This window comes from Amborella trichopoda, chromosome 6 (assembly GCF_054954075.1).
Source record: "Amborella trichopoda isolate Santa Cruz 75 chromosome 6, AtrichopodaSantaCruz75HAP2 v2.0, whole genome shotgun sequence".
Taxonomy (NCBI): domain Eukaryota; kingdom Viridiplantae; phylum Streptophyta; class Magnoliopsida; order Amborellales; family Amborellaceae; genus Amborella; species Amborella trichopoda.
In genome coordinates this window covers 38446659-38508298 of record NC_142341.1, presented here as the reverse complement: position 1 = coordinate 38508298, position 61640 = coordinate 38446659, and the positions used below count along the sequence as shown (strand labels likewise).

General features: G+C 36.7%; 1 protein-coding gene across 30 annotated transcripts; it reads left to right on the top strand.

The window, feature by feature from the left end:
- The first annotated feature begins 4267 nt into the window (after positions 1-4267).
- On the top strand, positions 4268-43557 carry LOC18437210 (phenylalanyl-tRNA synthetase class IIc family protein). Of its 30 annotated transcripts, none has more exons than XR_016058297.1 (14): positions 4268-4372; positions 5277-5350; positions 7049-7208; positions 7340-7718; positions 9172-9508; positions 9658-9851; positions 17209-17415; positions 17521-17638; positions 17742-17818; positions 20198-20377; positions 33307-33351; positions 33934-34038; positions 42745-42869; positions 43248-43557. XR_016058297.1 is itself a non-coding variant. In XM_020669035.2 (14 exons), exons 5-14 carry the CDS (start codon positions 9280-9282, stop codon positions 43296-43298), a joined length of 1317 nt encoding a protein of 438 aa, XP_020524694.1. In that variant the 5' UTR covers positions 4268-4372; positions 5277-5350; positions 7049-7208; positions 7340-7718; positions 9172-9279; the 3' UTR covers positions 43299-43557. The 30 variants fall into 30 exon arrangements, 13 of the variants coding, with proteins under 13 accessions (XP_020524694.1, XP_088726620.1, XP_088726618.1 ...); XR_016058300.1 differs by having other exon boundaries at positions 9123-9508; positions 17722-17818; positions 42759-42869; XM_020669035.2 differs by having other exon boundaries at positions 42759-42869.
- The last annotated feature ends 18083 nt before the right edge of the window (positions 43558-61640 follow it).

Here is a 61640-nt window from a genome sequence, read left to right as displayed (position 1 = left end):
TTGTGGTATCCATAAAGGCTAATTCTCTATTATTCATATTATCTTTTATGGTTGGTTTTTCTTCTTAAAGCATTAAAGTTTCATGCTTAGGAATCTGCTGTTTACCTTTATCGGATGATTCTTGGATACTAGGTATAGTTACAGGGAGATTTATCTTTGGAGAAGGGATTCCTTTAATATCTCTGCTTTCGATTTCACTATTGAACATCTCTACGGTTCTTCTAATTCTTTACCTGATTTTCTTACCCATGAATTTTTGAAGGGGGCAACACTGACGCCAACGACGATACACCCTTATCACTTGCACTACAGCTCTTTGAAGCTAATAAAAATAATACTCCTCCTGATTTATCCATTATAATGGGCACTCGCAACAATTCTCACAACGATAAACGCCTCTTGATATAGTACCAGCATTACTTGAGAGTCCACCCTTGGCCACTCTCTCACTTTCCATTTCACCTATACATCAAATAACCTATCCAGAACATAATACATCAACCCCAGCTTTTACACCGGCTCAATCAAGGCCATCTCAAAGACCTAATCCAACCACTCCTCGTTCCACATTTATAGAAACAGCTTTTCTTATGGATATAATTGTTGAAGACCAACATGCACATATAGACCCCACCAAACTTGCTCCTCTTTATTTGATCAACCATCTCAATCCCACAAACGGGGTCAAAACCCGAGAGTATTATGAAGTCATATTAATGGAAACATGGTCCGTCCCTCTGGTCCATTATTATCAACAAAATATAAGAGTTATTGCATACTCAAAAATACAAATAAAAAAGCTTTTATCCTATGAGGAGTGAGGTTGTAACTCCACCCAAGCAAAAAACTAAATAATCCAGATTTTTCTTATAAGTACTATAAATATGCAGAGTATATTGAGGTATGGCATAAAATATTTCATATCAAAATCCAAACAATTCTCATAGTTGGTACATCCAATTTCGGATGCCTCTCTATGAACGATTTCCTAGTTGGTTTAAAAACTGGTTTCTTATATGGGGCCCTACAAGTGCTATTTTACCACCTGCTTTTAACAAAGCACAGGAGCAATTTGAAATATTCAATAAGATTGATAGCAATATTGATCCACACTTATACTTTGTCACCTTATATCAACTCCCATAGATTATGAAATGGGAATATACTGTGTCTTCTAATAATACAACCGATTACACTTATATCCCTCGTTTGGAAAAAACCATCTCTGTAAAATGGTGGGATATTTTCAATATGGATCCTACTACCATTGTGCCCAAAAGAATACCGTCAGAGAAACCTATTTATAATCCTAATCCCTCTGCTTATAATACTGCTACCAATACCTCATTTGATTTCCTACATATCTTAGAAATATGCTTCAAACCAATCCGAATGCCACCAAAGAAACTTTAGAACAACAAATGCGAGAAATATTTGCTGAAGCCGGACGCAAGCCAGTCTCTTCAGATGAAACAGTTCAATCATCCCCCAACCGTGCCAATAGATATTTCCCGTTGAAAGAAACAGACCCGGATGAAGAAGATGAAGTAGAAAACCCTAATGAGTTCAGCCAAAAACCATAAAACCTGACCCGACAAAGCCAGGCACGACAAAAGCAGGCTCTCAACGACATAAAAGATTCTTAGCCGTACCATATTACCTCATGTCATCATCAAAATACTATTCCCAGATACTCTTCGTACCAGATCATTGTGCTGCCGACACAAAAGACAAAATAAAACTGTGCTGCCGACAAAAAAGACAAAATAAAAACTTTGCTGCCGACATAAAAAACAAAAAGTTACTATACTAGATGCTTCTTTACGTCAAATCAAGCATCTTTCTTTTTCTTTATGTGTTTTCTTTCTTTTCTTTTTCCTTTAAGTCCTATCAATGTCTCTTTGGCATCTTCTCCTCCTTCGCCTATAAAAGGAGACAAAACTCCTTCTCTTCCTCAGGTCTAGGAGCTCTCATTCTCTCTGTCTCTCTCTCTTCACAAACTCTCTGCTCTTTCATTCTCTCTACCCTCTCTCTCTTCACAAACTCTCTGCTCTCTCATTCTCTCTGCCCTCTCTCTCTTCACAAACTCTCTACTCTCTCATTTTCTCTGCCCTCTTTCTCTCTCTCTTCAAAGCTTCTCGCTTCAAGGTCTTTCCTCAAAGACCTTCAGCTCTACTCCACTGCTCCACCTCTGCTGTCTTGACCTCACAGCCAGCTTATCCTGCCAGCATATCTTATGTTTTCCAGGGCTTGTATTTTCCCTTTGCTTCATAACCAGGTTCTCTCTTATCCTCCTTTTTAATTTTCTCTGTTTTATCATGTGCGACTGTAATAATCTTTTTCTCGTTTATTATAATAATCTTATTTTGTTTAAATTATATATATATATATATATATATATATATATGATGCGGTTTGTATAGAGCCGATGCTCTAAATAATCAAAGTAAAGCACAACTTGAAATAGTGTCAAAAAATATGGTTGCAATATTGAAAATCTTTGTGATAGCTTTAAAATATAGTTTTATCACTATAAAATTTAAAGCTTCAAAAATAGTGTAGATTGAGTAGATCAATGAAAACTTTAAAATATTGAAAATTAATTGTCCAAAAGTGCATTGCAAGATTTACTACTTCTAAAAGTTGAATTCTATTTTTTTCTCATGTCTGTGCATCTTGAGGTCAAGATAATCAATTTGAGGATATTTAGGCATCAAAACAACCTCTTTTAATGAAATTTTTGAGGTGGGTTCTAATTTGATTGTTTAGGGCCTCGATTCTATATAAACTCTCTCTCTCTTTCCCAATATATATATATATATATATATATATATATATATATATATATATATATATATATATATATATATATATATATATATATATATATATATATATATATATATATATATATATATATATATATTATAATATATTATAATTTATATATAATGGTGCGGTTTGTAGAGAGCCTAGTCTCTAAACAATCAAATTAGAGAGTACCTTCATAGTATCGTGAAAGGTGGTTTCAATACTGAAAATTTTTATGATAGCCTTGAAATATATTTTCATCTTTATTTATAAAGTTTAAAGTTTAAAAAATAGTGTAGATCAAAAGATCTATGAAATCTTGAAAATTGACGATCCAAAAATGGGTTACAAAATACACTACTTTCAAAACATGAAATCAAATATTTTTTTTTCATGTCTATGTATCTTGATTTTGAGATGATCAATTTGATGATATTTGGGCATCAAAACGTCTTCTTCAGGTAGATTTTTTGAGGTCGGCTCAAATTTGATTGTTTAAAGCCTCGGCTCTATATGAACCCATATATATAATACATATAATTATTTTACTTATTTTTAGAAGGCTTATCCCTCACCGTACGTTAATAAAAGGTTAACAGTGAGGATTGAATTTCTCTTCTCTCTCCCTAAATTCTAAACAAAACATAGGGTTTATCTGAAGGAAAAACGTTTCATGCTACGGGGACCACATTTCTACATTTGCGGTCCCCAATGTATAAAGCATCAATTTTAAAGATGAATGCGGATAGATAAGGACCCGGTTTCTATGCGGTCAAGCTCGCATATATAGAAATGCGGGTCTCTTAATAAATCTATTTTTGAGATAGATTTTAAGACTTAATTTTTAAAGACAAGTAATCTCTAGCATGGAGATCATGAATATGAAAAACTAAATAAATCTGAAAACTTAGAAATAATAATTCTAGTAAGAAAAAATTTGGACGGTTAGTTTCTATTGTTTTTGGATGGAGCACTTCCTTGCATCCATCTTTAAGATGGATGCTTTAAACTTTCTAGACATATACAACCCGCGTGAAACAATATTCTAATAAATAATCTATCTAAAAACGGTCGAAACTAATATTCTAAATATTTTTTTAATAAAAATATTATTTTTAATTTTCAAATTATTTTATTTTTTCATACTATGATCACTTTTTAATTTTCAATTGAAATTAGCAGTCCAAATAGTATTTTATTACAATTATTATTTTTAATTTTTTAATTTTTTTATATTAATGATCTCCTTTTATTTTTTTTATTTTTCATATTTATGATCTTAGACATTACATGTCCTTAAAAAATTAAGTCCAAAACTCCATCTCAAAAATAGAATTTTAAGTGGTCACTCATTTCTACGAACTGTGTCCTTATCTGAATTTTCAAACCATTCATCCCTCTACTATTGCTACTACACTCTACCAGACACCTCGCTTAGACGACCAAGACACCTCTATCTCTCCAAACAAAACGCAGACCATCCGCCATCTCTGCCGCTGCGCCATTCCTTGTCGCCAAGGCACCACTGCTCTGCGCCTCTTGAAACAGTAGCTCCAAACAGGTACGCCCAATCCATTCTCGACTTTTATTTACTGTATCAATGTTTTTAGGGTTCTTGCGAGCAGAAATTTTTTCCGCCAAAGCCTAGATTTTTCTCTCTCATCTCTCAGTTATTTTTTTTATGAGTTTTTATTCTTGTTGAAGCTCTTCGAATTCCCTACAGAAATCCTAAATTTATCTTTAGTTTTCTTGCTCAAATCCGAGCATTTCAATGGCTTAACAGAGGGACCTCTGAAGAACATGTAAATTTCGCCACATTTGAGGACTCTCTTATTTCTTAGTTTATTTATTTATTATTTCTGTTGTGTTGAAGATCTTCGAATCTCCTACAAAAACCATAAATTGATGAAGTTTTATTTACTCTTATTGGTGTTTCTAGGGTTCTTGCAAGCATAAAAAAAGATTCCTCCAAAACCTGGATTTCTCTCTCATTTCCTTGTTATGTCTTCTGATTTTTTACTCTTTCTCTAGGTTGTGATTTTTTATTCACTGTTATCAGTGTTTTGTTTCTCTCTCGGTTGTGTTTTTTTTTTTTTTTTGGTTTTTTACTCTTTTCTCTAAATTATGATTTTTTTATTCACTGTTAGCCGTGTTTGTTCATCTCTCTGTTATGTATTCTGAGAATTTTGGATTAAATTCTTAGGGCTCATAATTTATTTTGTCTCTGTTATGTTTTATGATTTTTTAACTCTTTCTTTAGATTGTGTTTTTTATTCACTATTATCTGTGTTTTGTTAATCTCTTTAGAGTTGCTCCATGTACCTTTCAAAAATAAAAAACATAAGTTCTAATGATTTTTGAAATGTCATAAATTACCATGGTTCTTACTCGATTTGATGTAAAAAACGTAATGCCAATGTGGCAAATGGCACAATACCTTATTCACAGTGGTTTCATACTGTCAGAGTGCTGATCTTTGCTGGATTTCAGCAAAACAGATTTGAGAAGCATAGGAATCACCAATCATGATAACCTTGAGGTAACTATGTTTCTCTTGGTTGGCATGGAAAAGTTACTGGGTGTCATTGTTGAGATGTTGCATTAACAAGATGCTTGTATACTGCTAAAAGATACTGTTTCTTGTGATTTTATATGCATTCTAGAATTATTTTTCAATGATATGGAACCCATTTTTGACATATTTGAGCATCACACATTATGCACATGTTGATAAAAACAAATCATTTTTACTGTTCTTGCACCAAATTGCAGGCTGCATATTGTCTGAATGGGTTTTCAATCATTGAATTTATGCACAAGATGAGGCCGTTATTTTCATGGCTTAGGAAACATCTTGATTTTGTTTGTATAAGGTTGTAGTCCTACTTATTGAAGTAAGGTTGTTGCCAACTGTCATTCATTTATTTAGATGGTGTAGATTTTTCAAATCACCCAACAAGGGAAACTGGGGCTTTGGGTGCCCTTTGTCCTTTCTTTCTTTTCTAAATTGCCTCCATGCTTTCATCCTTAGCTGCGAAGGAAACGCAATGCGCACTAGTGCACGTTGGCTTTCGAGTGGCAGCTAGAACAAGGAGATATAATTTGAGAAGAAGCTGGTAGTGAGAGAAGGGATCACTTGCTCCTTGATAGTTTTTTCATAAATTTCATTGGATTGGTGAGCCATAAGACAATTCATGGATCAGATGTAGGAATAGGAAGCAATAATATAATCGACGTAACATGCATTTACCTAGGTTGGTTTCTCCTATGGGATCTATATCTTCGAAACCTAAGATTTTGGAAGCGACAATAGGTTAGTAATAATCCATACAATGCTCTCTTCTCATGAATAAAATCTAAAACTATCTTCTCTCTCTCCCCCCCCTCCCCCCCCACTAGCACCCCCTCCACCCATGTCCACATTCTCTCTTGTAAACTAATATGCAACATTTTCTCTCTCTCCTTCCTCTACATATTCAACATTTTCTCTATCTCCTTCCTCTACACCACCGTACTTACTCTAATCTCTCTCTCTCTATCTTTCTCCCCCCCCTCCCAAGCTCACTTTTGTCTTCCCTGTCCTCTCTCCTCTCATCCATAGTCAAGTGTCAATATATTGCATCAAATCAATGAGAGGCTTATGTTAAGATCGAAATTCATAGCCTTGTTCTCACAATTTTCCCTTAAGCAAGATTACTCATGCCAGCTTCTCTGGGTGAATTTGGATGGAGGTTTGGCGGTTCTTTTAGTGGGAATTTGAATACAAAGAATAGAGATCTCGAGGACCTGGTTTTGGGCTGGTTTTGTGGCAATTCCATTCTTATTGTATGATAAATAGACATAGAGAGGGCTAAGGATGGGGAGCACTAGATCTAGAGAGAGAAAATTACTCCAATTAAACAAGTAAACATAAAGAAAAAGGATCCTAAAAACCCTAGATTTAATATAATTTTACATGGCCTAATATCAAATTCAGCCTAAGAGCCCCACAATTCAAATATCATGTGAATCCTAGTTACTTAGGTCTTTTTCATCCATATATTATTTGAAAATGCTACCCTACCATATTATGTCCAAGCATTTAGAGCAATGAAGAAGAGTTAAGAGGGAACAAATAATTTTCAACCATTTTGAGCAAGAAAGGAGCAAGAAAATGAAAGAAATAATTTCAATGTTATTCCAGCAAGAATCAGAGAGATAGATATGGTCATAAACTCTTTTCCTCGATTCCTTTCAGAATACATCAATAACATGACATGACGCAGGAGAATCCGAGCATGCTTTAACATGAATAAGAGGAAGAGAGGAAAGGAAGGGGAGATACGAATTCAAAGAGAGAAGTGGGTAGCATATTTGATAAGAGCAATGACACGATTATAAGCAAGAAGGATTCTTTGGTGAGTTGTATGGGTCTGAATGGAGAATTGCATTGTTTTCACAAACTGTAATTTGTAGACATGAAAGCATGTGTACGGTCTCCACTTTTAGATCTACACTTATCCCACTTGTTGCTTTTTTATCACTACAGCCATAGTTTCGAGGCTTGGATTGAGGAGTCGACTCATCACGGATTTGACTGATTGCTCAAAGCTCCATTTCATGTGTCTCAGCCGCATCTCGCTCCATTTGCTTATCAATGGGATCTTGCTCCATAGTTCTTGGAAAATGGAAGAATCCAAGAATGCAAAGACCCTAATTCCAAGTACTTTGATGCCCTAGGTTCAAATTTTTAAAGAGAGAATGAGGAGCTTTAGATTGAAAATGAAAGAAAGGGGGAAGTTAGAGAGAGAGAGAACAAGGAGCTCAAGATAGATAACAGGGAGATAGAGAGAAGGAAAAGTGAAAGCCGAGAGGGAACCTATATATGGGTAACCAAGGCTTCCCATACCCTAAAATTTCTCCTAAAAGTGAGTGACATATGCACATTCAAATTAGTGGAGAGTGCAAATGGATGCAGCCTTTTTTGTCATTAGATTGCAGCTCTATAAAAAAAAATTCCCGTAATTTTTCTATTTGAAATTATATTTATCAGCCGCTACCTTACATCAATTTTTGTCCAAATGGAGGAAGAGAGAAAACAAAGTTTTTTCCATGCATTGAGAGGGGGTGCAATAAAACAAAAATGTACATCTTGATTGTTATAGGGATGCATTTTATGTAATGCATGCACCTTAAACAATCAAGGCAAATGCATCTCTAAAAGCTTGTCGGAAGATGCAGTTCCAACGTAAGAAACTCTTATAATGGTCAATAAATATGTTTCAACTCTTAACTATTAAATTTACTATTCCAAAAATAGCACAGATCGAGCAAATCGATAAATACTTAAAAATGGTCTATGTCATTTTGTGTTTGTTTGTCTGTGTGGTGTATGTGGCTTCAAACCAATGAAAGGCAAACACACAAAAAGAAATAACAACTCTTCAATAGTAATTTAGGTTATGCTCCCAGCCATCAGATCTTGATCAACTGATTGAAAGTACATGATAGTATTTGAATTTTAGTCTTTTTTTATCAATTAGATTAAATTGAATTTTTAGATGTATATACTTGACTCTAGCATACATATAAAAATATTATTTAAAATGATAGAATTACCCCCAAGATATTCCATGGGTAGTTTGGTCATTTTAAGTTTTTAGAAATATTTGTTTAATATTTTCTTGTGAGCCCTAATATGTAAAACACACACCCAAAATTCATATTGATCATATATGTATCAAAACATTAAAATTAAAAGGGGACCCTTAAAGTGCTCAACATTTTTAGACATTTAGATACCCTTATCCTCTAGTATAGTAACTTTTTGTTTATGGGGTATTTTAAGTAATTAGTCAAGGGTAAACTAGAAATTCCTAATAGAAACAAAAGCATTTGTTAGCAATAGTGGACAATGATTTCACCGATATGGTGTGGGACATCACCCACAAGATGCATTAATTGCTTTTTACTACTAATAGAATGCCACTATTTTACTATAAAAATATCCATTCTACCTTTCTAAATGACCAAAAAGGCCCCTACTTGAAAGATTTTGTTTTACAATTCAAGGGTATTTTAGTGTCCAAAAATGTTGAACACTTTAATGGTCTACACCACCAAGTGGTGTAGCTTAACAAAACCCAAATTAAAATAGCAATATACATTTTGAACTATTAAGATCTGACAGCTAATAGCATAAACCTACACTAATACTCATTTTAGGGGACGACTCATTGATAATTTTTTCCTATGTTTGTGTGTGTGCATGTGTGGGCGAATATGCTTACAAGTTTGTTGGGATTCTTAATTGTGTGGATCCGTTTGGGCAGATATTCTTAGAATCCCAACTTATATGTTGCCAGCCGGATGTCCTAACAGGCTTTGCTCTCTCTTTGTGAGGGTTTTGGGTTTGGACGAGGTCCTATTTTCTTGATTGGTGCACACTTTCCATTCATCGCCTCAGCTAATATTGGGAGCACACTTGCCATGGCCACTGGCATTGGAAGACAAACCCCTTGTGCCCTACTTCTCCGTACGAGACCAGCTCTAAACCATGCCCTAACATCCCTCGCAAACCCTAGCCTTTTCAGCGCGAGAAGACTCTTCTCCCTCTCTTTCTCTTCTTCATCTCTTGCCACTAATAAGCAACACAAGAGGGGCCCTCAACCTATACTCTCATTGCTTGAGATTGGTGGAGTCAAGATTGGCAAAGATGGTGAGTTTCATCAAATCAAATCCAGTCCCTACAGTTTTGCTATGAGATTTTGTTCCTTTCTTCTCTCTTCTTCTTATTCCCCATGGTTTTGAATTTGTAATTTGATGATTTTGTAGCATTTGATTTGATTATTATCTTGTTTTTGGCAGATGTTGTGAGGGAAAATGATCCTACAAACAATGTCACCGATTCGATATTCTCGAAAATTGGGCTGCAGCTTCATAGGAGGGACAACCATCCCATTGGGATTTTAAAGAATGCTATTTATGATTATTTCGATGCAAATTATGGTGGGAAGTTCATCAAGTTTGACGATATCTGCCCACTTGTTTCTGTGAAAGAGGTGAGTGAATCAAATATGGAGCTAATACTGGTATAAAACACCTGGTCTTTTTAGGTGGACCAGTAACTAGTAATAAATGTGCGTGGAGATGATTTTTTTCTCAAAAAAGGAAGTGTTGAAGGAATGAGTTAGCTGTTGAAGTTCAGAGATGAAAAGAAATCCATTTTGGTGACCATTTTATGTGGCTCAATGAAGATTAGGGTGCATTCTTCTAAATGTCGAATGGCTGAGTTAAATTGATTAATATGTGAATTTAAATTTCATTTCTTCCCTTCAAGAATAGGGCTTTTTGCTAACAGGTGATATGTTGGAATTGAGATTAGAGACCTAATTCCTTGACTGCTTTTGGGTGCAATCTATGGTCTGCAGTGATTATGATTATCAAAACTGTCAATAAACTTCATATATTTGTCTCTTGATCAAGTTATTTGAAATGTGCCTGTATTTAGAGCAGATATGTGTGCTAAATTGATGTTCTCCACTTCTGTGGCATGGACATTCATGCTACATAAACATGCACGTCCCATTTGTCTTTAGGAACTTCACCTGATTGCTTTCATAATTCTTTCTCAAAGTCAAAACTTAGACGTTTAAGATCGGAAGGTGTACTTTTTATCTTATTACTAGGTAGGTTAGCTCGGTCTGAACATAAAACCACAAGGTTGTTACATTGGATACAAGAATAATAGGTTTGGAGTTCTTAATGCTCTTATGGATATACTTAAATTAGAGAGCCATGGCAACTAAATGTATATGATGCATTACAGTATCACATTCAAAATATCTTTGTTGTCTATCTCTCCACCTCTTCTCTTTGTCTCCACTCCCTCAGCCCTCTTACTTTTGCCTTCTCCCCTCTTCTACTCCTCTTCGTACCCGCTGTAATACTCCTCTTCTTTCTCCCTGCTTGCTACTACGAGGAAAAGGAAAAAAAGGAAAAAAGAGGGAAAAAAAGAAAGGGGAGAAAAAACAATGGAAAAAAAGGAAAAAAAGAAAAGAAACAACGGGAGAAAGCATATGGTACCAGTTATACTCATTTTCTCCTCATCCCATCCCTCTCCTCCCCTCTCTACACTTCTCCTTTTAATTTTTCTGCTGCTTCTCTAATCTCCCCTTAAGTCACTATCTCCATCCCTCTTCTCTCCTCTATCTCTCCCCCTTTTTCTCTTCGTCTCCGCTCCCTTAGCTCTCTTAGCTCTCCTGGCCTGCTACTAATATCTACATCTCTATATTCTCTCTCTTCACCCATAGTAGCCACTATGACTGTATGAGCTTCTCTGAGGTATACCAATTACACCCCCTTACCCATTTTCTGAAAGTTCAAGGTTCTTGGCCCTCGTACATCGAGGATGGTACAGAAAGGATGACTGTTCCCCAAGACCTGGCGAGCTAGGTAGTGAACACCTGGCCCTTTGGGTTACTGCATTCAAACATCAGCTGTCCTCCCCATAAGCATCAGGCCCAACAACGCTACCCTTGAGCATCCAATCCACCTGGTCGACAGCAAAAGCCACCTACTCTTCCCTCTAAACCCCATCTTTGTATCAATTCTTTCTGCTGGCATTGTAAAACTGTAAGGAGGGTGTCTCAATCTCTTAGAAGTCTGCTTCCAGACCTCACACCAGAACCTTTTTGAGAATTTCTCAGCAGCACCTCCTATATAGAATTTAGTCTCTCTCCCCCGTGAGCATTTTTGTTCTCTGTTTTATTTCATTGTATTTTGAGTTTGAGCACCCGATATGGGGGGTGCTGTAAATAGATTACTCTTCATGTAAATACCTTTTTCTATTAATACAAAGTTAACATTCTCAAAAAAAGATATCTTTGTTGTCTACCTCTCCTCAGGCCCTACACAACGATACTGGGAGTCTGATCGCTAAAACCTGATGTCACTCTCTGGTCCAGGCTTTAGTGAAAAAATTTGCTGGTGGTTACTCGGCTGATATATGGGAGTTTGTATTATTTTTGACAAACTGGGAGGATGTATAACTTCTGTAGCAAGCTTCTTCCAAATAAAGAGCTAATGGACCTCAATATGCTTCACTTGTTCATGAAAAGTTATAGAGTCACTGTAATCAAAGAATGTTGGAGAACTCAAATGAACATTGAGGTATCAAAGAGCATGCGACCAAACAGTCTCGTTCTATATATGAAACTGTACTCCACTTTCACACTGAGTCCATCTCTGACTTTTTTTTTTTCAAGATATTTGATACATGCTATGAAATATATGAAAGAACACATATATTTGGACACTCAAATCCCTATTTCGAGTGTTTTAGGAAATGAATATATGCAGTAGAAGAAATCAATGGGCCTCATCTTGGTGTGCGACTATATTTTTTGCATGGATACTATTTCCTAATATAGCTCTGATGACTGCTGCAAACAAAGATGACCTATTCCTCCTTCATGGAGACTCCTCTAAGTACTCAGAATTTTGAAAAAGGAGGACCCCACATTTTAAACAAATTAAGGAAGTGGAAGAAAAGGCAAAAACTTGTACATGCCACAGTTGTAACTTATCTCGTGAACTTTGCATGTTCAACTTAATTTCCGAGACTACCTATTGTTATTCTTAAAAATTCAGGAAGCACTCCTAAAATAGCAGAATTAGTTGGAAGCTACATTTATGTTTGTGGCTGTTTATGCGTAATGGCTGTAATGGAAGAATTTGGCTTCTGATTGCTCCGAGTTATGCTTCACTATGTAGTCTTATTGTTTCAAGTTCGTCGTTGGTGCAAAATGGCTATGAACTTTGGGTCAATCCTTTGGTAATTTTAAAATCTTTGGATGCATTTCACTTTGCTAGGAAAACAATAAACTTTGAAAGAGCAACATACAAGCGCAAACAACATATTGATTAGTACATGGAGAAAACGATGCATAGGAGGAATCTTGGGATGTTTGTGGAAGTTTGCTTGTGAAGGGGTAGTATCATACCTTTGAACCCCCTTTGAATGGAGGACAAAAGTTTGCATGGGAGAGATTGACATATTTTGATTGACCAAGCTGTTCAACAAGATTTTGAAAGAAAATGTCAGATGAATGGAGGAGAAGTATTGTGGTACTTATTTACAAGAACAAAGGAGACATACAAAATTGTATGAACTATCAAGGGATCCAACTTATGAGCCACATTATGAAGTTGTGGGAGACAATGCTTGAGCAATGATTAAGACGTGAAACGAGTGTATCAAAAAAATAGCTCTGTTTTATGCCAGGGAGGTCAATAATTAGGGATATTTCCTGCTTAGGCAATTGATTGAGACGTTTAGGGAAAAGAGAAAAGATCTGCACTTGGTCTTATGATTTAAAGAAAGCATACGATAGGGTACCCAGAGAGTTAATTTGGTGGGTGTTGGGAAAGAAAGGAGCCTCTACAAGATATATCAATATGGTGAGAGATATGTACGAGGGAGTACTAACTAGTGTGAGGACAACTAGTGGTGAGATAAGTGAGTTTTTAGTGACAGTGGGCCTACATTAAGGGTTAATGGTTGACCCCATATGTCTTTGTTTTGATTATAGACGAGTTAACTATGCATTTATAGGCATAGATATCGTTGTCTATGTTGTTTGTGGATGACAATTTTGATTGATGCGACTAGAGATGGCGTCAATGCAAAGTTAGAACGTTGGAGGTATGCTTTGGAATCTAAATGTCTAAAATGAGCCAGATTAAGACAAAATATGTAGAACGCAAGTTTGGAAATAACAGGAGTAGAATTGAGGTAGTAGTTAATATTGATGGCCAAGAAGTACTTAAAAGAGATTATGTTTGATATTTAGGGTCAATAATCCATGAGAATAGAGAGATTGAGAAAGATGACGCACATAAAATTAGAGCTGGGTGGCATAGTGGAGATATGCTTCTGGAGTTTTATGTGGTCACCGCAGACCGATAAAACTGAAGGGGAAGTTTTATAAGACGGTTGTAAAACTCGTCATGCTTTATGAGACGGAATGTAGCACTGTCAGGAAACAACCTATCCATAAGATGAGTGTAGTTGAGATGGATGAGTGGCAAGATAAAAAAGGATAGAATTCACAATGAATATATCAAAGGGAACTTAGGGGTGGCTCCAATAGGAAAAAAGATGAGGGAAAGTAGACTAGACTTAGGTGACTGGCCATGTACAACATCGACCTAGAACCACGCTGATTAGGAGTTGGGAGGGGCGATTTGGTTTAAGTAGAAAGCTCTAAAATTGTAAGGGGAAGGCCCAAAAGGATATCGATGGAAGTATGATAAAAGATATGTGACTTATGTCTTGATTGAGGGCATGACCCATGTTAGAGCGGAAGGGCAGAACATGATTCGTGTAGCTGACCTCAAATAGTGAGGATAATGCTCAGATGATGGTGATGTATTTTGTTTATTTCTATGTTTTTTAATTTCTTCTTTTCTTTTATATTAGAGTATCTAATACACTTTCTACATGTTATATGTTGTGCACTCTTTATGTTTGTTTTTTATTCATATTTTTGTTGTTACATAACTCCGCCTTTGCCAGTCATACCGGTGCCGAGCGTAAAGTAGGAGGGTTGTGTTAGGTACGACAATTAACATAAAAGTTTGCCAAATCTTTGAAAGGTGGACTAGGTGACCGGGCAAGTCAATACTAATTTTTTTTTCTAATCTATTATATGTATTGCCACCCAGATCACTTACAAGTGGCCAAATACAATTTTGACTTAATGAAATAGCTAAGACCTCTCACTTGCATGCCATTAAAAAGAAAATTACATTCATCATATAGAACTGAAAATTACATAAGGAAACAAAAGAAGCGCGAAATCACGAAACAACTCGTACCTTGCCTCAGGTTACCCCTTGGCTCCAAAGACTTCGTACACCTCAAACCGGGTCTCCTCCATCGATGGCGTATGGGATCTCGATTCAAGAACACACCTCACAATCAGGGAAGCCTAGGCAAAACCCTTAGAGAGCATCACATGAGATTTCCTTGATCAGGGCTCATCAGATGAGCATGAGGCAAGGGTCTAGGGCTAGGGCTTGTGTGGCTTGAGCGTGCCACCCCTCAGGGGTAACTCTTTCCTAAACCCTAATTGTATGAGAGAAGAAGAGAGATAAGGCTTGAGTGGTGCGTGGTGTCCTTTGGTTGCTTGGCGAGAGAGAGAGAGAGAGAGAGAGAGAGAGAGAGAGAGATTTAAATAGAACCCCCATAGCTAGTATTTATAGACAAGAGGCTAGGGTTTTGCCATCATCATGAGGTTTAATCTTGACCTTTGATTTTGGAGACTTATGGGGGTGAAGAGATTTCAACCATTCACTCCCTAAATCAGCCATCATGATTAAAGGAATGATGTGTAACCTTATCCGTCAGTTTCCATAACTCAATTCCCATCAAATATATTGTGTAGAGAAAGTAATCAAAATTAATTTCTTACAAATTCTTACTTTGAAATCAATCACAATCAATTTCTTACACAATCCTATTTTGAAATCAATCAATTAATTTCTTACACCTTATTTTGAAATCAATCAAAATCACTACACAAAAAGTTTTCCTAAAATATCAAGTCAACATATCGCATAATTGCCATCTTTCAATTTAGGAAAGTAAGGAGGAGGTGGATGGCCATGTGGGCCTCACACCCCCACAATATGGTGGGCTCAATGAACCCAAGGGACCCCAATACCTTAAACATAATTTCAGATAAAATAATTTTTTATAACCTCAAAATATTTTATTTTTCTTTTTGATTAAATAAATCTAGGAAATTGATTTTTCTATTTTTCTTTTTGATTAAAATAAATCTAGGAAATTGATTTTTCTCTATTTGAAAAGACATATGTCAAATTTAGAGAGGTCTAAAAATTCATTTTAAGTATCTGAAATATAATTGAAACATATTAAAACATATATCTAATAAAGTTTGATGGAAATTAGATCTATAGAGTTAGGATTACGACAAAACATAGAGGACTCCATCCTCTCTAGAGACCGCATCTTACTGCACCTTCTCAAACTATCCCAACCGATCCATGACCCACAACCCATCGTAGGGGTTCATGATTGGACCATCAAAGTCAGCCAGTAAGTGGAGAAGTACGATCCTAGACCGTGGATTATAGGTCCTTCCTTGAGGACAAGTCTATGATCCATTTCAGCAGTATGCTCCCTGGGTCTTTCCAACACAGTCCAATATTGCAGGGAGTCATCTCTTCTACATCACACACCCTTATCCAAAGGGTCGCTTCCCGGACAGCTATCTAGTATACATGTCGTTTGATGGTAATGGTGAGGATTTAAGACCTTGTCCTCTCAGGTCATCCATCACAAACATGAGTCAAATCCATGCCTCTTGGCCAACTGTCCTGGGCACATCTCCGACCTTATCTAGGGATAACCCCACATCTAAAGCTTTATCGATTGTGCTTACACGATGCCTAGGACTACGGGTTTTGGGCTTCACATTGAGTCATAGCCAGTCCAAACTCATGTGAGTCTAAGGCATTGTTAATCCCCTACAGTCCAAGCTGGACCATAGTCCCACTGGAGTCAATAATTCATTACATATTTGCATTACCTACTCTCACAAGGCCTTTAAATTGCCACAAAAACCCAACAATCTTGTCATGAATCCTGAACCTATGAGCAGAATGGCGGAACATGATTCATGTAGCTGACCCCAAATAGTTGGGATAAGGCTTAGATGATGATGATTCATATTTTTGTTGTCCACTTTATTTTAGTTCTTGTGCTTTCAACTTCTTATTCTTTGTGTGAATTATAGTTCAAAATTGTATGGACCTTTCCATTCTTTCTATTCTATTTTATTCACTCTGCCACTTTTTATTCATAAGCTTATTGCTTGCTTTCATTGTCTCTTTATTCTCTATATTTAAACCTTTTTTTTTTTGTTTTCATTTTCTTGTAAAATGCAACGTGAGACATATATGTATTCAATCATGCTTTCTCATTCTCTATATGCATGCATGAAAAAATGGATGCTTGAATGAATGATATGTATTTGGTATGTAATTATGTATGTCAAACATGCAGATAGGCAGATATGGAATTTACTATAAGATTTGCATTGTAGACATTGCACCCTGACCTCTGGTGCAACTTTAGAATTCTAATTGAAAACAACCATAAAATAATTGATTGAGACCAATAACTTGAAATCAATAAACTCTAGGCTGTTTTATGTTACTTACAAACAATACTGTGCATATTATTTGAGTCAATCGAGAGCTTTATTAGTCTGTTGATTATTATTCTAATCTTCTTATTTGGTGTAATTGCATGTTTTCTTTGTGCCTTATTATGGTAACCCATTTGACCTAAAATCATCGTGACATTCATATGACTATCTTTTGCAGAACTTTGATGATGTGTTGGTTCCAGCTAATCATGTAAGCAGGAGCTACAATGACACGTATTATGTTGATGCTCAAACAGTGTTAAGGTGCCATACAAGTGCTCATCAGGCAGAATTATTGAGGAGAGGACACAGCCATTTTCTTGTCACTGGAGATGTTTATCGTAGGGATTCTATCGACTCTACTCACTATCCTGTATTTCATCAGGTTTTGTTTTTTTCCTTCTTTCTTATGAAAAATATGAGAGATCTTTTTTTGCGAGATTTATATTATGATGAGTCTTGAACTAATGAATACAGAATCTCTGAATAGATGGAAGGGGTTCGTGTTTTCTCCCCTGCTGAATGGATCCCATCTGGCCTGGATGCAACTTCATATGCAGCCACTGATTTAAAGAAGTCCCTCGAGGGCTTAGCACGCCGCTTGTTTGGTACATTATATATCACATCCTGTTTTGATGGCTTAAATAGTTGTGGGGATGTTTTAATTTTCTGAAGGAACTTTATGTATCAGAACATACTGAAATATTACAGGTGCTGTTGAAATGCGCTGGGTTGATACTTATTTTCCTTTTACGAATCCATCATTTGAATTGGAAATATACTTTCAGGTGAGTTATTTCTCATGACTTATATTTCAGATTTTTCATTTTGCCTGTCTGAGGTGGTGCAAGTGGTGAATATACTGTACAAGGTTATTCTTGTCGTGATGTTCTTCATAATTAACTTGAAATTGCTGTTTTCTATGGTGCAACATGTTGCCTGATAGCTTCTTTTTTCTACTTTTTATTTTTTATTTTTTTTATTTTTAAATGACTGGGATCCTGTTTCAACCTTGGTATATGGAGATTTTGGTTACAGAAAATGCCTTAGCAAACTGGATCAAGCATGTTGTGAAACCGCTTATCAATATAAATGGGATGTTGAATTGAAGTGAAAGGAAGATACAATGCTTTGTGACCATATGAATGTCCAAAACACCATCGAAATGAATGACATCATGGGATCTCTTTCGAGTTTCAAATGTTTCAAGTGAGGAACTTAGTCCTAATGAACAAAATGAACCTGCTTAATGTGGTTTTTGACTTTTGACTCTTGTCATGGGCCCACGCTTGCTTAATTCCACATACCTTTAAAATCTTTCTCTGAGAATTTTTCCCACGAAGTCCTTCAGTCTGTGAAACTTGCAATGAAATGCCGTGTGATTTTCTTTAGGTTGAAATGCATGTGGCTTATTATTCATGCTTGCAACACATGGGTCCTTTGGTCCACGAATGGACCTCACTGGGTAACTATGCCTCCCCCTATCCTCTAACTAGGGAATTCCCTTGTGTAGGGAATTCCCTTGTGCCCCTAGATGAATCAAGATAAATCAAAAGTAAATTAAAGATGAGGCCTCAATGGCCACAAATAAAGCCCTTATTTATGGTTTGGCATGTATGACTGACTAAAATGCCTTTATCGGAAGTATACAAGAACACTATAAATGCCCCTGAACTTCCCACATAAATAATTAAACTCTCAAAATCCAAATTAAACAGGCATTTTGTTGATATTCTTGGCCAATCACCATAATTGATATTTCTCAAGAGGTTCAAGTAGCATATCAGTTTTAATCAATTTTATAGGTCACTTCAGACTTCTCAGTTTGGCTCTTATGTTATATTATTTGGCTATCCATCAGGCCTTCGGCCAAGTGAGACTCAAGGTGTGGAATGGAGAGCTCTAGGATTCGACCATCCCTGGTGCAAACTAAGTTGACCTACCAAAAGAAATTGTGGCATTTGCGGTATTCATTGGGCATAGATGGGGGTTCTCTTTCTTGCCATCCCTCTCTGACCTTTTGTGGATATCCTAGGTGGATTTTAGTTCTTGATAGTTGACTTGTAAGTGGCAATGTTTGATGACGTTTTTATGCGGCTTTGAGCCTTTGATACAAACACTCGTACCCAAGAAGATTTGGTGTAACAAAAAGGTTGACTTACCTTATTGCTTTCTTATATGCAGCATGATTTCTTCCCAAAAGTTATGCAGCCTGTATTAGCGCTCTTGGTTTGTCTCTTTCTCGACCCAGACACTAATAGTCTCTCATTAGTATCCCTAAATGAGGAAAAGAGTCCAGGATGGATTGGTTAGCGCTTGACAGTTTGCAAGCCTAATTCCTAGGCTCGATTCCTACCATGGGTCGAGGGGCGAATTAGGCCCTCCCCAACCCCCCCCCTCCCAAAAAAAAAAAACAGAAAAAAGGAAAAGAAAATAAAACTTTAATTATCAAAAAACAAGTATCCCTAATGTGAAGACCCCAAGATTTTCTCTCTTGACGATCTCCTTGTTGGAACTCCTAAGGAACATCAAAAGCAAGGTTTATGATATATTTTACTCTAAAATCACTCATTTAGGGCCAACTTCCATAATTATCCCTCACAAAATATTCTTATTTAAAAGACAAAAACAATTTCACATAAATTTATAAATCTTTTGTCCCTTTGCTTTTAATCTTGTTTTCCTCCACTATAATCTTGTCCCAAACGATTATGATAGTTTGTGGACAGAAAATTATGTTGCATAAATAACTATACTTAGGTAGTTATATACTTATATATGAGTTTTCTTAATATTTTTATTGTGAACTTCCTCTGAATTTTGTATTCATGGGAAAGATAGTATATTCACAACTTGCCATGAATCTTTTGTGTGTTCTCATATTCTTTATTTTGTTGAGCTCTCAATTGAAAGAGTCATTTCTCTAGGAGACTTGTGATCCGCAAAGTTCTTCACTCCTGGGTGATGATCACAAAACTTATAGAAATGGTTGGGTTTGGTTCTTTTATGCTTTATCTATAGCTAGAAATTGGAATGTGGACATGATTGGGGCAAAGCTAGATTGTGAGCATTTCAAGACTTCTTACTAACAAAGATATAGTATCTTTGAGAAATTGGCATAGTTTTCATTTTGAGACACTGTTAACGTTCCTGTCACTCTATTTCAGGAGAAGTGGATGGAAGTGTTGGGTTGTGGAGTAACTGAGCAGGAAATACTAAGAAGAAATGGTAGACTGGATAATATAGCATGGGCATTTGGGCTTGGTCTTGAACGACTAGCAATGGTCCTGTTCGAAATACCGGACATTCGCCTCTTCTGGTTAACTGACAAGCGGTTTACATCTCAAGTAAGACCCAGATCCATTTGCTTCGTTGAAACTTACTTTGTTAGTTTTCTTTTTCTGTTCCTTTTTTATCTTTTTATATTTTTTTCTTTCTTCTTTCCTGTTTATATCTTTGCAGTTCTCACTTGAAATATTAAATTTAATGCTTCCTTTATGGGTGTGATTTACTGTATCTCTTTTGAACTTGATCCCGTACAGTTAATTTTTGAAGAAAGTAGTTTCTAGTGGACATTGATCAAGACATCGACTAAAGGAATGTTAAATCTACTGGCATTATTTTGTATTTTATGCTAACATATTATAGGTCCAATGATCTTCTGATACTTTCAAATATTATATCATTCCATATTAATATGCATCAGGGAATGGATTTTTTTTTTTTTTCCTTTGGTTTTACTGGTGCTAACCCATGTTTAGGCATTTTGAAATTGCATACCTTGATGGATAATGTTTCAAATAAAAGTTCATCATTTTCTTTTTCCTATCTCTGCGATGTACTGGGATGCAAATCATAGAATCTACACTTCATGAATAGCAGGTTTTACAAAATTTGTTTGTTCAATTAAGATACACTCAATAGCCTCTGCAAGTAAAGATGAAAATTGTGAAGAAGTCACAGTAGGAGAAGAAAAATATAAAGCACAGACTTAGAGAGACTTCTTTGAGGCATGGGACAAGTGATGCTGGTAGGGAAACTATGCGGGGTGCCCACAATTTGAAATTTAGGACTTAATTATATATATCATTGACGCAATGGGTTGTGGGACTGGGATTGAAGGCGTAAGCTGGTGACATTTGTGGAAGCCATCACTTATGGGGCCCTTGAATGGTAATGCTTTGTTTGGGAGCAGGACAAGTTGAGGATGGTAATGGATCAGCTGACGCATTCGAATGCACTATGTATAATAAGCGTAGAAAGAGGCCAGGACCCCTTTTCAAATAAAATGCAAGACATCGCTTATTAGAGCGCAAAAGGTTTGAGATCTCTTTTTCTTAAACAATGCTTATTTGGAAAGGGGTCAGGACTCCTTTCCAAATAGAACTCAATTAACTGTTTTTGCATGACCACACTAATGCAAAAGGGGGTGAAAGGGGGCTCCCAACTGGTGGACCATTGACTACCAACACAAATCATGCATTTCATGAAAAATGGATCTGAACTGTCCTAAATGCGGTTTAAAAGGTTGAGTTTATGTCTGACATGAGATAGTGGGGCATGTGGCCAGCATTCCTGGAAAATTGGTTATTCTTCAATAATATGGGATTGAGCATGCTGATATGCTCATCTTTTGGCTGCCAGGTGTGGGGCCTTAAACATAAAAGGTCAAGCATCTCTTGGGCTGGAATGGGCGTCAAATGTGCTTACTATTTTGTTTTGTAGTATGAAATTAAACATGTTTGATTGGTCTTGTTTTTCCATGTCAGTTTGCTACTTGAAGTGAAATGTCTAATGGTCAATAAAAGGTACAAATTAGAGTATACTTTGGTGCTCATTTGTTACAATCCGAGGCAATGACTGCAATATATTGGCTGCAATGCCTTGATGTCGGACCTTGAAAATTCCTATGAAATGATGGATGATGATGCTGCTTAACTGCTGAGATGATAATGATGATTTTTGTGATCTTAATACGTGCATTCTTTCTTGGGTTGCAGAGGAACTGGTTGACTATCTTGTCATGGTGTCTGGGGGCCTCCCCCAAGGATTACAAACCCAAAAATTTAGAAGACCCAAAATACAATCACAAACTAGAAATTACAGCAAGGAATAGGTCATTACATCTCAAAATTACATAACCAAATACACCTCAAATGACTACAAACAATACTCTAAATTGGTCCACTAGTTCTACTCAATACTCCACTTAGAGATTGGCCAAAACTCAACATAACATAATTATTACCCATGAAATCATCCCAGAAAACAAAGGACTTCAAATGTACAAATTACATAACCATGGAGCACATAAATGGGCCAATCTCAAATTACATAGCATCACCAAATCATGCATTTATATTATGAGAAGTGAAATTGTGAATTAATTTTTGCCAATTAAGGTCTTAGATACATCCCATATGATAACCCAATCCAATAACACGAATACATGGTCAAATTTTAATCTAATGATGGTCTAATAAGAGTGAGGACCTTTAACTACCCCTAAACTGTCCCAAGCTTGGGTAAAGGAGGTGGGTTGCGTTAAGTAGGCAGCCCGCTTAAAACTTTGTCACATCATATCATGAACCTTGAACTTATGTTATATGCTCATGCTAGGGTGTTTAACTTAAGTGACACACTGCACCACTCGAGTGTGGTTGGTCAGGGCCCCAGTGCTTTGAACCCCCCGTGCGCACGTGTGCGCACGTGGGTAACCTCGAGTGCTTGTGCGGTATGTGTGGGTAAGGTGTGGTGTGGTGCGAACCAACAAAATTAGGGTGGGGTGTACTTACCTCAAAATTTGGGGTCAGATATGTCTGGACATCTCACCCTCTTAGATACCGGTGTGGCATGACGTGCCGTGCTGCAGAAAGCTCCTCGATCGCTCTCAGACTCGGTTTTATTCCACTCCCTTACGCCTTCCTCCGCCTCGGTCTACTATTGATTCACCCGCTCACTATTGCTAGACGTGTCCTAGATGCTCCTCGGCTCGACTCGGCTTGGTTTGGCTTGATTCGGATAAGCTTAGATTTGGTTTTTATAGGTTTGGGTTTAGCTCAAGGGTGGGTTCTAGTAGGGGCCAATAGGCTCAAAGTGGGTTCAAGTGGGCTCAAGGTGGGTTCAAGTGGGCTCGAAGTGGGTTGGCACTCCAAGAGATGTGTGTTGAGTTAGCTAGGATTGTAAATGGGTTAAACTAGTGATAGAGACGGGTTAACCACAATCCAAAGAAATTCCGGCAGCACCTCCCTTAGGGGGTACAATAGAAAAAGGTACTAGGTGAGTAGCCAAAGTACCCCAGAGGGCTTCCACACGGGGTCGGTGTAGGTCAAGTCTACTTTGGCACCGTGCAGGAAGGTCCTCCTTACGAGGGCTTATCTAGACTAAAGGGGGTTAGGTGTGGAGTAGGGTAAACTATAGACTAGGGAGTAGGGTGTAATGGGGACTGAGTAGGGTGTAGTATGGAATAGGATAGGGTGTGGGATTGGGTATGAGGTGTGGTGTGGGTTTGAAGTTTTGCAAAATGTTTCTCTGTTCTCACTTCAAGGTAGTAGAGTTTTAATATGTTCAAAGCAAAAGAGATCTTCACTCCCTTTCTCTAAGCCTTTCTTTAATGTTTGAAGCCTTTTTTAACCCTTTTTAAAGTTACATATGGTGGGGTTCATATAAGCCTCCCCCTTTGAAGTAGGGTGGTTGCTCAAAACCCATGGGAAATGAGTGAAAATAAAAATTATAAAAACAAAGTGGAAATTTGGAAAAAATGATTAATGACAAAAAAGTCCTGAACGAAACTCATAATTGCAAAATAGATCCCCCAAAAAAGGCTCTTCCGATCCACCGGCACCGGAACAAATGATCTAACACTGCGAAAATGTAGATCATGTCGAGGCGATTGTTTTAATATATGGTTTGCAGAGAACTATGAAGATTTGACAATGTTCTTGACATTTTTGGATTTCATGGTTTTATGCAAACTTTAATTTTCTTCTTTGATTGATTGCTCCGAGAATGCCGTATTTATTGCATTTCTTTTGTTGGTAGATCGAACTTGATGTCGACACGATCGTTTTGCACCAAAAATCATGCGAAATGACCTCCGATCGACCAAATTGGAATATATCAAGTAATCGGAAAACCACTTTTCTGTTTTTTCGAAATTCATGCCCACTTTTAAACCTAGAAGAGCACCTTCTCGGACCCTAATCTTGACGTTTCTTACATGAAACCGAAGCTAGTCGGATCATGATTTCAATGCACCAATTTTGAGGTTGATCTGACTATCGGATGTCGAGTTACGGTCATTGGAGCGCAAACTGTTTTTTGGATAAGCTCGAACTTTTGCAGACTTCTCTCTTGAGTAACTTTTGATCTGATTGTTGATCACATCCATGGCTTATAATAAAAGATCATGCTTATCGAGGGGCACGACGTTATCCAAATTTCATCTTGATCTGACTTACGGATCGTGAGATACAAGGTCGACAAGTTTGCCACTTTTGGGAAGACGTGTAGCAGAATTTTTCCATATATGGTATTTGGGAAATCCTGGATATATAAGAATCGCCCATTTTTGGAAAGTGGGATCTAGGAAGGTCTGTTTGGACTAGTGAGTAAAAAATCAGCGAGTCGCAACAGACTCGCCCGAGTTGGCACGAAAATCGGTCCCCCCGTGTCGATTCCACTGAAGCACGCTGGATCACCCGGTTCTAGAGAAGAACTGGCGATTCTGTATGGTAAATCATCGCATTGCGTCATGAATCGCCCGGTTCTTTGCCGTATGACATCATCGCTTGATTCTAAACGACGTGGGCATTCTAGTAATTTTTGGGTTTACACGTGGCCGCCTCACGGGTGCAACATGTGGCACCTAAAAATCCTTCGACATATCTACACGTGGTAACTCATGTCACATGTCTGTCCCCTCGCTTTTTTACATGCGCAATACGATATCTATTACACAAGAATTTATAGAGAACAAAGCGAGGCTCATCTTTCAATGTAGGATAATTCCCACAAAAAATCATTAAAGCAAGACGATTGAATATATATTATTATAGAAGCTAATAAAATCACATTAGGCGACGTGGCCATGTTGGTTGACAATTCCGATTTTTCGATGGACGTCTAGAGTTCGAACCTTAGCGCATGTCCTCGTTTATTTTTGTTGTCAAAAAAGAAAACAAAGGAAGAAAATACTATTGTAAAAAAATAGAAAAAATAAAAAATGAAAGGCTTTTCAAGATAAAGATAAAAAAGATAATACAACATTTTTTTATTTTTCTTGTAAAAAAAATACAAAGTAATATAACAAGTATTTCTTGCAAAACAATAAAACAAAAGGCATAAAAAAATAATATGTACTTTGGCAGCATCATTTTTTTATTTTTCTTGTAAAAAAAAATAAAAAGTAATACAACAAGCAAAAAAAAATGTAGTACAACATCTTCTTCTTTTGTCAAAAAAAAAAAAAAGATAATCAACAAGTATCATATTTTTCTTGTAAAAAAAAGTAAAAGATAACAATATAAGTATTTCTTGTCAAAAAAATAAAAGGTATTTCTTAATACAACCTAGGAATAAATGGTCTAATTATATTTTTTATCTTTATAACATGATGGTCTTTAACATAAATTTAGTAATATTAAATTAAAGATAGGATTCATACAATGAGGCCATTTGAAATCTCTCTCTTTCTACTAACATTCTCTTCCACTAATTTATTCTAAAAACCTAAAAAATTAAAGAAAATTGGTACGCATTCTAATAATTTCTACATTGATAACCAAATTTTTTATTTTATTTATTAATTTTTGTATTATAAATCATGTAGTGTACTATTTTTCTTACAGTTGTCAATAATATATTTTAAATTAGATGATATTATAAAATATTTTGGATTTGTTATTATTTATATAATAAAATAATTATAAAATATTGTTGGTATATAATATTATAGTTAGTTAGGTTCATTAGGTTGTAATAATTTTTTGTAGTCCATATATGATTATATACTTAATCCATGATAATTCTATGATTTTTTTATGCCTTTTGTTTTATTTTTTTTCAAGAAATGCTTGTTATATTACTTTGTATTTTTTTTACAAGAAAAATAAAAAAAAATTGTATTGTCTTTTTTATCTTTATCTTGAAAAGCCTTTTATTTTTTATTTTTTCTATTTTTTTACAACAGTATTTTCTGCGTTTGTTTATTTTTTTGACAACAAAAATATAAACGAGGACGCGCGCTAAGGGGTTCGAACTCTAGACGTCCACCAAAAAATCGGAGATATCAATCAACACCGCCACATCGCCTAATGTGATTTTATTAGCTTCTATAATAATATATATTCAATCGTCTTGCTTTAATGATTTTTTGTGGGAATTATCCCACATCGAAGGATGAGCGTCGCTTTGTTCTCTATAAATTCTTGTGTAATAGATGTTGTATTGCGAGTGTAGAAAAGCAATGGGGCAGACATGTAAGGTGAGTTACCACATGTGGAGGATTTTTAGGTGCCACGTGTTGCTCCCGTGAGGCGGCCACGTGTAAACCCAAAAATTACTAGAATGCCTAGGTGTTTTCGGTGAGACTCGCGATTCACTATTGGGAATTGCCCGGTTCTCTGGACATAGGTGATTCCCGATTTTTTCGTGGAACCGGCTCGGTTGCAGACAATTCCCAAGTCAAACCGAGCAAGTCCGGCTCGACTCGGTGAGTTTTCAAACCCTGAGATAAACACATCACAAGCCCATGGCATATTGTATGACAACGAGTGAGAGACAGAGAGAGAGATGCATAATGCACAATTAAAGTGTATGGAGCAGGAAAAGTCAATATGGTGTGAGAGGAGATTTTGGCATAGTAACACCTTGTAAAATGGAGCTTGTAAGATCAAGAGAAGACTAAAACCTTGGTTGTTATATGGGTAAATGGTGCAGAAAATTCATTTATAATATTCTCAATCAAAACTCATCGAAATAATATCAAAAGAACTATGCTCATGCTAGTATGTATGGGACTCAAAATGCATGAACGGAACAAGTATTAATTCATGAAAGAGGCGCTTAAAGTCAATGTTCAAAATGCAGATTCGGGTGCATAGGTGTTTTTGGTGCCTGGCCACCTAGGCATCGGCTTGGAGATAGGGTGCCCTCACCAAAATTGAACCCCCTTCTCCCCACCCCAAACAATAAAAACAAAGGAGTTCTTAGGGCATGGTTTTAAGTCATTGGGAGTTTTTAGGGCAATTTAGAGCCCCAAACTCCTCATGAAATAGACAATCACATAACAGATTTACGGATACAAGTCTCAAAGAGATTGTAACTTGTCAGACATTAAAATGCTTGAAATCCCAAATATCATTGTAGGAAACTAGAAGTATAGACTAGAAATGATACACAAAGTCAACAAGGCAAAATCAAGAAACAAGTACATTACGTCATCAACCAAACATGTAAATATATCGCAAATGAAAAATAAAGATAAAAAAGAAAACACATGATCCGCGACATAATATATTGGAACAAAATAAAATCAAAAGCCTCTTTCAAATATGATAATACTTTAAAAATATCAAAATCAAATCGATGTCAGTGCAAACTTCGTCTATTGAGTCACCAAAAGTCCTCAAAATCAACTACTACAAGCTCTAAATCCACTCATAAACTCTTGCCTTTGTTTTGGGAAAAAATCGCAAAAATAAAAACTTTATCAATCTTTCGATAAATCACAAAAGAGTAGTTTTTTGGAGTGTTTTTCTCACCCTAAAAGCCACGGTTTTTGTTTTGGGGGTTTAGAATACCCCCAAACTCTTTTCTCCCTTTTTCAAGGGGGGGGGGGGATGACAATCGCTTAGGCGGGTGCCTAGAGACGGGCCGCATAATTCCACCGCCTAGGCATTTTTTGAAAATTTTCGCCTCGGCTGTTGGGCGGCCGAATTTTGAACACTGCTTAAAGTGAGGATCACCTTTTTGTAATAGGCAATGAACAACGTGGACGAACGCCTTCAATCAGCACTAAAATCTCCCTTGAAGTTCAATACAAGGTATCCATTGTATGCACCATAGCCAACGTAGAGAGCAGAGGGGGGGGGGGGTGGGGGCACTATCTCTCTTTATCTTTCTCTCTCTCATACACTTTCTCTAAAGCTCTACGAAGGCCACAAGTTGGGGGTTTGGAATGACAAAAAGATGTCTTGGGCTTTGGGTTTTAAGAGCTTATATAATGAGGGAGTTAGGGTTTCGAGTTTGCGTATGTCTTAGATTAAATTGGGACTAAACATCATGAGCATCAATGGCTTGGAGGGATGCTTGATCCTAGCCTTTTAACCATATCATTAGCTATAATAGATGTGTGGTTGAGAATCACAACTTTTATCCCCATATGTGCAAGAATAATTCTAAATTTTCCATTTTCTTGATGTTAGAAATCAATAAAATTCTCATCACATAAAAACTCATACTTCTTATATAATTGTGAGAGGCAAAATTAAGAGAGGGGCATGCCTTCCTTTTCTTCTCACAATAGAAATCAATTTTGAATCTGAATGGAAGGAGCTTTCTCTCACTATACCTTATCACCTTCACACACTTGGCATGTTATAAGACACTTGGTGTTATATGGCACACTTGGTGTTATATTCTCACACATTTATCAATAAGAGATAAACAACTTCGAAGCAACTTTTAGTTCTAAGTGCTAATAGGTTAGTACTCCTTAAATAAAGGAAAATATCAAAGGAATATCAAGGGCAACACAGGTGAGAGATGACACACATGTGAACCAAAGGAACAAATTGATAAATACCAAACAACCCCCATATGGAGGCACACCACCCTATTGTGGCTGATGTCAGCCACCTGGCCGATGTGGTTCTGACATCAGCTGCAATGTGGACATGAGCCGTGTGGCCCATTGGCCATTTGGGCCCCATGGCTTGTTGTCCTTGCGTGGAATTAATGAATCCTTTTCATATAAATTCCACTTTTTCATATAAAGAGTATTTTGACCCAGAAAAGGTCTAGAAATATTTTAAAACCTCCAAAAATCATTTTTAGTAATTCTTAGCTGTTCTCGCTAGTTCTTAGGCAATGAAAATTTCTTTATAGGGAAATTAGGGCCCTTATGGAAACATTCTTGACTGATTGGGCACTCTACTCGGCTATATCGGGAACCGTAAGTCACTTTCTCGAGATTACTCCAACAAAACCCATGATCAACATTCCCTGGCGGGGGGCTCATGCTTGGCTTATCAAAGAAAGCCCAATAGATATAGGTCTCATTACAGGTGGACTCCCAAGGACTTGCACTCTTGGGATGTGGGGGAAAAAAACCTAGCCCAACTCTCTCTGGGCATAGGTTATTTGTAACAAATATAGGATACCGGATCACAAGTGGGTGCTCGACGAGATCTTCCGTAGCAAGGCCTCAGGAGCCTGGAAATCCTTCACCTCCTTGCTAACGCTCTTCAATCAATTTATCCGCTTCCATCCTAAATAAGGCACTAGAGTGCGATTTTGGTCAGACTTTTGGATTGGTCACTCTCCTCTTTGTGACCTCTTCCCCTCCCACTTTCATCTATCCTCCAACAAAGATTCAACCGTAGCAGCAGAAATTGTCCTTTCAAGGGCCGTAGAATTTGGAATCCCTCTTTCAAGAGAAACCTCACCGATAAGGAATCTACACTATTCATCTCTTTGGTGGCTGCCTTACACCCAATTTTCTTATCTCCTTCTGGGAGAGATACATTGGTATGGACTCTCTTTCCATCTAGTAAGTTCACAATAGCCTCTTTCTATCAAAAACTTATTCAACCCCACACCTACCCAATTAATCCTCCCTGTGCCATTTCCAAAGTGTGGTCCACTATTGCTCCGCCAAACGTCCAAACTTTTAATTGGATAGCCGGTTGTCATAGGGCTCTCACAGTTGACCAGCTTCAAAAAAAAGGCATTTCGCTTCCTAATAGATGTGCCATGTGCATGAATGAGGAGGAGTCAAACCCTCACCTATTCCTACACTGCTGTAAGGCCTTCGAGCTGTGGAGTCTTTTACTTCAATTGTTCCATTTTCAATGGGTCGTCCCTCCCTCTTTTAAGGTACTCATTTCCTCCTATTCAGGCTGCCATTGGTCTAAGGCCGGCAGGACTTTGTGGACGTTTGCTATCGCCGCTACCATATGGGTCATTTGGATTGAAAGAAACGAGAGGATCTTTAAAGGGCACAAAAACGAAGTACCTGTGCTTTTTCATAAGGTTACTTCCTTAGTGACGTTTTGGGCCTCTACTCACAGGGATTTCATAGGGATCCCCACTAATACCTTCCTCAGCCAGTGGGAGAATATCATCCATCTCCAACCTCACAAAAACCAAAGGCCCCACAATTGGCAACCCCCTCCTGAAAATGCCATTAAGCTGAACTTCGATGGCTGTTCCTTGGGCAACCCTGGCCCTTCAGGCGTTGGAGGGGTCTTTCGAGATCACAACCGGAATGTCCTACTTGCCTACTCGGAATATATGGGATTGGGGGACTCCAGTTCGCTGAAGCTTTCGCACTTCTTACAGGCCTCAAATGTTTTAACCCTTCTTGGGGGCATTTGTTGGTGGTCGAAGGAGATGCCCAAACCATCATCTCTTGGGCAGCACGCACTACTTCCCTGGCTTGGTGCCTTTCCAAGATTTTTGATGAAATTTACCATATATGCAGGGATATGAATGCCTTATGGATGCATACTTGGCGGACGTCGAATGAGCTCACCGATCTTCTTGCTAAAGACGGAGCACGGGCATGTGTAGAAGACCCCGACCGGTTTATCTCCTTTTTTGCTCTGGACCATAGAGGGTTTCCAAAACAGTAGTTAGCCTATCTCTCTTACTTGTACTCGGGCATGCTTATAAGCCCCATTTTTTGCTACACAAATTTTTTTGTAATGTGGCATGTGACTTGGCCAATTTTTTGTATAGGGTCTCTAGACCTAATTTTTTGACCAAGGTACCTGTCTCGTGGGTACTCTCGGTCCTCTCTCTCCTCTTACTGTTGTACTCCTTATAGCAATACAATGTTAACATTCAAAAAAAAAATTCTCATATACAGAAATATCTCGATCCTCATTAAGAAATTCTCATAACACGCAGAAATATGGCAATAAGAAGTATTCATGCCTTGGGTTAAATCAATCAGGAGGTGATCTCACCGACCCTGACCAAGGAACCCCAAAAGCCTTTTCGCTATAATGCCCATTAAACCGTACCTCATGATATTGGGTTTTGTGACTCTATAGAGATTTAACTCTAGATCCCAGTTTGCACAGATCCGACTGGTCATATATCCGTGATCACTTCCACTATGACAATGAACCACAGAAAATCTCAGTGTTAAGGCTTTGAAATGCCACAACCCCAACAAATCTGAAGGTGCTAGTCCTGTTTGGTATGTGTTTAGGCATGTGTGCTGGTTCTATCAGATCTTTTTGTGGATCAATGACTAGTCTAGTTGTTATTTCATGGACAATCTTTATTGCTTACCTTAAAGGGGGCCAAGTTTGTGAGCAATTTTTCGTTTGCTTTGAAGTACTTTTTGTTAAAAAAAAGCACTTTTTATTTGCTAGCTTGTCCAGCATAGCAAAAGCCAGCCTGCCTCGGTGCCTAAGTTGGCTTCCTTAAGGCAAGGTGGAACAAGTCTGCCTGCCTACAGTGACGCAGCCCACCTTAGGGGCTGCCTCAGCCTCCTTAGTCCAACTTCACCCGAGAGCAGAGAATGGCCTATGGTGAAGGTCAACATTGTTGTTTCGCCCCATTAAGATGAGGGGAAGAAGCCATTAGGTGTGTTCCAACCCACATGCCTCTCTAATCCTTTTTATGTGGTATAAACACATGATTAGACTTAGGTTTTTAATTGTTTAAGGTATTCTGTACTTATGAACTTGTGTTTGTGAACATGGAATCATCGTCAACTACAGGCAATGTACTTTTGGTATTTGAATTCCTGATGGTGTGTCACTACACGTGGATATTTATTCTTAGTTCTATGGATGGTCGTGTAATGTCAACCTTAACATTGTATCACCACACGCCAATACAACTCCCCCAATAGAAAGAGTGACATTTTTCAATGGAAAACTATATATATGGAATGACATTTTTCAACAGAAAACTATGTGTATACACACTAGCAATGCATTTTTATTGTCTTTTAAAAAGTCTGGAAATTGAATTCTCGAATACGAATATTATTCATGGCTTTGTTCCTGAACAAACTTGAGGTTAAAAAAATAGATGGCAAGGCACTGCCTCACGCCCTTTTATACATTGAGCATGTCCTTACGAAATAAATAGGTTTGAATGAACTGTATCAGAAAGTCTATTATACTCGCACACTAATCACATCATGGGTCTCACAGGCCTTGCTCTGCTAATCCATTTCCTGTCAAGCAGCGAAAATCTTAATGGTTGGCTCCAGCACAATCCTTGTGCTGCCTCCCTTCCGGTATGGAGAAAGAAAAGAGACACACGGCCCTTAAGAAGGGGATGCTATCCGTGCCAAAAGTACTTCCCCTTGTGGTGTTATCTAATGCATCTTAAGTCTCACTCACAAATTTCATGGACTGAGCTAGTAACCGGGAATGACCTTTTTGGGTGCCAGTGTCACTTGAGTATGTGTTGTGTGCAAAGATCTATTTCATTTGCTAGATAATATGATACTACGATCTTATCTATTTGGTAAATAAGAAATTATATATATTTGAGATTCACTAGTTTTACCAATATTGTTGGATAACTTGCTACAAGTTATTTGTTTCAAACATTATTTTCGATGTATTTGTTTAAATATAATCATGATATGTCAATTATGAAAAGCTTAAACCAATTCTATTTCAACCTATTCTACTTTCATCAAATTTTATATTGATGGCTTACCTAACTTCTTTTGTGATGATTAGTCAGTATTTTCGTGCATTATCACATCTTTATGCTAGTCTTTTGTATCAAATACATGTGACAATGTTTTATGTGAGCACTTATGTGACAATGTTTTATGTGAGCACTTAGTGTTAAGTGCAGATGCTATTTACACTTTGTATTGTAGTTCAAAAATGTTGTGTTTATCATTAATTTATTTTAATTTCCAGAACAAAGAATACAGTGTTCCATGCTTAAGTGGCATTTCCTTCTGTAGCATCATGTTTGTGAACTTGTTTTGTTACTTGTTAATATTAATGCTTTGAGATTGTGGGAATTTTTCATATTGTATCTGCCTAACTTAGTCTATCTTATACAGTTTTCTGGGGGGCAGCTGGGCGTTAAATTCAATCCATTCTCAAAGGTAGGATATGAATGACATTTCTATCTCCAATAGAATACAATTAAGGATTGCCCTAAAAAGCGTTTGCGGCTATCTTTCCTATTTTAATCAAATATCTAGTTGTTTTGCTCAACCAATCATTATATAGTCCAACCAATTTAATTTACTGTTCAACTGGATCCGTGGTACACAGATACCTCAAAATGGGTGTCTTAACCATGTCCAATATTTAGAAAACAAATCATAAAATAAAAAAAATTGATGTTGAAGCTTTGTTAGCAGCTATATCCAATGCATCATAGAGTGGAGTTCTTTAAGTAAATATTTTGAAGAAAATTACGTGAGCAGTGTGCATGGAAATGAAATTTGTGTAGACCTTCAATGTGGATACATCACTTTCTTCAGTTTCTTGTCAGAAGCTGATGTGAAATTGAAAATGCCATGTAATTTATTGATATGATGGAATGCTCCTTCTGATAGAACTTAGTTGAACTTTTCAAGATATTTTTAATCTCTGAATTTTCTTGATTATCAGTTGAAAGATTTTGATTGTATTGAGTTTATAATTTGTATTTATAGTGTTGAATTTTCTTGGTTTGGCAGTTCCCCCCATGCTATAAAGATATGAGTTTTTGGATCAACGATTCATTTACTGAGAATAATCTTTGTGAAGTTGTCAGAGGTATTGCTGGGGATCTTGTTGAGGAGGTAAGTGTGCATTGGTCATTTTAACGACCTTCTTGCATTGTGGATTGTTTATGTTTTAAATATAATAAGATGTCATCAAGCTGTTGGAAATGTTTTAGTCATGTTTGTTTACATTATCAACTTAACTACAATAAAATTACCCAAAAAAAAAACAGCAATAAAATCTACAACCAATAGAGAAAATGGATATTCTGACAATTAGATGATATGTGGGTTATGAATTAAAAGATGAGCATGATTAGGTCCTTATTCTGCAATTATTAGATAGCAAAATTTCTAAGGGGGCTTGTGTCTGTTGGACCAAGTCCCAATTGAGAGGGTTTTGGTCACAAATGGTGATCATGATTCGTGGTTGCATCTCATCTGCGGCATTTTTGGTATTGATCAATGTAAGTGCCAAGTTCTTTTCAATCTCAAGTGGGTTTTGCAAGGGTGACACACCCACCCCACGCTTCCCCCCCCCCCTTCCCAAAAAAACAAAAGAAAAACGTATTTTGGTATTAAAGCTGAAATCTTTTCCCTAGTGTCTACAACCACGACCTTATTAATGGTTTCCATTCTTCAAGAAATAGTCCTATCTCTTATAGCGCACCGACGATCCGTTCGTAATTTGTGATGCTGTCCCTCAGCAAGTAGAGAACCTTTGGTTTTTGCGTTGTTTCAAAGTGACCTCAGCTTGAAAAGCAATATGAACAAGACCAAGCTCATGGGGTTTCGACCAATGTTCAAAAGTTCGGCCGCCTAGGAGGCCGTGCAGCCATAATGCCTAGACGGGGCTTAGGCAGGCATTCACCTAGGTGGCCAAGGCGCTGCTTAGGCTGTCTCGTCAAGGCGCACGCCTAGCCGGCACCTTGGAACACAATCAATTAATGGGGCAAAGACTATCACGATGCTGTTATTTATTTATTTGTTTGTTGTTCACATAAATTAATCTCCAAAGTGAAACAAGTTTTAATCAGTAATAAGTGCCAACAATGTTCAATAAGTCGGAGGCGGCCACCTAGGTGGTGGGGGGGCTGGGCTGCCTAGGTGCTAAGGCGGCCGCCTAGGTGAAAAGCCGGTGATTTTTTTTAACAAAATTTAGATCCCCCACACCTCCCTCTATTTTATGATATATAAAATTGTGTTTTATTATTTAATAAGTAAGTTTTGTATGTAATATAATGTTAAGATGCTGGAAGCACAGATCAAACCCAAACATTTACAACTTTAGACTAACTATAAGCATTAAGCAAATATTAAAGTAACTAATAAAATAATTATACTTTGTGAATCATTCATGAAAAAAACACATTGAACATACAATTATTAAACTAACTAAAAAAATAATAATCCAAATAGATAATAACATATCAAATATATATCACAAAGTATCAAAGAAAAAATACAAATAGAAAAAAATAACATCGTTAGACATTAAGGAAAAAAAAATACAAAACCTAATGAAAACTATTGAAATATATCAACCTTCTTGAAGTGGACTCGATTTTGGGCCAAACCGAAATGTTTGGGATCCCAAATCTCCTCTTGTAAGCATTGGGGTTGAATATCCTTTAATATCGTGACCATTTGAGGATTTAAAAAAAAATATCGATCTCTCAAAAAATCTTCAAATCTAGTTTTTTTCAATTTTCTCACTCTAAAGTTCACTAAATTTGTTTTTGGGGGCAAGAATGACCCCCCAAATCCTTATCCCCCCTTTTAACAGGGTAAAATGACTTGTTTTGCTCCCACCTGAAATTGTTTTTCCACCATATCCCTGCAGGCCGCCTAGGCGGGCGGCTTTTACCGCCTAATCGGCTACTTGATTGCCTAGGCCGGCGCCTAGTTTTGGTGCCTAATAGTAGCCGCCTTAAGAATGCCTAGGCGGTCGGGCAGCCAACTTTTTGAACATTGAGTGCCAGATATCAAACTTTAACTGCGGTTTATGGTTGAGTTGGGCAAGAGAGCAGAAACAAATAAATAGTTACACGTGTGCTGTAAAAAATACCATGACTTACATGTGTTGGGCAAGAGAACCATGAATAAGCAAATAAATACTTGCACATGTGTTGTTGTTTATTAAAATATTAGGATGGTACTGTAGCCTCTGAAGACATCGCCCCATGTAAAAATTTGTTTTTATGCGTGTAAGTTGTTGGACATAAATGGACATACAAGGCAGTTGTTTATAAAAACATTAATAAACAAATAAATACTTACATGTTTGCTGTCAAAAATGCTATGACTTACTCTTTTTGGGCAAGGAAACTATGACTTACACGTGCTGTCCATGACATGCATGAAGCTTTTGAGGAACGCGACTATTTGAGAGAGTGTAAGGACACGAGTGATGGGAGAGGATCGACGCTTAGGATAAGATTGCCTTTGATTAAAGTTTGTAAAACAAAAAGGAAGCATTTGAGGACTGGAGTGTGTGCTGTGTAACTTTTAAGCATGTGAGAGAGGGGGGGAGGGGCGGCCAGGGCCTTGCACCCGTTTCCTTGCTCCTGGGTGCCCACTTAGGTGACCAGGCCCCCAAACCTCGACCCCAAATTACTGTGGAGGGGCTGGCAATAAGCATAGGAAGTGTGTAGGCTCAATACAAAGTAACTGAGTTTGCCTCCCTGCATAGTTAAACTGAGGAGGCACCAATTGGTGGGAACAGTGGAGAAGTTCGAGTGAAGATAGGCATTTTGGAAAGGTCATTTATTTTTGCCTACGGGAGATTCAAGTTGATCAAAGCAACTCTATCCAATATCCCATTGTTTTAGATCCCTCTCTTTAGGATGCTGATGTCAATGGCTGCAACTAATGAGAAACTTCCTTTGGTTGGGGGCCGAAGGGCCGAAAATTTTTATCTTTTGTCTTATGAACTGGGAAACAGTTTGTAAGCCAAGGAAAGTGGGTGGACTAGGTATTAGGTTCCTTAAGGAGATGATGTGGCTTTTTGGAAAATGGTGGTGCTGCTCTGCCACTTAGGTTGATCATCTTTGGAAGACGGACATTCAGCATAGATGTGGTTGTGAGGAATCAGGTTGGTTGCGTAAACTTGCTAAAAATGCAGGAGCATGGGGAGCCTGAAAATGTGTCACGATGGTATTCATTCCTTCTTTATAGGGATTTGAATTCTTTGCTAAAGCTGGGAATGGAATTCGAAATCAATGGGTGGGAGATTGCAAGTTGGAAACTCAGTTCTCTAACCTGTTTGTGGTAGCTTCTGACAAAGTTTGTTGCATTTCAGTTGCATATGAGATTATTAGGTACCAATTAGTTTTGTCTTCAAGATTCTGTCGGGACCTAAATGATGTTAAAATGAGAGAGCTTGAAGACTTGCAGTTGCATCTCGATTCTTACTTCATCCTGAGGCAGGCTCATGGTAACGTGATGAGGAGCCAGCCAAATTAGGGTTCTTTGTTGTTACCTCATATGATCAGCTTCAACCTGGCAAATCCACTGCATCCATGGCCGCAAGGTATGGCGAGCCCCTATCCCCCCGAAGAATCGTCATTTGTGTGGCTTGTCATTTGTAAGGAGGTCCTTGCAGTGGATCATATCCTGTGAAGAGGGATGCACCTTCCTAACAGATGCATTATGCGCAAAACAATGTGGAATTAATGAACCACTTGTTCCTCCAGTGCAGCATTACCAACTAGCCTTTGTCCCTCCTCGTAAAAGTCCTTTTGATGTGGTGGAAGTGTGCCATGAATCCACCAAACAACTTTTCACTGCTTAAACTCTCCTGATGTCAGGTTCCCCCTTTAACAGCAAGACACACAGGGGTAAGGGTTTTGGACATAATTAGGACCATAGACCGCCTAACCTTAGGTCAGTCAACCAACACACGCACACCCATTGTAGTGCATAATTCACTATGCTTCTTTATTCACATGCTTTCGTGGCCTTTAAAGGCCACAAAAACCCAACGGCAAGGTATAGACTGAATTCAAATGTCTGACATATGAAGGAGGCCGAAGTTCCAGGCCTGTGGTTTTACTGAATCAAGTACTTTACTTAGCAGCACTCTATAAATTTATTATCACTGTGGTAGCTTATTTGTAGACCATGTCACATGTGTAAGTGCTAACATTGTTGCAGATTGTAAAATACATTTACCCATATCTTCAAGGGTGGTAATTGCCATCTTTTTTCTTTTTTTTTTTGGGTTGAAAGAGGCATATTTAGTTGTCGGATGTGCTGTTGAGGACAATCTTCTTTGTAGATTTTGACATTTTGTTCATATGAGTATGAGGTTTATGTTAATTTTTTATTCTTGAACCCTAGCATCCTCACATGAGATCAGTTGGGGAAAGCCGCAGTTTTAAAAGGTTAGTAGTACGTCATGTTCTCAAACTCTTCCCCATACTGAATCTCAAACTGATTCTTGCCTCTGTCTCCAATTTTTTAGGTGAGACTTTGTCCAGGCTTACCGAGTGAATTAGGTTCTGGACCATGATAGTCCTGAGCCAAATCAGCTATTTTGAACAAGGTTCAAAAACAGGGAGGCGGCTGCCTAGACACAAGGGCGGCCTTCGTTGACTTTTTTTTAATGTTGGACCCCTCACACCATCCCCCAATTTATTGAATATAAAATTGTCATTTTTTTTATTTAATATTTAAGTTTTATATAAAATATATTGTCAAGAAGTCGGAATTATTTAATAAGCATTAAGCAATTGTTAAACTAACTAATAAAAACAATTATGGGGAGTAAAGTTATGGTTTATGAATCATACAAATAAATTCACGTATAAAACTAAAAAAAAAGAGTATAAAAACAATATTCATTCGATTTAGGGGCAATGGATTTTTTTATTGAATTGTTTTCCCAAAGACCCAAACTACATGTCAAAATGGGAAAATATTAATCCAAATAGTTAATAACCTACTAAATATGTATCACAAAAAAAAATACAAATAGCAAAGAATAACATCATTAGACATTATGAAAAAAAAATACATAACCTATTAAAAACTAGTGAAATATTCCAACCTTCTTGAAGTGGAATCGATATTGGGCCAACCGAAATGTTTGAGTTCCCAAATCTCCTCTTTTACAACCACTATAAGCCTAAAAAAGATTGGGGATGAATATCCTTTAATTTCGTGACTATTTGAAGAGGTTGAAAAAATTTCGATCTCTCTACTTGTCTTCAAATCTTGTTTTTTTCAAATTGTTTCACTCTAAACTTCACTAAAAATGTTTTTGGGGGCAAGAATGGCCCCCAAAACCTCTTTCCCCCCTTTTTAAGGGGTAAAATAACAATTTTAGACATTGGCTGAGTGCCATTTTCCGCCATCAGGCCAGGCGGGCGAGGCGGCGCTCGCCGGTTACGCTACCTAGGCGAGCGCCTTGGGCGTCTTGGCAGACGCCTAGATGGACCTGCCTAGAACGTGCTGCCTTGCCCACGACTAGGCGGTTTTTGAGATGACTGCCTAGCATCAAGGCGGCCGAATTTTCATTCATTGCTTTTGAATATTCAATTTTACATCTTAAAGGGATAAATATTTTGTTGAGAAGAAAGGAATGATGGTGCTTTATTTTATATTGTCCAATGGCATTATGTGACCTCTAAGATGGTATAAAAGGCTGTTATATGAGGCCATATAGAGCTCATAGTTGTGCCATATCTTGATCATCTGATGAGTGACGGTTTCATGGCCAAGTTTGAAGCTATATTGGGATCCTATTAGGCTTTATGATTTGGAGTGAGAAGTTCCTTTTGATATGGATATGATTTGTGATGATATGTATTATACTATTGCGACGTGCACTCTCCAATGCTTGTTTGCCTTCTTTTGCGTTTCTTACACAGCACACCATACATTGAAGGAGGCCATCTTAAAAAAAAGATTTTGTTGAATGAAAGAAGTATTTGTATGAGAACAACGAACTATATATACATGATTGCAATTGTCTAAAATTCAATTCGAGTATTTAGTAAACCTATAGAAGGCTGAGTCCATATCCAAATGGTTTTCTAGTTGATGGATGCCTCCTGAACCTATTATTAAATAAAGGAGTTAACGTAGCCAATGTTTTTCTATATATTAATTGTTTGCTAGAATCTGATTCTGTCTATTGATTGTTAATTTTGATTGCAACCATAATACTGCTCATGAAAAGAAAAACATTGTATAAATATGACATTCGTGATGCGTTGACCATAAGGTCAAGTTCTTGCTCCAAAAGGCACTATGTTGGAGTGGGCTTTAAGGAACTTCAGATAGTGGGCTCGGACCTGTAATGTACCTTTCTTGCAGAAATCTCATTTCTGGGATTGATACCCGAACTCACCATTGAAAATTGAGGATACAAGATGGTTGCAGATCTATATATATATATATATATATATATATATAGGAAAAAGCTTGGGTGAGCACATTAGCTCATGGAATAGTATAGCCCAACAGTCCAGATTGAATCTAGGCCTATTTGCCGAACACGGATGTTTCGTAGTATTTTTAATTTTTTTTTCTACATATTCAAATCACTTGAAATTTTAGGTGTGTGTTCTTTTCATCAAGCCGCACCTAATAAAAATATAAAAAAAATAATTCGTTATTTGTTTTGACCAAAATACCCCTGAAAGTTTTGGGGGTATTTTGGTCAATTTAGTTTATGTAAAATATGTTTTTGATATTTTTCGAAGACTCACCTATTTTTGATGTACATACGCTTTAAATTTCAAGTGATTTGGATTTATAGAAAAAATTTTAAAATTCAAACACTACCGGACATAATGATTGTCAGATCGGCGCAGGTTCAATCTGGGCTGTTGGGCTCATTTTTTTCCTGTGAGCTAATAGGCTCACCCTAGCATCTTATATATATATATATATATATATATATATATATATATATAGAAAAAGTCTTCCCAACGCCTATAGGTGAAATGAATAGTGATTTCGCCTACCTTCATCACCATCAAAAGTTCATCGCACGGTCACGATTGTCCAATAATGTTTCATTTTTCAGTTTTTTTTACAAATCAGAATGATTTGAAATTTGAAGCGTGTGTACATCGTAGTGAAACAGCACACCTAATAAAAATATAAAAAAAATAATTCACAAAAAAAAATTTGATTAAAATACCCTTAAAACGCTTTAGGGGTATTTTAGTCAATTTAATTTTTTTGAATTATTTTTTTATATTTTTATTAGGTGCGTCTCACTAAGATGTACACACGCTCCAAATTTTAGATCATATTTTGATTTGTACAAAAAAAATGAAATACTACCGGACAATCTTGACCATGCGATGAACTGTAGACGGTGATGAGGGTAGGCGAAATCGCAGTTCATTTTCGCCTATAGGCGTTTTGTAGCATCTTCCATATATATATATATATATATAGGGCAATGATTTCATGTTCTGTTGTGTAGTAATATGATGCAACAACCTTAAAAAATCATCTTATGGCCATTTGTTTGATCCAAATTTTGAAATATACACTCTTTTCATTTTAAGGAACAATCACAAAAAAATGAAAACACAACCTAGATAGTATTTTTTTAGCCCAATTAACATTGGCCATTCATTTTGGTGAGATGCTTAGATCTAGGCCTTAGAAGGATTTTTTCATTTTCAATTTTTTTGGATGGATTTATTATCATTAGATGAACAATGTCAAAAAAGAAAAAATGATTTTGAATTTATAAAGGTTAAGATCTTGAAATTCACAAAATGAATGGTCTAGATTCGTTTTTGGAGGGGACTCATTTTGACTATAGCTAGAGTTCAAATTGAACGTTTTTATTTGGGGGATTGATTATTGAGATGAAGAGAGTGTGTGCAAAATTTGAGGTCATACAAATACCATAAACATGGTTTCTAGAAGTGTCGTTGCATTAATCAATGATACAACCGTTGCATTGGATCATTGTTCATATATATATATATATATATATGGAAGCTACTATGCAATGCCTAAAAATGAACAGTATATTCGCCCGTAGGCTTAGTGCAGCCCGATTTTTTCGGACAGCGAGGATTAATGACTGTCATGGATTTAGCATGTTCGTGGCTGTACCCCGTCATGGACATAGCATGTCCATGGCGGTAAAAAAAACATGCGGAAACCGCCACGGACCACGCGCTGTCTGTTGTGGCTCCGTTCAATAAAACGTCACGGGCATAGCATGTCCATGGTGAGGCGAAACATTGTTCAAAATCTCCTATAGGCGTTTTTAGTAGTTTTCTTATATATATAGGAAAAAGTTTATGTAAAGATGCAACCTTTACCTCTACAACTACGGATGCACCTCAAAAATCCATCGGAAAAGATAGTTTTAATGTTGAAAAACCCTTTGATTGATCATCTTCACATCAAGATGTATGGCCATGCAAAATAAAAAGATTTTAAGTATCAGAAATAGTGTATTTTACAGCATATTATCTACATTGTTCATTTTCAAGATTTTCATATGTTTATAGATCTATTTGATTTTAATAATTTTTGAAATTTAAAATTTTATAATTAGATGTAAAAATATATTTAGATGATCCCAAGAACATTTTACATCAAAATTATATACCATGATAAAATTTGAGGGTTCACCTTACTTCTATAGCTACGGATGCATCCGTATGCTAACTGCACCCATATATATATTTATTCATGAAGAATTTCTTAGCATGTTTGAAGGCTTAGGATTAACACGAGGCTGTGAAATGTTTCCTTTTTCTTTGAAGGCGCTGATGGCTTTTATTGAAAATGCACTAGTTATTATTTGTCAGGTACGTTTGATTGACAACTTCAACAAGAAAGGAATGACAAGTCACTGCTATAGAATTGCTTACCGATCAATGGAGCGCTCTCTGACAGATGAGGAGATAAATGAATTGCAGGTAAAGTCTCTACAGCTATACTACGCCAACCTGTAGTCACACATGCCTCGCTCATGCATGCAAGGCAGAATGTGCACTTGCCTGCTCTCTCCTCTCTTCCCCCCCCCCCCCCCGCCCCAAAAAAAAAAAAAAAACAAAACCAGTGGCCAATGTCGTTATTCTGTGAAATGCACAGAGTCTCGTTCCAAGAGATGGTTTTAGATTTTACTTTAGTAGAAGACATGCATAGATTTGAGTAAAGGGAAATGGTTTATTGCTGTGCTCTGGTACATATTTTAAGGATGAATTAACTTTCCAAGGATGAATTAGTTAGATTTTGTTGGTTCTGTATATACTTTCTAATCCTATCAGTGATAATTAGATTGCTCTTGGTTGCAGTTAAATGTTAGAGAGCAGGTGCAGTCGAAGTTGAATGTTGTTCTACGATGAGGTGCTCCACAAACCCGTACGGCTTGTGCCATACTCTATACTGAACCCTCCAAACTCGACCAGTCCTCTTCAAATGAGTCTCGCAGGAGACAATATTGTTCGAAGATAAGCTATTGATAGAATTTCATTTTGTAATCGATATTGTAAATCCATTGATTGACTTGTTAAGTTAATGTGAATTCGAGTTAGGCATGACCTGAGAAGCCTAGTGCATTGAAGTTCACCTTAAAATAAAATATAATTGATGGACTTGCCAACATGCCCGGTATGGTAAACTTCATTAGCATATTCAAGTTTTTGTGCTAAAAAGCGCTTGAATGGGGCCATGGATCACCAAGTCAGTAGAACACATAGCATCTTGATTGGGCAATCCTCCAAGGCATCGGGATTAGTTTTAAGCTCTGTCAGTATGGCCAACGTAAGCCATAGGTTGAAAACCCTCAAACTTTTGAGTTAGCTAACCCTAGCCGGGTCAGTCACCTAGCCCCCAGTGCTAAAAAAAGTGGATCGCCTAGTGCCTAGGCGGCAGTGTTTGTAGTATTTGTATGATTCAAAATTTTGTACACACACTCTCTTCATCTTAATAATAAATCCCTTTTTTCCCTCCTTTTCAAAAAAAAAGTTCAACTTAGACCCTAGATATGATCAAAATGAGTCCTTTCCAATTACGAATCTAGACTATTTATTTGATGAATTTTAGGATTTTAGCGTTTACAAATTCGAAATCATTTTTTTTTTTTTTATATTGTTCATCTAATGATAATAAAGCCATCTAAATAAATTGGAAAAAAAAAAAATCCTTTTAAGGCTTAGATCTAATTATCTGTCAAAATGGATGGGGTATGTTAATTGGGCTAAATATATACTTTCTAATTGTGTTTTCAAAATTTTTTTTTTGTGATTGTTCACTAGAATGAAAAGAGTGTATATTTTAAAATTTGGATCAAACAAATGGCCTTAACATGGTTTTTGAAGATTGTTGCATTATATTACTATACAATTGTTGTATCAAATCACTCTTTTTCAACGGTTGTATAGTAATATAATGCAACAATCTTCAAAAACTATATTGGGGCATTTGTTTGACTCAAATTTTTATATATACACTATTCATTCTAATGAACAATCATAAAAAGAAAAAACTGAAATACAACTTAGAAAGTGTTTTTTTTATCCAGTTAGCATCCATTTTGGTAAGATGCTTAGATCTAGGTGTTAGAATGATCTTCTTTTTTTTTCAAAATATTTAGATACCTCTATTGTTGTTAGATAACAATGTTAGAAAATAAAAAATTAATTTTGAATTCATAAAAGCTTAGACCTTGAAATTCACCAAATGGATGGTCTACATTCATTGTTACAGGGGACTCATGTTGACTATATAGGGTGCAAATTAAATTTTATTTTATTTAGATTGATTATTGAGATGAAGTGAGTGTGCATACAAAATTTCAGGTCGTACAAAACCACAAACATAGTTTTTAAAAAGTATGGTTTCATTATACTATAATGACATGTTGACATGATATCATTTCCATATATATATATATAAGCTGGAGATATAGATTTTGGGTTTGATTCTAGAGGTTAGGTAGGCTCGGGCTTGGTCCAATAGAGGTAACGCATGTAGATTATAAAATTTCGAACCTGGACTCAATAGGTGAGTCCTCTATTTATAGACAAAACAATTCTAGGATCACCATTAGTCGTTTTTTATGCAGTTTGGGCCCTTCAAATTCCATCGCAACTCGCACTAGCTTTGGCGCCACTGGCAATGGCACCAAATTAGTATTAATTACCATTAAATGTTGTCGACAAAATTAAATTCTCTTAAATCACGTGACGTTGGCTCGGGTACATCTTTGTGGGCAGAGTGTCAGAAGCCCAACACAATTTGTAGTGGTGTTAGCATCCTTCGGAGTTGCTTTCTGACAAAATTAGCCACGTGGCATCTTCTGGGTTGGGTATTCTTCTGTACAACTGGCAGACCAATTAGATTACGTTGCTATTCTAATCTGCCTTTGACACCATTCCTAGTGGTGACGATGTCAGTCCATCGTTAGGGCTCCATCGTATGATTGATGGCAGATTTGACATTTCCTTAACGAATATGAGGGTAGCACGCTCTTCCGACTGACATTTGACATGTTAGTACCCGCCAACACATGTCAGTTTGTACTACGACACAGGTCCATACATCTAGACTGCATTCAAGTTTTGACTGATGGAGGCCTGGTATTGGTCCCAGTGGCACCAATGCCCTGGCAATAACGTTGCAGCTTCCAGACTGCTTCCAGCTTGGTAGTTCTGGGTTATGATCTGCCTTTAGGGATGTTCAGTGCTTTCAGCTCTACCGAGTGGTCTGATCTCATGGGATATGGCTTTGGGTTAGGTTAGGAAGGGGTGTGAGTGACTCAAGTTCTGGGTAGCTTGCCAAGGTATTTTGGTCTTCTATTGCTTCCTCAATTGGGATCGAGGTGTCTACACCGCAAAACCTTAAGGGCCCGTAATCCCTCACAAATACTAATTTCTCATTTAGGGAGCTTTAGATACATCTTAAACTTAATTCTTCTTACCACCCATGATCATTCATAGTCATTCAAGCCTAGTAATTTATTTCATTTTTATGGCTTAAACAATAGTTTCTTATGAACTTCTCCACATTCAAACTTTAAGTTTGAAAAAAACATTTAATAAGGGACAAGAGTATTCAATCATTGGGTGTCAAGCTGGTAAGATTGACGGTCGGTAAGAAACTTCATTTGGTTAGTTTTAATATCCTATTGCTTATTTTAGTATTGTTTGCATTTTGTTCTCTTTAGATTAGTTTTCTTCAACTTTCTTCTCGATTCGGTGATATTTACAGCTGGTGCTGCCAACTATCCATATAAGATTTAATCTCCCTATGAGATTGGGTCGTATTTGGATAAAAATTCTGCAGGGCCCCATTCTTTCTCAAGTTAACTAACTTTAGAGCAAATTTGCGCTAGATCTAACATTAGGTTAGGTCGGGATTCAGCTCTAAACACCCCGTATGGTTGTGTCATTGAATCTAGCGATGATGTCAGTAAATGACTCTCTAGGCTCTTTTTGGTGACACTTAAATCATTGGGGATGACAGGCCTTGGCTTTGTTGCTGACGATGGATGGAAAATCATCCAAACATTTCATTGGGGGTTGCATGTTGGTTATCTTTCATAAAGTTTTGATGCAATATGAGGGGTTCTCCTGACATGCTATGTAAGAACAACACCTTAAGCTGATTGAGTCGGTCCTACAATATAAGATCCAAAAGTAGGTAAGTGGTGACATGTGCCTCTAGGTCATCCTTCCAAGAAAACTTGTTTTTAACTTGTGGCTTCTTGTATAAAAGCTTTAGGAGTTGAAAAATTACACGTTCCCATATCTCTAAAGAGTCTCAAAGATGCTTCATATTTGCTTGCCATCGGTACAAGGACAACTTCACTAGATAGTTGGTTTTCTAATATGGTCTGTTGAACTGGGTTTGGTGGATATGACCCCCCTGGACTAACTGATAGACTAGTGGATCTGGCTGCCCCAAAGGCTGAACTGTGGGATTGGCTTAGACTAGATAGGGCTAGTTGTTGGCTTATGGACCTAGCTAGGATATTTGGTTGAGCGTAGCTGGGCTTGTCTTGACTTACCAAGTTTCACAAAAAGATTTCTAAAACCGGGTGTTTACTTATGGATGATTGTGATAGATCTGTTGCACTGCTATTATGGCTAGAACTTTGACCTTGATTAGCTGGGCCTGGTGCCCCTATACTTGGCCAGATGAAGAAGTAGAGATATGACCCCCTTCCCACAATATTAAGCTAAAAGAGGGCGAGAAACCCACTACTAGTAGTTGGTGTAAGCCCACAAGGTAAGCCTTGACTTGAGTGCTAATGGTCCAAAGCTAGACTTGTGGCCTAGTAGGTGGTTCCTAGTTTGGGTGACTACCTATTTTTTTGCTCCAGGGTTAACTTGGTTTGAGCTAACTGGTTGAAGGTGATCTACGGTTTGAACTTCTCACCTACCCTACCTGCACTTACTACCTGCACTTACTAGATTGGATGGTATAACCCTTGTTTAACAAATCTCGGCAGAATGCATGCACCTTAAGATTCATTTGTTATTGACTTAGGCTAAGGCCCTGGTTCTAGCTAGTGTTAGCATGACTAGGTGAGCTATTCCTAAACTTATTAACGCTAGGCATAGTTTCAAAAAGCACTAGGCTGGAACCTATGCGGCCATGGGGTCCAGGCAGCCTAGCACCTAAGCGGGTGCCTAGAACCTGGGTGGCCCAGTTGAAAAAAAAAGAAAAGATAGTTTAATTCAGATAATCCATAAGATCATAATCCACAAGAATTTTGATAATCCACAAGACCATAATCCCAGTTGAAAAAAAGAAAGATAGAAGTCGAGTAGAGAATTTTGATAGGACCATAATCCATATTTTCATACAATGCTAAAAGCTTAAAATAGTAAAACCATACAAGCATACATTGATAGTCTGATACACTGTAGACTGTACATACAAAAGTTAGATAGTAGAACTAGAAATTAGAAAGTAGAAACTAAAAATAAGAAAAAGAAAATATACAAACATTCAAAAAATATACAGACTACAGTCTAGGACACAATAGTCAACATTCAACAGTTAGCACTCAATACCAAGAGTTTTCAGTCGTCATCATCATCATCATAAGGAATATGGTAAGCCTCATCATATGCATCAAATTCGAGGCCATCATCATCAGAGTCATCTCCCTCTTCAATATAACACTCGTCTTCCTCTGTTTCTTCTGAATTTACATCTTCCTCCTAATCTTCTTCTACCTAGTATGTGCAGATGATGCCTTAGGAGTTTTGGATGCTTTACCTTTTTATATCTTTTTGTGCTTCCCTGAACTCAAATATTGTATAATATCCTCCCTGGTAGCTTTAAGAACATTTTTATAGGGGGTAAAATCCCCTTTAATACCAGCAAGGTATTTTATAAACTGATAAATGCCCCCCATTAGTATCATTTCCACAATAATTACATTTAATACAATTTTTGTCATTCAGATTTAGGTTATAGCCATACTTCTAACCCAGATCACCACTTCTAGAAGAACTTGGAGAAGATATTTCCATAGAACAAGGCTCGTTTTCAACATTTTCTGGTTCTTTTAAATTTAGAAATTGTTTAATCAAATCCCGAATAACTTCAGGAACTTTTTTACAATAAGGAACATTCTCTTTAATACTAGCAAGGTATTTTTTGAATCTTTTAGTACTCCCATTGGTGTCTTTTTCACAAAAATTACACGTTATACAATTTTTATTGCTTGCTTTTGGGTTATAACCATATTTCCAACCCGAATCACTTCGTCTAAAAGAAGCAAAAATAGATATATTCAAATTACGAGGATTTTGTTCTTGTTTTTATTTTGCAGAACTCATATATTGTTTAATCTCCTCTCTCAACATCCCCCTCAATATCGACAAGATGTTTTTTAAACCGGTTTATGTGCGTTTTTGTATCTTTTTCACAATAATTGCATCTAATGCATTTTTTTTCCATTTGGATTCGGGTTATATCCATAGTTCCAACTCGGATCTCCACTTTGACTAAATCCTGAAAAAGGCATCTCAAAATAAAGCAGGCAATCTAAAAAATAAAGTTTTGCACTTATTTTGATTGCTCGAACTCCAACGATAAGGCTTTCTTTAGAGACCACATCTTCAACGATAAGGCCTTCTTTAGAGACCACATATCTACTCTTGATCACCTTCTTGTTCTCACGATCACATAGCCTATAGCCAAGCTCTTCATCTAAGTACCATAAGAAGATGCATATGAGTGTTTTCTCTTCCAACTTAGATCTTTGTTCCTTGGCAAGTGCATCAATACCTTGCTTCTGAACACTTTCAAGTGTGAACAAGAAATATCATTTTTGATCCAAACTTTCTATGGGATTTCACCATCCAGAGGAAATGATGGGGATCTATTTATTATGTTACATGCTGTGAGGACTACTTCACCTCGCTATGGTTTTGATAACTTGGCGGTGGATAACATGCTCATAACTCTCTCCATACTAGTTCGATTCATTTTCTCTGTTACATCATAATACTGGGGTTATATAACATTGTCTAATCGTGCCTTATGTATCTTTTGAAAGCATTCAATGTGTACTCCTCCCCATTGTCTGATATGAGACACTTCAGCAGCTTGCATATCTCCCTTTCACCTTAGCATGAAAATTCTGAAAGATCTCAAAAACATGATCTTTCGATTTCATTAAGTACACCCACAACTTTCTTCAAGCATCATCGATAAAAGTGGCGAAGTATGATGCGTCACTAAGCAACTAAACATCTATGAGACCACACACATTTGAATACACAAGATTTAGGAGTTTTGTATCTTTAGAGCTATTAGTTGAGAATGAGACTCTATGTTGTTTGCCTAGCAAACAATGATCAGATAGGTCAAAGATGCATTCTTGACACTAGGAAGACTCTAGGTTTTTGTTAAGATTTGCATTTTTTTTTTCACTCATATGTTTGAAACATATATACCATAGATCTAATGAAGGTCCTTTCATGGCAGCATTAACCTCGTCATTAGAGATTTGCAATTGTATTATGTAGAGTGAACTAGAGTGAACAACATTTCTTGCCCTTTGCTATGGAAAAAGATCCCCTTGTCACCTTCCAATGTCCCTTACCAAATATTGAGTGGTACCCTTCATCATTTCAATACCCTTATAAGATGAGGTTCATATAATATCAATCCTAGTGCATGTCCCACATCCTTTTGCACCAGCTTAATCCCAATATCAATCTTGATGTTTACATCTCCCTTATCCACAATCTTTGGGGAGCTACTATTCCCCATCTTTATATTGCCAAAATCTCCCACTCTGTTAGAAGAAAAATAGTGTTCACAAGGGGTAATATTAAACGATGCTTTGGTATCTAAACCCAGTCCAAGTTGCATGAACTTGATGCAATATTGATGCACCCGTCACTACAGTTTTCGACTACACCAACATATGTAATCACTGTAGTGGTTTCCCTTCATTCATTCTTGTCATTGTCCCCATTCCACTTTCTTGAAATTATGGCACTATTTCTTGATGTGTCATTCCTTTCCACAATGAAAACATGTGATCCCCTTTCTCATCTTTTATCTAGCTTTAACATTAGATTGGTTTTAGTCCTCATTCATTGACCTTCTTTTATTTGTGACAAGACCTTGTGAGTTCAATGTGTTAAAGGATATTCTTATAGAGACTATTAAGGTCTGCCAACTAGCTGGTAGTGAACCGAGCAAAAACAGAGTTTATAACTCATCTTTTTGGAGTAAGTTCATCATTGTGAGTTGGTTAACAATGTTTTGCACCTCGTTTAAGTATTGTGCAACAGATCCTCGTCCTTGAAATTCATGTTCACCAATTTTTAGATAAAAAAATGCCTTTCATGATAGGCTTTCTCTCGTATAAGTCATGTAACTCATCCTACAATGCCCTTGAGGATGTCTCCGTTGACACATGGTAGAACATATTTTCTTTCAACCATTGTTGAATAGTTCTGAAAGCCTTTTGATCCAGTATCTTCAACTCATCATTTGTCATAACTTCAAGCTTGTGGTCTACTCTTTTAATGGATGTGTACAAGCCCCTACAGTAGAAAAAAGATTTCATCTTCAGCTTCCAAATAATCCACTTATTCCCGTTGATTGATATTATCCTGCTTCCAGTATTAGAATCCATCTTTAAATCCACACACATTGTCTTCCATACGCCTTTCTTCTATTCACTATCTGTCAAGCTCCCACTGTCAGTCAAGGATTCATCAGTGATCCGAGATTTATCATTTGTTAAGGATCCATTGGCAGTCAAGCTCTCACTTGCTACCGACTCATTGGTGATCAAGCTTCCTTCGGCTGTCAACTCGTCGTCGGTCAAGGATTTGCCATTTGTCAAGCTCTCACTGGCTTTCAAGGTGTCAATGTGAGTTGTTAGCAATTAACATAATTAACTATTAGTCAAGGTGGTGAACGACGGTCAGCTGGTCCAGACCTTCTTTGTACAGTGGCCATTCACTGACAGTCTCTGACTGACGACATGTCCCAAAATGCTTCATTTGATGGTCAAATAAGATCCAGCCTACAAGTAGGTTTTCTTTCTTGCTCATTCCAAGACTACTAGCCTCGCCACACCGGCAAACGATGATAGGGATGATCAACGGTGTGTTAGAGACAAGGGATAAACGTCCTTTGATACCACTTGTTGGGCTCACCCATTTGAGTCATCTCACATGAATGTGGATGTGCGTAGTGGAATCAAGATTTATGGAATACAAAATACACTAAAAATGTGCGTGTGTGTATGAGTACGAAATAACCACCATCAAGCAAATAAAATACGTATAACAATTTACTAGCACCAAGACTTACGTGATTTACCTTTTTAGGCTATGACCACAGGAGAAAGAGATCAGTTCCATTATTAAAAATAATGGTTACAAAGTTCTTCTAAGAAGCAAGCTTTCTTGGACTCTCTGGCTTCTTCTAGACCCTTTTTTTTTCTAGGTTTTTCCTTCTCTGAGGTTCTCTCTCTCTCTCGGATGATTTATCTAGCTGGATTTATCTCTCTTAGGCTTTTCTCTCTCTAGGAGCACTATGATAAACCCACAGAAACACTATTTTCTCTTCCATCTTTTTTTTCTCTCTACAAAGAACTAGCTTAAGAAGATGGTCACTTGCTCTTCCATGTTTCTCTCTTTTCTTTTTTTTTCTCTTCTTCTTCTTCTCTCTAAGAGAAGCAACATTGTATTTCTCTCTTCTTCTCTTTAGAAAAATGTTATCTGTATATCTGATACACCTAAAAGAGGTACACTCAAAGAAGAGGTACTTGCTAAACTTTTGGGGAGAGAAGACACTAGTCTCTATGTAAGGCTTTCCTTTTATACAGGATGAGATTTTATTTCTCCAAAAATATGTGTTTCATCTCATGTAGTCGTTATCCTATTTTTTGAGACAATATATCTATTTCCTTTCTCTCTTTCTCTCTCTCTCTCTCTCTCTCTCTCTCTTTAAAGAGATAAGAGAGTGGGTATCCACTCACAACAAGCTAATGGGTTATGTTATACCTCATCCCTTTCCATAGGGAAAACTATCATCGGTGCCCCTCCCTCATGGAGTGAAAGCACCTAACATAGATGGAGACAAAGAAAAATAAGGTTTAGGATCTTGGTTATTAAAATGACTTAGAGTCATCAGGCTTTCTCTTGGGTTGTGTGTCATCAGGCTTTCTCTCTTAGACGACATACGTTACGGCATCAGATTTTGGTTCTTCCCAAAATCCCTTTATTTGTTTTGTATAAAAATTAGGCTTTCTGATTTGTCAGAAAACTGCTCTAAAATGGATTTTCAAGGTCCTTTTTTGCAGGATTTTATGCGATCTTCAAGCTTGATGTGCCCATGCAGCCAAACTATTTACAACGTAAAATAAAGAGATATCAAGAGAAAACTCCTCAAATTTATGCTCAGAATATCATTAAAGAATTGGGGGGTCTATTAGATTACGATTTGGAAAGAACCTAATCTCAAAAGATCATTCTTCTTTATGAAGTGTAAGCATTGATGGCTTGAAATCTCGTAAAATACATAATAAGAACCAAGAAACTAAAATTTAACTGAATTAAAACTAAAATTAAAAAACAAAATTTAAACTAAAATTAAAAAAACAAACTACCTCCCCAAGTTGATTGGCACCCGAAGACTCGAAGTTGGTGCCTATATTAGATTGCTGGTTATTTACATTGATTTCCTTATCTTTTCTTGAAGAATACGGAGAGCAAGTTTATTATAAGGGGTTTAGTTTTCTTAGAGCATTCTCTTCCTAAGGCTTTTGAATTTGAAAATAAGATATTAAAACTGTAGAGAATAGGGCTTAGGGTTTCACCTGAGTTAAGGCTTTCCAAATCTAGGGTTTAGGCTAGGGTTTCTAGGATTTTTTGCTATTCTTCACAATTTTCTAGGCTTCATAATTTGGATTTTTGGGGATTTTCTAAAGATTTTTGGATATTTTTCTAATAAAGTTTTTTAAATAGAGGGTTAGAGGGATTATATAAGCTTGGGTCCTAGGTATCTTCTAAAGTATATTCATTTAATTTCTTAGGGCTTGGCTTTTAAAAATACATCCAAGAACTAACCTAAACACCCTAGAAATTTCTGAAAGTTCCTTAATCATGCACATGGAGAAAAATAAAAATTTTTGCGAACAAATTTGTTTAGGCCATAATTTCCAAATCATATGTTGGATTTGAGCAATTCTTGGACCATTACAAGGTCTTGTGACCTCCTCTACAATTTGCAATAAGTTTTAGTCCAATTTCAGTGAATTTTAAGGGGTCGACAAGGTTAGGACTTCAGGGTATCAATTTTCAGGTGTTTTGGTGTCAAATTGGTATTGGGGTTAGTTTTTTATATTTATAAGGTCTGGGGTATCTAAGATGTCTAGTTTGAGGTATTGGACTTCGAAAATTTAGAACAATGACAAATGGATACTAGATACTTCGAAACATGTTTATTTGGGGATGTTTTTTCTAATAATACTAGCCCTTTGTGGTCACTTAGGAATGTTTAAAAATGGTTGTCTTATGTTGTGAGTACTAATGAATAAGGCCAAAGTAAACAATTATTACGAATTCATTACCTTCTAGTCCTCATTTGTTCAAGATATTTTGAGATCATATCACAAATACTATTGATTACTACTCCCTCAATAAAATTTTCCATTTGTTTCTATCAACTTATTCATTGCCAGTAAACAAGGAATAGTAAATGCAAAAGAAGAGAAATACCGCTTTGTTTTATGGGTGACTTCTTTTTTATTCATCATTTTCCATGTAGGACACATAATATGCTTCCAAATAATAGTCAATGGAGACCCACTATTTCTTATAACATGTTGAGCTTATTGTTCAAGTTTGATTATGTATAGGTGATGCAAATCAAAATCTGGTGGCTACAATTTTTATTTTTATTTTTATTAATTTTAGTTTTAGAGATATGGGTAGACTTTTTATTTTTTTTATTGGGGTTAATTGTTAAAAATAGGATTTTTAGGTTAGTTTGATTAAATCTATCTTTTTTAGCAAGTTTTTTTTTTATATCATAAGGTACAATTTCTTTAGGAAAGTAGAACCATATTTTTGGTGGGATTTATTTAGGAAAATTTGAGCCTTTTTTTTATAAAAGATAAGTACAATGGTATTGGTTGGTAGTTTCCTTTTTTTCATAATGAGGTTATTTCCTTTGTTGATAGGAGTAAATTAGATTGTTAATAAAAAGATAAAGTTAGTTTAGAAAAGTTTGTATTTTGCTTTAGAATAGAGCGTGCAAGCTTGATGTCAATATCTTTCTATTACAAAGAGGATAAGTACGAATTAGTTTAGTTTGGGTTGGATTAGAAAAGAGATTATGATGGGTTTATGGTTGGAACGTAGAAGGAAGGGATAATGACTTTTCCTTTTCTATTAGAAGATTTAGGTTTATCCTTTGTAGGTACGGTTTAAGAAAGCAAACTTCTTTAAAAGGAGGACGTGAATTGTAATTGGAGGGAGATTGAATTTTACGGAATAAATAACATGTTTCTTGTAGAGAGAGACCCATTTGTGGGTGTTGTTTCTTCGCTTGTGTTTATGGGCTCGTGTCGGAATACTCGTATCCGTAAATTTTGTTCTTTCTTCTTGTGATTTCCTTCATGATTTTTATTTTTCTTTCTTTAATGCAGTTAATTTGCCGGATGTCCAGTTATTTTTAATAGTGTTGTTTACCGATAAATTTTATACTGCATCAAGTGGTATTAGAGCATAGTCGATTTTTGTAGATCATGGAGTTTGTCGATTAGCTTCATGTCTTGTGGACAAGGTATATGGCTTGGCATTAGAACTCAACCCATCTAACGAGAACGAAACCTTCGAGCTCTCCGAGAGAATGAGAGCAAAAGTTTGAGAAGGTAGGTAGACGAGCTGACCCTGTGCTTGGTGCAAAAATTATCTTTGACACATTATGATGATGGTAGTGAGTCGGATGCTATTTCCGAGAACCTGATCCATGCCAATGCTATGTGTTGAGAGCCTCATGGTCGGGGAGTGATCTATTTCCTCATGGTCGGGAGATTGATCTACTTAAGTTTGATGAAAAACCAGTTGAAGATGAAGAACATGTAGTTTTGAATCTTTAATTGCAATCACCATTTTTGGATGTCACAGGTTACCCCATCTTTGATAAAGTTCCTGGTTTTGATGTAGAACAAGATGAAGGAAAAGAAGTTATCCTTGAGGCAGCAAGGATACCTAATTTTCTTATCAATGGAGACTTGATCCCAGAGGAGATCGAGCCTATGGAGATATATGATGAAGCAACCGATGAGATCGAGCCTATGGAGATGTATGATTAAAAAACCGATGTATTCGTGGTGTTCCTCAAGGTGACGTTTGAGCAATATTAGAAAGTGCATGCGGCTAAAAAATCTACATACGACGACCCTTTTCTCGAGTGTTTATCAGTTTCAGAGTACAATCATTATGGTTTGCTCAACGCAGTAACCAACAGGTCACAGAATCATGTTTGTAATGTTCGAGTTGAAGATCAAGTTGAAGAATGATGTGAGGAAAATTTGATTTTATACCATTTTAAAACTCGAGGAAGAGTTTTCTCCAAATGCATATCAAATCTGGTAGCTACAAATTTTATTTTTATTTTTATTAATTTTATTTTTAGAAATATGGGTAGATTTTTTATTTTTTTTATTGGAGTTGATTGTTAAAAATAGGATTTTTAGGTTGGTTTGATGAAATCTATTTGTTTAGCAAGTTTTTTTTAATATCATAAGGTATAATTTCTTTAGGAAAGTAGAACTATATTTTTGGTGGGATTTATGTAGGACAATATCTATATTTTTAGTTGGGGGATTTATTTAAGAAAGTTGGAGCCTTTCTTTTATAAAAGATAAGTATAGTGGTATTGGTTGGTAGTTTCTTTCTTTTTTTTTCATGAGGAGGTTATTTCCTTTGTTGATAGGACTAAATTAGATTGTTAATAAAAAGATAAAGTTAGTTTAGGAAAGTTTGTATTGTGCTTTGAAATAGAGCGTGTGAGCTTGATGTCAGTTGTTTTTCTTTTACAAAGCGGAGAAGTACAACTTAGTTTAGTTTGGGTTGGATTGGAAAATAGATTATGATGGGTTTATGGTTGGAACGTTGAAGGAAGGGTTAAGGAGTTTTCTTTTTCTATTAGGAGATTTAGGTTTTTCTTTTGGAAGTACGGTTTAAGAAAACAAACTCTTTTAAAAGGAGGGCGTGAATTGTAATTGGAGGGAGATTAAATTTTATGGAATAAAAAAAATGTTTCTTGTAGAGAGAGATGCATCTTTGTGAGTGTTGTTTCTTCTCTTTTATTTATGAGCCTGTGTCGGAATACTCGTATCTACGTATTTTGTTTTTTCTTCTTGTGATTTCTTTCACGATTTTTTTTCTCTATCTTAAACACAATTAATTTGCCAGATGATCGGTCATTTTTACTGGTGTTGTTTACCGATAAATTTTATATTACGTCAACAGGGAATATAACCAACTATTTTTTGTTATAAGAAAGTTCTCAGGAAAACATTGAGGAACATTCTCTCTCTCTCTCTCTCTAGTGCACAGCTTCATATCTTCCATATCGTTGCTTTCTTTGATATTTGTATGTGTTTGGACTGGCTTCAAAAATGCTATGATCATGATCGTGATCACCAGATTACCTAACCATCATCATTATCATCATTTGAGCCTAATCTCACCTATTTGAGGTCATGTTTCACCATTTTGCATAAGTTTAAGATTCGTGAAAAGACCTGACAAAGTTTTACGCTAACTGCCTTATCTAACACAATCCTCATTCTTTATCTGGGATTGGGGCTAGCATGACTGGGTATATTATGAGATTTTTGAGATGTTGTTTAATGTCACTTGGTATTAAAGTGAATTTTGGGAAGACCTCAGTGATTGCGGTAGGCTGTGATGGAGCAATTGTTGATCAGATGGCTAGAATTATGGGTTGCAAAGTAGAGCATTTCCCTGTCATTTATTTGAGAATGCCTACTTCGGATTCTAGGTTACCTAAGGAGGTTTGGGATCCAATACTTAAGAGAACAAATGTTAAGTTGGTTAGGTTGGACTTATGGAAGATTAAAAATATTTCTTTGGGTGGAAGAATGAATTTAATTAAATCCTCCATTTCCATCTTACCCATATACCTAATGTCTTTTTGGTTACGCCTTCTTCAGTTAGAAAAACAATTTTGAGCAGATGATGATGAACTTTTTGTGGGGCTCGAATGGAGACCATAATAAGTATCCTTAATAAGTTGGACAAGGGATGCACGCCAAAACGGTAACGTGGTTTAGGAATTCGTAGAATCAAACTTATGAACCAAATTCTAATTTCTAAGTGATGGTGGAGATCTTTAGATCAGGAGGATCAATTGTGGAAGTAGGTTTTTATTGTTAAATATGGTATGAGGCAGTCTCATGTGTGGAAGTCAATAAATTCCATGAGAACTTTTATGCTCTACCAAATTAGGTGGAATGTGGGAAGAGGCGATAATGTGTTGTTTTGGCATAAGAGATGGGCAATAGAGGAGGTTCTTAAGTTCGAATTTCCAGATTTGTTTCACAGATGTTCAAATTAGAGGGCTAAGGTGAGTGACATTGGATTGATAAATAGTCGTGATGTTGTGTAGAATATTAATTGTCGCTATAATCGTACCCCCAATATGGTTATTAACCAATAATCTTAGTTGTTGCAATGTTTGGCTAACATTCGTTTTTTTATTTGGAGGCTAACGATGGAGTTGTATGGGTACTTTAAAATAATGAGAATTTCTCAATAAGATCTGCTTATTCTATACTTTTCCATAATTGGAGTAGATGGACCCAACCGGACCTTAGAGATATCTGGAAATAGAGGATACCACTTAAAGTTAAAGCTTTCATTTAGGTTATTACACAAGGAAATGCTTTGATTGTAGACAACCTAAAGAAGAGGGGAAAGGTGATTGTAAATATCTGCTTACTTTGTAAAGGTGATGAAGAAAGTTGCTTTCATCGTTTCTTTTTATGTCCTTTCTCTTATCACATTTGGCAATGGGCTATGTACCATATTGGGGTAATTATGGTCATATCAGGATCATTGGTACAATGGATGCAACAACTTAAACTGATTGGTCTTCCAAAAACTGGTGGACTGATTTTGGATATTTTTAGAGGTGCAAGCATTTGGGAATTGTGGCTAGAGAGAAATAGAAGAGCATTTGATTTAGGGACTCAGGAGCTACAATATAAGATTTTGAATTCTGTTTGGAGGCTTAGAGTTATCAAGGAAGGTTTTGGGATTTCTAAAGTTGATGTGTTTTTAAATATGGGTAATCTCATTACCTATCATTTCTGAAGATTAATTTTGATAGTTCTTCCCTTCGAAGCGTAGCAAGTTTTGGTGGAGTATGTAGAGATCATTGTGTGAATATTCCTTTTTGTTATGTTGGACCGTGTGTTGTGGCTACTGCAAATCATGTAGAGTTAAGAGCCCTTTTATAAGGACTCTTGATTTGAAGAGAAAAGGGGTTGGGAAATGCAGTGATATTGGAAGGCAATTATTTGAATGTCATAAATTGGTGCACTTGCATTGTTAAACCTCCTTGGCATCGGAGATCTTTGTGGCTTCCAGTGATGAATGCAGTTTCTTCGCTGATTATCTGTTTCGGCATGTCTTCAGAGAGACAAATGAGGTTGCAGTTGAGTTAGCGAAAAAAAGGAAAAAATCTCAACTACATAGTTATTTCATATTATTTATTTTGACCAATATATCTTTTCTTCTTTAGTATCAATAAAAGCTAAATAATCTTGTTAAAAAAAATAAAAAATAATGATTTGGTTCGGATTGACGATGGCAGAGTTACCAAGTTGTATAACCACTCAATGCTTTTGACGTAAGATGTACTCAAGCCCATGCCTCAACTGCGTGGCATTAGTGCGATGTTGAGGTCGTAGGTTTGAACCAAGCAAATCTGCCTAAAATGAGGTATTGCCGGAAGAAGTTCATAATTTCCCACATTACACAATAGCAGTCAAGCCTTTCATAATTTAGTCTTCCGGTTTTCAGTTGTTCATGACTCACCTTATGCAAAAGAAAGTAAATCGTTGTGATGGATGGTAGAATTGAAGAAAATATCTGTACTTGCTCAAATTTTGGTGAACAGTGAGTTTTATATGATTTTTTTATACATCTATATTTCGGGTAAGAATATGTAATTTGATTCAATTAATAATTTTCAAAAAAAAAAAAAGTTTATATAAGGTTGCAACCTTAAAATGTAGAGTTATAGATGCACCTCAAAAATCCATCGTAAAAGATTGTTTTAATGTTGAAAAGCTTTCTAATTGATCATCTTGACATGGAGATGTATGAATATGAAAAAAAGAAATATTTTGAATCTTAAAAATAATGCGTCTTGCAACATATTATCTAGACCGTCAATTTTCAAAATTTCCATATGTTTATAGATCTACTTGATGTTAACCATTTTATGAGTTTAAAATTTTATAATTAGATATGGAAAAAGATTTTCAGATAATCCTAAGGTTTTTTTATACTAAAATTACATATTATGATAAAATTTAGAAGTGCTCCTTAAATGGATTGTTTAAGGTTGCAACCTTATGTAAACCACACCCTTTTCAAAAAGAGATAGATTATAATCGCACAAATACCACAGAATAAGTGAAATATATAAACACTAGAATCTCCAAAGATATTATCTCTGGATAAGTTGTTGCTCCAAAACAAATACAAATTTCAACAACTAGTGTGTCAGGAAAAAAACGATAACGCGATCCCTATGGTCTCAACAACATGGCCAACTAGTGTGTCAGGAAAAAAACGATAAGGCGATCCATATGGTCTCACAACAACATGGCCAAGTAGATTGTCACGGATCAATCGAATAAATCAGACTACAATGGATAGAAATTAGGCTTAGGTTATATTGTAAGCTATCGTATGTTATCATTTATCATCATTTTAGTTTTTTTCTAATTAATTGGGATCAGCTATATGAATCATGGTTCTCCATTCTGCTCTACTAAAAGCTATATCCTCAGTGACGCCACAAGTCCCTATATATTTTTGTATTACTAGAAGTTTTATTTTTTATTTTTATTTGATCTCCTCAAAATTAAATTTCAGCTTAACACATGTAATTGCCTCATTCGCTTGTGAACACACGTGAGAGTAAAGATCAAACAATGCCCACGTGCACAAAGACAAAGTAGCAATCTCACTCTTTGAATTGGATGAGCTCAATTAACAAAGGGCCATGGGATAAGTCCAAAGGACCTCCTCGTACCCCTTACTTATAAAATGATAAGAGTCCACATTCCTCACTATAATAATAATAATAACAATAAAACACATGAAAACCAAACACAAAATTAAAAGAGACCTTGGAAGCAGGGCACCAATTTCATTGAAGGGTCCAATCCTTATCCAAAGAGGCCTCATAGGAATTGTCTCCCCCACAACCTTATATAAACCAAGAGGACCACCTTCATGTACCCTCCTTGCTTAGAGCTTAGCATTCTCATTTCTCATTCGACACTTCCTAAGCTCCAAAAACCCTAGACCATAATTTTAAAACCAACAAATCCTCTCTCTCTCTCTCTCTCTCTCTCTCTCTCTCCATTCCCTCCATCCCAAGTTCAAGTCTCTATATCTCTCTATCCTAAGTCTTTTTCCCCTCACCCTCTCTAACTCTCTATCTATCTGTCTGTAATTTTGAGGGGATGAACGGGGTAAGGGCCGAAGACGGGATACTAAAGGTGGTTCACCCAGGGGGGTCGGTGGAGATCCACACAAGGCCAATTTTGGCTTCACAAGTCATGAACAGGAACCCTAGACACCTAGTTACGCGCCCCGATGTCTTCAAATTCCCATGGATCGTGGTTGACCCCGACGCACTCTTGAACCCGGGCCACGTCTTCTACATCGTGCCCTATCGCACCATATACCGCTTGCTGCGGGACAACGAGAACAATGTTCATGGCCAGCAGCACCAGAGACGCACGGAGACACATGAAAAAGAAGATGGGTTGAAGCTTAAATCTTGCTTGAAGAAAGGGGTCAATGCTCATCGAACCAATCAAAACAAAAGGGTGACTTTTAGCGTGCCCTCATGCAAGGGGTGCACAAAAATGTAGGCAGGCACTACGGGCATTCTCAAAATTCTTTTATTCTTGT

What these genes read in the sequence shown, in the direction of transcription:
- LOC18437210 (XM_088870495.1), top strand. Translation starts at nt 9,280, where the DNA reads ATGGCCACTGGCATTGGAAGACAAACCCCTTGTGCCCTACTTCTCCGT. An exon ending in CTGGGGATCTTGTTGAGGAG is followed by an intron (nt 34,039 to 42,758) that starts GTAAGTGTGCAT and finishes ATTATTTGTCAG; the next exon opens with GTACGTTTGATTGACAACTT. An exon ending in AGGAGATAAATGAATTGCAG is followed by an intron (nt 42,870 to 43,247) that starts GTAAAGTCTCTA and finishes TCTTGGTTGCAG; the next exon opens with TTAAATGTTAGAGAGCAGGT.